General features: G+C 61.5%; 1 protein-coding gene and 2 long non-coding RNA genes across 3 annotated transcripts in view; 2 read left to right on the forward strand and 1 right to left on the reverse strand.

Annotated features, from left to right (window-relative positions):
• Window positions 1-9,873: 9,873 nt before the first annotated feature.
• On the forward strand, window positions 9,874-23,723 carry YTHDF1 (YTH N6-methyladenosine RNA binding protein F1). Its single transcript, XM_019426332.2, has 5 exons — window positions 9,874-10,163; window positions 10,335-10,359; window positions 11,351-11,430; window positions 19,037-20,557; window positions 22,392-23,723. The coding sequence occupies exons 1-5, from the start codon at window positions 10,137-10,139 to the stop codon at window positions 22,416-22,418; spliced, it is 1,680 nt and encodes a 559-aa protein (XP_019281877.1). The 5' UTR covers window positions 9,874-10,136; the 3' UTR covers window positions 22,419-23,723.
• A 40,600-nt stretch (window positions 23,724-64,323) lies between these two features.
• On the reverse strand, window positions 64,324-65,589 carry LOC128773431 (uncharacterized). The gene is made up of 2 exons (XR_008417662.1): window positions 65,416-65,589; window positions 64,324-65,011 (listed from the first exon to the last, which is right to left on the reverse strand). It is a non-coding gene; the product is annotated as an uncharacterized LOC128773431 (long non-coding RNA).
• A 2,080-nt stretch (window positions 65,590-67,669) lies between these two features.
• Window positions 67,670-68,246, forward strand: part of LOC109253419 (uncharacterized) — a 4,641-nt gene continuing 4,064 nt past the window's right edge. Inside the window, exon 1 of the long non-coding RNA XR_008417663.1 lies at window positions 67,670-68,246. This exon is cut by the window's right edge and continues 721 nt beyond it. This is a non-coding gene — a long non-coding RNA (uncharacterized LOC109253419).

Genomic DNA, 68,246 nt, shown 5'->3' on the forward strand with positions numbered 1-68,246 from the left:
GGCCCCGCGCCCACTGCCCTGCTCATCTACAGCCACGCCTGGAACTGTCGACACAAAGGATTATCCGTGTTGTTTGTATAAGTAAATACAGGGAACTGGGGAGGTAAAAATGGCTAGCACATGCTCCTTCTGGAAATACCGAGAACACTGGAAATATAAAGAAAATAAGTCACTGTCTGAACCAGCTCTGTGGCCAGACCAGGGCCAGCTTCTGGATCTGACCTCGCCCTGCAGCCACGCAAGATGTGACCACGGTGGGGGGCTGCACTGCACCCCTGCACGTGTCGCTGAAACTCTCTGTGAATCTAGAACTATTTCAAAAGAAGGAAAAAAACACCCATGGGTGTCTTGCACTGAGACAAAAGCGGTGCTCTTACCACCCGGCTGCTGACTCTCAGCCAAGCTCCACTTACCTGCTCTCTGCCCTCTCTCCCCTCCTCTGCCCCCTCTCCCCTCTGATCCCTCTCCCCTCCTCTGCCCTCTCTCCCCTCCTCTGCCCCCTCTCCCCTCTGATCCCTCTCCCCTCCTCTGCCCTCTCTCCCCTCTGCCCTCTTTCCCCTCCTCTGCCTGCTCTCCCCTCTGCCCTCTTTCCCCTCCTCTGCCCCCTCTCCCCTCTGATCCCTCTCCCCTCCTCTGCCCTCTCTCCCCTCCTCTGCCCCCTCTCCCCTCTGCCCTCTCTCCCCTCCTTCGCCCCCTCTCCCCTCCTCTCCTGCTCTCCCCTCTGCCCACTCTCCTCTCTGCCCTCTCTCCCCTCCTCTGCCTGCTCTCCTCTCTGCCCGCTCTCCCCTCTGCATGCTTTCTTCTCTGCCAGTTTTTAATCAGGAACAAATGTCTGTCAATGCCTTGGAGGGCTCACCTTGACCACGGGGACGCTGTGTCTTTACAGGGAAGTCTCCCCAGGTAAGATGATGCCAGATGGGGGGGGGGGAGTGCCCCTCATCAGCCCAATCATTTACAGATGGGGGTCTGACGATGATCTATGCAATTTTCTCCTGGAGCCAGACAGGACCCTGCTCTGCCTGGATGATTCGAAGCCAGCTGGATTTGAGGGGAAGGTCCCTGAACCAAGGCCTCCTCCCCACCTGTGAAGGGCTCTCCGGTCAAGGTAGGAAAAGAGAACATGAGAGAGAGGGGCCAGCTCAGCATCACCCCGCCCCCCAGTGCCCACCTCCTCCAAGCCAAAAAGCCACCTGAGAAGGTTCTCGCGTGGAAGGCCTGCGACGTGCTGTTCACGCCAGTGCTGGCTTCCCTTTGAGAAGATGGGGGCCAGGCCCCCTGGGCGGACGTGTGGACGGACTGGACACATCCCCCTGGAGTGAGGCTTCCGAGGCCGGCCCAAGTCGGTGCAAAGGAGGTAGGGGAGGAAGCTGAGCCCCCGGCTCTCAGCCCAACGAGGCCTGGAGGCGACCCACCACCCCCCTGTGAGACGGGGCAGAGGGCCCTCTCTCGCCTCCCCTCTCCTCGCTGAGGAAAGGGCTCCGTGAGCCCCCCACGCAGGGGCCAGAGGCCTGGCTGGCCCGGGAGCTCCCCCACCTGCGACCACAGAGCGAGGGCTCCAGACGAGAGCACAGTGCCCCTGACAAGCACACTGGAGGCCCAGGGAGGCTGTGGCCTCTGAGGGGGCAAGAACGGGCGTGCAAGGTGGCAGCAGAGCCCCGTGCCCGGAGCCCCGCACACACTCGCCCCTGCGGCGTCCACACCGCCGTCCGCCTGAGACCCCGTCCTGACCCGGTGCTACAGCCGGGCCCTTGCCGACGGTGATGGGGGACCCCGTCCCGGCAGCTGACGCCAGCGGAAGGGACCCACGGCCTCGTGGCCGTCAGCACAGCCTGAGCACGACCGACGCTCACGGAGCCGAGGCGGCCAGCGTGGGAGGGCGTGAGCCACACCCGCTGTGGTTCTCTGTGGGGTCCGCAGAGCCCAGAACCGTCCCACAGAGGCCTGGGGAGGCAGAAGAGGGGGGGAGGGGGAGGGGCTCCTTTTGGGTCATTCTCACAGAGGATGCTCCTGTGTCACCCCACCCTCTTCACCCCTGCATCTTACCTTGAGGTCTCTGGAGCGGACCCTGGGGTGTCAGTGCTTTGGGGGGGGGCCTGCGGGGAGCACAGGGAGGGAGTGGGCAAGCCACCGATCCTGGGTGTGCTCTGCTCCTGAGGAGTCATCGCCTGGGCAGCCCGCTGGGGGCCTTGGAGCCCGCGGGCAGGGGTGGCAGGGCACGTGGGTGCAGGGCTGAGGGCACATGGGCGTGGGGCTGGAGGCGGCAGGGCACGTGGGGGCAGAGGCAGCAGGGCAGTGGGCGCGGGGCTGAGGGGAGCTGCGGGCAGAGCCGCCAGAGGCCAGCAGGGGGCGCGTGGGAAAGGCGAGCACCAGACAGTGGGCCTCACCCTCCTCTCCCCACCTGCTGAGGCTGAACCCGCAGGACCTCAACCTCAGCCCACGGGACTCACAGCCTCAGGGCTGCCCGTGGTGGCCCGGCCCGAATCACCTCGGGCTCATTTAATCAGATTATTTCCTGGCACGTGTGGGCCCAGGCCTGGGCGGGACAACCGGCTTCTCTGTGAAGACAGTTCAGTACAGCTGAGCCCGGCTCCCTCCTGCCCCTTCCCCAAGCCTGGGTGGCGCTGGAAGCTGAGCCAGGAGTATGGGGGATGGCCTGAAGGGCCAAAGGCAGGGGCAAGGCCTGAAGAGGAAGGAGAGAGGTGAGCACCAGCCTGTCACCCTACTGCCCCGCAAGCCCGGGGATGTCCACTGGCCAGATGTCCATGGGCCTGCTCTGCTGTGCGCCACTGTCTGGGCATCGTCTGGAACCTTGAGAGGGTCCCACATCTGGGGCCAGATCCCAGCCGAGGGACCCAGGGAATTGTCGGCTCAGCTTCAGGAAGGGCTGGATCAGGGAGCTCACCCACCTTTGGTAGACAGCTCTAGAGAAAGCAGAGCTGACAGGCCGCACCGGTAAACGGGTCTCAAATTTCCCAACAGCGTGCAGGCAGAGGGCCGAATGGATTATAGGGGCTCAAAACCGCACGCTCTCTCTCTCTCCCTCACTTTGGATTTTCAAACTCCATTGTTTGGAGCAGAGGTCTCACATATGGGGTCTCAAGCAGGGGCCCTGCAGACAAGTGATGGCTTGGCTGGGCCCCACGGTCCCCCAGAGTGAGCATGAGGTTCAGGGGAGCCGCAGAAGGGAGGGACAGACCACTCGGGAGCCCAGGGGAGGCTTGGCAGGGGCGGGAAGGAGGGGCTGAGCGTGCCTGTCGGAGACGGGGAAAGGAATCACAGGCAGAGGCAACAGCGTGGCGGGGGGGGGGGGGGGGTCGTGCCTGTGGTTGGTTGTGGTGGGGACTGGAGGAAGCACAGGAAGGTGCCGGGCTTGTGTGGGGCGGGTCATGGGGACCCTAGAGCCAGCCAACAGGTGCCAGCTGAGCAGCGTTAGGGGTATGATGGGCGCCCAGGCTCCACAGACACCCTCCTCTGTGCGTCTGAGGTCTGGGCCTGGGTTTGCACGCCAAGCGTCATCGCCGTGGCCGGGACTCGCAGCCACAGGTGACAGAAACACAGAGCTTTAGCGAAAATGAAATGTACTGGTTCCTGTGACCAAAGCACAGAGATGGACCGTTTCCGGCTTATCCTCTGCTGCCCTCTGGGTCGTGTTACTTCCAGGCCAACGTGGCCGACAGCTCCTGTGTGTTTGGCTTCTCACTGGTGGGAGAAGGGGGGGCGTCTCATCTCCAGGCACAGGCCCCGTCCTGGGCTGGGGCTCGCAGGCTCCAGAGGGGTCATGTGAGGTGCCCACTTGTAAACCACAGGGACTGGAGGGAATCTTCCGGAAGGGCGTGATGCCGTGCACCCTGCTCCAGGCCCCCACGCTCACCTTGCTTGCAAGGGCTGAGCGTCCAGCATGATTCTCCTCCATGGTCCCAGGACCCACCCAGGGGCCAGACGCCTGCCTCCCTGTGCTCTGCGGGAGCCTGGCCAGACCCCAGGCCCCTGCCCAGGGTGGGCCCCGCCGTTTCATTTCTGCCCCACCTGCCCACCCTCCCCGGGCACCTGGCTCAGCCCCTGCCCCCCATTCTCTGGCCACTGGCTTTTGTGGTCCTCCCTCTTTGTGAACCCCTGGTGCACAGTCTTCGTGGCACCCTGACGCCCTGTGACCCAGGGCCGCCCTCGGGGCATTGCATCCAGCTCAGACAGGCCGGAGCTTGGGGTTTTTCAAGCTCTGTGGCCAACATCTTGATATTCTCAGTACTTTTGTCTTTTGCCTTGTGTTTTGTGAAGTGACATCCCACGGGACGATGTGGGGGGGGGGTCTCCCTGTTCCTCTCTCTCCCCAGGACCGGTTCTCAGCTGTCCACTCCACTGTCCTCTGTCCAGTCCCTGCTGCCACTTGTCACCCCAGCAGGGGTCTGGGTGTGAACAGAGGGGCGCCGAGTCATGAAGATGGGCTTGGGGAGCCTGCAAGGGTCTGTGTTCTCCCTCTGAGCAGCCCCTGCCCCAGGGAGTGTGACACAAACAGCAAGTGACAAATGCTACAAGAGTGCAGAGAAAAGGGAGGGCCCCTCCTGCTTTCTGAGCCTGCCGAGAGCCACCCCCCGGCTGCAGCCCAGGTGCGCCCTGTGGGACCCAGCAGTGCAGTGTTTTGCCACAGCCTGCATCATCCCATCGCCAAGGTCAGTGCCACCTGAGTCGGGACAGCACTGCAGAGCAGCCACCAGCAGGGGGCATCCCCACCCTGCCCCCCACGCCCGCGAGACATCCGGGCCACCACCTGGCACCGTCTTTGGGGACAGAGGAGGCAGAAGACGCCTTCTGCAAAGTGGAGTCAAGATTCTAAAAACGCAGCTCCCGGGAAAGCAGGGAGGGAGCTGACGGGCACAGACTGGCACGGGGAGGGGTGCTGCCGGGCTCTGCGGGGAGGTCACGCAGAAGGGCGGAGCCAAGGGTGCCCGCTGACGACAGGACAGGCTGCAGGGTGCCGGCAGCTGGTTCAAGTCGTCCGGCTGGCCGTGGTGGAGCTCTCTAACTGCTGGGGGTCCAGCTGCTCCAGGAACCCAGAACCGGCTGGCTCTCCGCCTGTTACCACGCGCCTCCCCCTGCCAGGCTGTCCACCAGTACCGCACAGGGCAGTGGACACAGGCCTGGCCACCGAGGGCTGCCCTCGCAGGGGGCGTATGCAGTCGCCTTTGCACCTTGGCTCCAAGCCCTGGCTGGTGAGTTGCTGTCCCCTGAGCCTCAGTTCTGGACGGGCCCCAGAGGCCTTCCTGAGGCCAGGCCAGCACCCCTTCTGCCTGTCTCAGCTCCAATCCAAGGTGACCTGTCTGTCCCCACCTGTCCCCGCTCTGGGTCACCGGGCAGCATCTGGCTCATTCTCTGTCCCTGTGCCTGGCTGCCGGTACACAGCAGGTGCTCGGGGAACAAGCTGGGCTACTTTCCAGGCTGTGTGGGTGCTCCCCGGTCCCTTCGCCAGCTCCTCAGGGCAGAGACTGCCTGGTGCCCTCAGAACCCCACGTGAGCAGGCCATTTAGTAGGTGCTCAATTAATGTTTATGGAATGAACGACCCAGTGAAATATGTAAAAAGGGGAGGTTTCAAAACTAAACTGCTGTGAATCACAGGAGGCACGTCGAGGTTACTACTGGGGGGGGGGGGACCTGCACGTCTGGAGAACATGGGCGGGTTTTGTCGGGGGTGAAGCAACTCCACAGAAAGCGGAAGAGGGGTTTCTGGACGGAGGCCACTGACTGGGGACAAACTCAGAGCTGAGCTGAGAAGGTGACCAGAGAGTGACTGGACACCGGCATGGGTGTCCTCGTTACCTGTCGGGTGGACAGGCGTGTTGGTTTTGCAGGCCCCAAAGGCTGGTTGTTGGGTGAGGAGAGTTTGCTCCCGCCGGGTGGTCACCTGAACTCAGGGCCACCGGCCATCGGGCCCCGCCCCGATGAAGGGATGGGGCTGGGATGAAGGCCTGCCTCCCTGCTGATGAATCAGCACGGCCCCTTTTGGGGGCCATCTGCCGATCTCACATCACGTTGCGGCCAACGCGAGTGCCCTTTGATACAGTGGGTCCGCCTACGGGTACCTCCCTCCGGGTGTTGTGTCCCCGCACCAGGAAGCCCCGTGCAGCGACACCAGAGCCTGAACAGCCCAGGAACGACCTGGGGAGGGATGAGGGGAGAGCTCGGTGGGCACTGACGCGTTCCGTGAGAGGCAGAGCTGTGTGCAGGCTGAATGGTGGGGCAAGGGACAGACAGATGGACCCGTGCTTATATGTGCAGTCAGGGTGGAGACCTAGGGAATACCCCAGCCCCACTCCCGGAGGGTTCCACCTTGTCCGTTCGAGTACAAAGGCGAGGTGTTTAACCACATGCCTACATGCCTTTGAAATAAACGGGAAATCAAAACAGCCCTCTTCAACACCGGCAATGTTTAGAAAACCCCGTACCAGCAGGGTACGGCCGGGGGCAGGCACCTGTCTAAGGGTGGAGGGCCCAGGACGGGCTGGGCTTTCTCTGCCACTGGGCACACGTGGCAGTGAGACGCGGCAGGAGGACTCAGCTCCTCCCTAAGGCAGAAGGATGAGCAGGGACCACGTGGGGGACAGGAGCAGATTGTTCCAGGCAGCGGAGAGAGCCTGTGCTGGTCTCAGCACAGACCCTGCGGCTGGGCCGCCCCTGCTCCACGGGTCCCTGCACCGTTCCAAAGCCTAAATCAGCCGGCCCCAGACCTCTTCCCTGCCAGGAGCTGCTCCGTCCCTAGCCTGCAGCCCCCGAGCCTCTCTGTCCTGAGGAGCTGTGCTGGGAGGGTCTCCACACCCCTCCCCGTGGCTGGCCCGTGGCGGCGGCCCTCTGCACCGGCAGAAAGCCCAGCTCCAAACTACGTAATGCCATCCCTCCTGGGTCCTCAGGCCTGGCAGAGGGAAAGGCTGGGGCTGGTCTAGAGGGGCCTCAGCCTTCTGAGCTGGGCCTGCAAGGTCCCCAAATTCAAGCTACCCCGGGGCCCCTATTCTCTCCGCTGGCTGCCACACACCACGCCGGGCTCTGGGCGGCGCCCGCTCCCCGTCTCACTGAGACTTGGCACTGAGCACTGCTGGACCTCTGAGCCGCTGGGGTGGCAGCCGGTGGGCCTGCGCGATGGCTATCAGATCCCGTGTGCCCCTTTCCCGGCCAGCAAGCTGGCATGATCATACCTCCTTCATCTCAGAGGCCTCTCTTTCCACATCTGTGGGTGGAACTCAGCCCAGCCCCTGGAAGCTCTTCTCCAAATTTTCCAGCTGATATCACCTGTGGATCCCTGCACTGAGCTGAGTTGTGCTCCCCCAAATTCACACCCACCCGGTACCTGTGACTGTGACCCTATTTGAAAGTAGAGTCTTTGAAGATAGAATGAACTTAGGATGAGGTCACTCGCATTGAATTAGGGTGGGCCCTAAATCCAATGATAAGTGTCCTTTTAAGAAGAAGGAGATTCAGAGGCACCTGGGTGGCTCAGTCGGTTTACCAGTTAAGCGTCTGACTCTTGATCTCAGCTCAGGTCTTGATCTCGGGGTCGTGAGTTTAAGCCCCTCGTCGGGCTCCACACTGGGAGTGAAGCCTACTTCAAAAATAAATAAAATACAAAATAAAAAAGAAGGAGGAGATTCAGAGACATTCACGCAGAGGATAAGGCCGTGTGACGGTGCAGGCAGGGGGCTGAGGAAGGCCTGGGGCTGCCAGAAGCTGAAAGAAGCAGGCAGGATCCTTCCCTGGTGGGACTGCATCTCTGATGACGCCTTGGTTTCAGCCCAGTGACACTGATTTTGGACTTCGAGTCTCCGGAGGGAATACGCCCCTGGTGCCGCCAGCGGCCCGGTTTGTGGTGCATCATCACAGCAGGCCACGGACGCTCACACAGTCCTGAGGGCTCCATCCAAAAAATCGCCGACGCTCTGAGCCGCTACTGCCCCCAGTGCGGTGCGGCTCCTCGGGCAGGTGCAGGTGAGGCCGGCGGGGAACAGCCAGCACTTACGGGCCTGCCCTGATGCGACGGCTGTACGTACACCATTTACTCCTCGTTGTAATCCTGGAACGGGAGACTTATTCTGCCCAAAACAAGGACAGAACGGAGCACAGGAGGGTGAAGGAGCCGTAACCAGCCGTGTGGCCCTAAGCCACCATTACAACCACCACCCTCTCCTGCCTGAGGGAGGTCAACTGGAGAAAGGAGGCGCCGGGGCTCCGAGAGGGCCGAGTGTCCGGGCTCTGACCACTGTGTTCTCCTGGCTCTGGGTCACAGGCATCATGCTGTTCCAGGCCCCGGGGACAACGATGCCCATGCGGTATGTCCAGCCTCACCTATGCAGACAGCAGGAATAAGACAGCACCAGGTGCCCCCCTCCCCCAGCAAACGATCTTACAGGCAACCACAATCTCCATGTGTCTTCTCCATGCCTGCCACCTGTTGGACGTGGCCCGCCCCAAATGCCTGGCTTCACCTTAGTGTGAGCTGCCCACGGCCCAAGTGTATCAAAGTCCTGCTGGACCCGGATTCATCTGCAGGGCATCAGATCTTCCTCTGGGCCTTGTGCCCAACCTGCCTTTCCCATCCGTGGGTCAGGCAGGGCCCCCGGGAGATCCAGGGACGAGCAGCTTGGAGCAGTGCACTCCCCTGTGGCCCACCCACCCACCAGTGCCACCTCTACCTCCTCCTGCAGCCGCTGGAGATGTTGTCTGGTGCCCGGCTGATCCTGTCTCTCCAGGGCCAGTGCAGGCTCTGAGGCTGTCTCGGGTCCCACTATGATCTATGATCCCAGCAGTCCCCATCCACCCTGCTTAGTGCCTAACCTGCCTGCTGGCATCTGCCTTGGCCCTGCTTTGGGGAGCGATCTTGTGATTCCCCAGCCTGAGCCGGCATTCCAGGCCTCTCTCCTTCATCACAACCAGCGCCCAGATCTGGGGCTTGTGAAGATCTTACCCACCAGTGCACTGGAAAGAGAGCTGGAAAGGGAGCTCAGAGACCCACCTGGAAGCCACAGTGGGAATTGGCCACAGGGGCTCTCCAGCAAGGGATCGGGGTCCAGGCTGGGGACCCTATATTGGGAGGGGTGGGAGTGAGTGTGGAATGAGAACTGGACCCCTTTCAGGAAGGTGGAGCCAAGAAGGGGCTGTGCGGCGGTAAACAGACACCAGAAAGCCCCCTTGCACGTTCTGGACCAGGGAACGGTGTGGGGCTGAACTCGCTTTTCCTCCCTGTGGTGAAATCTGGGGTCAAGACTAACATGCAAACTGGCGATAAACTGGGGAGCCCCCTGGAGGCCCAAGGGAGCGCTGGAAAGGCAGCTCCCTCAAGGAGGCCCGAGCACAGGGCTGGGGGTGGGGGTGGGGGTGGGGACAGCTGTTGCCACCGGCAAAACTTAGGAAGCCCAGGGGTGCAGCCCCACGGCCCGCAGAGCTCACACCCAGGCTGCCCCTCTGAGGGACAATGGTGGGGCGCCAGGGGCGAGCGAGCTGCAGGGTAGACGGGGGTCCAGCCCGCTGTAAGCGGCTTTCGGTAGGCGGTCGCACTCGCCGGCTCAGCTTCTTCAGGCCTCGGGGAGAAGCACGAGCGGGGGGCGTTGGGGCCCACGACCTGCGCCAGCAGCTCAGGGTGCAGGCGCCGGGCCCGACAGGTGCAGCCCCCGGGAGGCGACCCGCCGCCGCTTCCCGCCCGGCCCCCGCGCGGCGCCGCCGGGTGCGCCCACGTGACTTCCCGGGCGCGCCCCGCCCCCCCCGCCGCGCGATACCGGGACCCGGGCGCGACATCCGTCCCGCCGGGCGAGGGCGCGCAGGCGCGGCGCGTGGCGGCCCGTCGGCGCTCCCGGCCTGCCCCGCGCGCGCTGACGTCGCGCAGCCTCGTCCCCGCCGACGCCGCCGCCGCCGCCGCCGCCGCCGCCGCCATTGGAGTCGGCGCCTCGTCAGTGCGTCCCGTCCGGGCTCCGTCTCACCGCGCCGCGCCCCGCGAGCGGCCCGCGCGCCCAGCAGTCGCCGCCGCCGCCGCCCGGCCGGCGCCCGGGGAGGAGGCGGCGGGCCCGGGGCCGCGAGAGCGCGGGTGACAGGCCCGGCCTCGCGGGGAGGCCCGAGCCGGCGGGCGCCCCGGCCCCGCGCCGCGCCGCGCCGTTCATGAAGCATGTCGGCCACCAGCGTGGACCCCCAGGTAGCGGGGCCCGGGGGCGCGGGGGAGGGCGGCCGGGGGCGCCGCGGGGCGGCGGGGCCCGTTCGGGGCCGGAGCGCGCCCCACGCCCGGGAGGGGTCCTCGTGAATAACTTTGTGTTTCCCTCTCCCCGGGGTCCCGTCTGCGCGCACGACCCGGCCTGCGGCGACACAGAGAACAAAAGGACAGGATACTAAAGGTGAGCGGAGTTGGCGCGGTCGCTGCGGGTCCTGGATGGAGGAGGCGGCGGGCCATGTGGGGGAGAAAAGGTCTCGGAAGGGCGTCTGGAGCCGGACGCTTCTCCTCCGTGTGCTTCCGGGAGGTAGATGTTAGGTGGCGATACCGGGAGGTTTAGCGGCTGGAGATCGGGGACTTTTCAAGGAGAAGTAAGTGAAAGGGTGGTGGGAGGCATCGCATCCTTCCTCCCCGCTGCATGGGGGTGGATTTGAATGGGGGAAGGGAGGGAGGCAGGTGTGCGGGGCCGGCCCCGGGGGCCCTGGGGGGCTAGCTGCGCCCCCCACTAGTTAGAGCCCTAGCGAACCGGGCCTCCGCAGTCTCTCGTGCTGTTCGGGCTTAGGGTAACCCCCCAAGACTCCCTGTCGTGAGAGCCCGTAAGTGACACTTCGTGTTTACTTGGAAGACTTTTCAACCAGTGTGTGTTACTCGGGTGTAACCAAATATGGTTCATCGTGTTTTAAGACTGGAAAGGGCCCAGCACTTTATTTACCTTTCCTTTCCTTTTTCGGCTGAGCGTTGAAACAGCGGAAAGTAAGCGGAGAGCCGGATAAAAACGAGCTCGGAAGCGTCATTCGGTTACAGCCTGGCCCCGCTGCCCGGGCCGGAAGCTCCCGGTTCTTCTCCGTCCCCCCACTCGCAGTGAGGCCTTTGCAAGCGCCGTGGTGGCCTCCGTGGTCTGCTCAGGCCACACCATCGTCCCCGAAGCCCAGTTACAAGCTCTTGGTTATTTTGTCAAGTTCTTCCAAATTATGATCAGAGTTTTACCAAAAACATGAAATTGTTGAAAGTTCTGCCTTGCCGTCCTAATTGTGTAAACGTCAGCTGGGTACTGTGTTCATTCTTAAAAGCAATTTCTAGAAATCGAGGGACGTAGGCTTTACTGTCTTTGATTTCCATGCTTAAAAGTGATTTTTTAAAATTCAGAGATAACATTTTGCAACTTCTTGTTCTAGTACAAAATGGTTCTTTGCATCAGAAGGATACAGTCCATGACAATGACTTTGAGCCCTACCTTTCTGGACAGTCAAATCAGGTGAGCTTTCTTGTTCTTTATTTTTTTTAAACCTGTATTTTTATGTTAGTTTTGAGTCTCGTAATGCAACTTTCCTGCTACGTTTCTGATTTTATCATCCTAAACAACAAAGAAGCACCATGTAAAGTACTAGAAACAGAGAGCATGCTGAGGATCTGCTCGGAAGACCAGCCTTGAGTTAAACATGGGGCGTGAGCGTGGGGAAGGCGGTGCGCCCCGGGAAGGAAGGTCCCGCTGGGGCCGTCTGCAGGTGGACTCCTGTCGTCCTCAGCGCCTACGGCTCAGTGACGCACCGCCGTGGATGGAGTGCAGGCGTGTGTCGTCGTCTGAGGTTTCCCGGGGAGTTATTTTAGCTCTGGGCAAGGAGAATTGTGGTCCAGGGGAGCATCTAAGAATCCAGCTCCGGAGCCAGACTTTGGCCTTGGGTTCGGATCTTCACTCCGCTGCCGTGTGACACTTCCTCAGGTGACTCGCCTCTTCTGTGCCTCACTGTCCTTTTGTAGAGGACTGGCTGTGGAGACGGCTGGGGAGTCGTTGGGAGGACGGCAGGCAGTGCTCATCAAGCCCCGACATGGCCCCTGTACAGGGCCCAGCAGGTCTTAGCTGCCCGTTTTTCTTCGGTTTTTCAGAGTTTCTTCACCGTGGCCCTGTGGGCATTTTGGACGGAAACGGTCTTTGTTTGGGGGGCTGTGAGTCGTGGGGTGCTGAGCAGCCTTCCTGGCCTCCTCCCCCTACACGCATACCGGTATGACGAGCAGAAGTGTCTTGATGGCGTCTCCTGGGGGCTGACTTACACTGGGTGAAACCACCAGGCTAGTTGGAGTTCAGGCTAGTTGGAGTTTTAAAACATACTACGCGTGTTCGCTTTGGAATAAAACCAGGCTTTGCCTCTTCCCTGGGGTGGAATGGAATTAGTTTGTCTCTTTTCTTGCCAGTCTGCCCCTTTCTGAAGTGTCTTAGAACTTAAAACTTTTCCCTGTCTTCGTCCTTCTTTTTTTCAAATGTGTATTTTTGAGAGAGAGACGGAGAGAATCCCAAGCAGGCTGCACACTGTCAGCCCGACCGGGGCTCGATCCCGCAAATTCGGAGAACATGACCTGAGCCGAAATCAAGAGTCGGAGGCTCAACCTACCGAGCTCCCAGGTGTCCCTGTCCTTACTGCACTGAGCCAGTCTGCAGTCAAGGTGCCCAGGACACCCTTTCTAGAGCCCCTCCCCTTGCACCGCCCCCCCCCCCCAGGACCCACCCCTCCTCTGGGCAGGGCCAGGTGGGGCAGAGAACTGCCCTGGCCTCGGTGACGCATTGTCGGGGTAATGGCAAGAAGTTGAATGAGTACTTTATTTCTCCCTTATGTGGTCTGAATGCTATGGCGGTATCGTGTTTTAGGCTTTGACCAAAGAAAGGTGAGGGGAATTGTTTCACTCGAAATATGTTTTTATGAGGCAGGCGCTTTCATGTTATTTGGGCGGATTTCCTTAGAAGCAGAGCAGATGATTTTCTGTCAGGAGGGTAATTACGGCTGTTTCACCCTGGGGAAGCCAGCTGGGAGGACAGGGGTCGGGTGACGCTGCAAGGGACAGCCTTAAAACAGCCCTTTGTCCTGGGTATTGGTGTGCTTTTCAGCAAGATGGTCAATCACAGTACTTAAGAGTAGGTTCGTGATCTTTTTCGTTTTTTTGTTTGTTTATTCTGAGAGAGCACACATGCGTGAGAGCTGGGGAGGGGCAGAGAGGGAGGGAGAGAGAGAGTCCCAAACAGGCTCTGCACCGTTAGCCCAGAGCCTGACACGGGGCTTCAGCTCACGAAACGGACGTCATGACCCGAGCTGGAGTCAAGAGTTGGACGCTCAACCGACGGCCACCCAGGGGCCCCAAGAGTAAATCCAGGTTCTTGATTGAGAACAGATTTTCCAGAAACGCCCAACTGTTAGAGCGTAGAATGCAGGTAACACGGGAGAGCTCTTGGAGCCTAGTTTTCCTGGTCCTCTTGTTTTGTGGATGAAGAAAAGGGCCCGAGAGGCCTGGTTTGCCCAGGTGGTGGAGCCAGTTTGTGGCAGAGCTAGGTTCTGGACTAACGGGGGGCGGGAAGAGATGGTCTCTGCCATGCACACAGCAGGGGCTCGTTTGGTCCTTGTGTTTGTTGCTACTTTCTTCGCGCTGGCCACCACGCACGTGGCCTCCTTGCAGACAGAAGCCACTGGGGATGGATGACACCTCTGGGTTTGGGCTCTGCCGGCAAAGGCTTCTCCTGAGGACGGCTCTGTGTTTCGGTCCTCCAGCTCCCAGACGGGAGGCGCGCCACGTGGCCCGCCCGACCGCACGTGAGTGAGGGACCGCGGTGGCTCGTGTGGCCGGGAGCAGCGCACTTCAGTTGCCAGCACTGTGCTTCTCTTTATTGAGGTGTTTTGGACACGTGACAGGTGGCACGTATTTGAAGGGTGCCATTTCACAAGGGACTTTGCCTGTGTACCTCTGGGGCCGTCACCGCAGGGAGGATGGTGATGAGGCCGTCAGCCCCGTGACGCTTTTTTTTAATACGGGTGTCTGTAGTGGCAAGTTCGAGGCTATCTCTGTTTTTGTGTTTTATGAAGTTTTAACACCGGGACAATTTGGAAAGTGTTTACAAGCATGCCGTTCAGGCTAGTTCACCTTGTAACGCCCCACAGCGGAGCCGGGGTCCTGGGTGCGGGAGGGCCTCTGGGCCCTCGGGCGTGCATTTGTCCCTTCCTGGTCGCCCCGGGAGCATCCTGATGGAGCAGCCCCGCATCCCCTCTGTGACACGAAATACACGTTCGCTTTAGGAGACGGGTGGGGGGGAGTGCGGGGAGCAGACGGGCTCTGGGTGGGGGCCACGCGGTGTGGATACTACGGACTGAACCGGATCACTCGGTCGTCAACAGACGCGCTCGTTTGCCCAGGCACGTCTGACAGAGACACAAAGGAGCGGAAGCAAGCTTTTCTAGTTTATTTCTCAGTTGCGTTCAGTTCAGTTGTGTTCTAAGTGCGATAGGATGTTTTCACTTTATGAGAAAGTTCTGCAAGTTTTCCTGTTCCCGTTTTCAGTGCCGAGCACCGTCATCGGTTCATGCTTATTCTTCTAGAAAGCTGTGATGCCTCTGACGCGAGGATCGACTTCCACTTTGAGCAGAGCCACTCGACGTGCCGGGGTGTGTGTTTTCGCAGTTGAGGGTGTGGTGGGCTCTCACCTCCGTTTCCAGGACCTGGTGTGCCCCATCTCAGAGGTTCCTTAGGCGGTCAGGTGGAAATCTGTACCTTCTCGCTCTTTGCAGAAAGCGTCTGGCCTCGGGAGGTGCTTCTGTTTATAAAAAGGCCAGCTCATCTTGAAAATCGTGCTCGGCTGTCATCCAGGGTTTCTGTCAGGTTTGGGGGTGGTTTTCACCCCGCAGCACGAGGCCAGGCTAAACTGATGCCCTGTTGGGTGGGCCACTTCATGTGGAGAGCCTGGGGGCCAGCTGGCTCATGGCTCGCTCTGTGCTGGGCGGTTCTGGCGGGCTCGAGCGACTGGGGGAGTTAGCAAGGAGCGCGTGGTCTTGTAGGCCGTGGCCTGGCGCGGGTTTCTTGTGGTCGTGTCCAAAGGCTGTGGGCTTCAGTGTTGGCACCCACTCAGTGGAGACCAGCCGTCGTGGAGTGCGGCTGGTGGGGCCCAGTGGGGTGTTCACATACTTCTTAAGGTCAAGTTGCTCAAACGGCGTGCCTCATGGGGCGCCCGGGTGGCTCAGTCGGTTGGGCGTCCAACTCTCGATCTCGGGGTTGTGGGTTCCGGCCCTGTGTTGGGCTCCATGCTGGGTGTGCAGCCTACTTAAAAGAAGACACTACGTGCCTCGAGCTGGACACAAAGGCAGAAATTCTCCGGCGTCAGAAACCGTGGTCCTTGCACGCGACCCGGCCAGCTGAGGGACTGCAGTCCTCTTGCACAGAGACACATGCAGCCCTTCCCCCGGGTGCACCCGCCGGGCCCCTTGCAGCTCTGGTCCCTTTGTCGGTCTTCCTAATTGCCGTTGATACTTTCCACTTCCACATAATTTACTTAAGGGTAATTTCTAGCCGTTCAGGATGAGTTTCTTTTTTAACGTGACTGTATTTTACCAAGTGTGAAAAAGTTTGAATTTTAGAATAGGTTCGTTATTGTGTTTTACTGTGGTTTTTCAACGAGAGTGACGCAGGGATCACAGACAGAGACTTGGTGGAAGTCTGTTTTGTCTGGAGAGCCCATTCTGTCTGTGATCTTGGACTTGGCCACAAGGAGGCGCCCGGGAGTCCGGTGTTTGTCAGTCTTTCCTCGTGGAGCCTCAGCTTGCCTTGAAAAAGAGTCCGCCTCGCCTCCCTGTTTTGGGGCCCTGCGTTCTAGCAGAGGCTGCAATTAGACGGAGTCTCGTATGTGGGAGCGTCAGTCAGGGGGAGGGTTTTCCCCGCACTGGCCTCAAAAAGGTTTTTGTAGGTCCTGCCTTTTCCTGGACGTGCAGCGCCCCTGCCTCGAGCGGCTGCCTGCGGGGAGGGAGAGTCAGGCGCTCGTTCCCGCTGCTGCAGCGCCCGCACCCGCACCCCCCAGACACCGGCCTCCAGTTGGCAGCCTCGGGGCGCGGTGGGTCGAGCCGAGGAGCGTCCAGGCGGCCGCACGTCTGTCTGGAGCCCGCGCTGCGGGGCACGGTCTGGCCAGTCGGGGCCGCGGTCCAGTTCGCCTATGAGAGGAGGAGAATTTCAGTTTTGCTGGAAGTTAAGGCCAGAGCATTTGGGTCCTATGTGCTGCGGACGGACAGACGGACGGACAGACGTACGGACAGATTGACGGACTGACGGGGACCGCTTCCCGTGCAGCACAGCCCGGGAGGGAGGGAGTGTGGTCCGAATAGCAAGCGAGAGTAAACACATCCGGGTCTTCTCACGGGACGAATGACTGCACGTAGGTTCGTACACTGACTTGCTTGGCTTTAGCGCTTTGAAGGCAAGACGGCCGGTGGTGCAGCGAAGAGCTGCCGGGAGGACGGGTGGAGAGCGAGTCGGGCTCACGGCGCTGAGGTTGCTGCACGCGGCCCGCCAGGTGGCCTGGAGCCAGTCGTGCCCCGGGGAGGACAGAGGTGAGGACAGACGGACGGAGGCCGTGGGCAGGGCTGGCGTCCGGCCCGGGGAGTGCCGGGCCCGGTGCGCGTGGGGACGGCTGCTGGTGGGCCTGCGGCCGCTTGTCAGGACGCACCTTCGTCTGGGGCCTTGAAGCGAGGAGTCTCCATTCCTCTTGCTGTGAGAGCCGTAGCGTTGGAGGAAGATCTGTAGTGCTTTTGTGACTCTCCCGTCCGTGCTCACCGTGACCCGCCTGCACTGATGGGTCCCAGGAGGAGAGGGTTAGGTCCACTCAGGGCCACCACTTCTCTCCCAGATGCCCTCCTGCCGGGAGGCACTCCCGTGAGCCAGGAGGGTTCAGGGGTGCCGGCTGGCTGGCTTCCTGTTCCTGGGACGGTCCCGGCTGGAAGCCGCCGAGAAGCGCCTGTGCACGGCGTGGTCAGGACCCGGAACGCCAGTTCTGTCCAGTCCACAGCAGGACTTTAGATGAACTCGGAGGGCCGTTGAATGGAGAACACAACGCATGATGGTTTGTGTCCTCAGTTATGTCCTGCTACGGGCGAGGCTTAACTGTGAGTCACGAGTGAGGTGCTAGCCCCGTGTGAGCCCCGTCTGTGGGTGCTGAGGTCAGGCGGCAGGCTTAGCTCTTGGGGCTGCCCGTCGCCTCACAGAGCATGCCCTCTGCCCGAACCTGGTGATTTGCTCTCCCTCCTGACCGGCCCCCTGGAGAGCGTCTTTGAGGGCCCAGGTTGGATGCAGGCAGACAGAGGAGGTTACAAGAAAGGGGCCGGAGTCACTGACGTCCTTTCTAGGGAAGGTAGCTCCAGCTGTGCCGCGGCTTATGGGACATCGATGATGGGGCCGGTTCGTTGTCTGTTTTTCACCCCCTGAGCATCTCCATGATTTTTATTACTGGGAAAGCCCTTGCCTTTTAAAAAGTGATTCTGCAGTTGTCTGCTATCAAATGGAGCGGCCAACAGGCAGGAGCGGCGATGCCTGAGGTCCTGCGAATCCTCGACGGGACGGGGCAGCAGGAGGTGGCAGTGGAGACCGACAGCCAGGAGGCTGGGTGACCGACGTCACGTGTTGGGCTGGGACTGCTGAGGGACCGGCCTGTTCTCCAGAGGGTCCTCTGGGGGAGCAGGGTCTGGAGAGTCCCACGCCTGCTCACGGTGGCAGTCTCCCTCCCTGGCGGCCTCAGCCCGGCTCCCCCCCTCTGTGGGTCCCTGGGACTGTGCTGGCCAGGACAGCGGTGTTCTCACGTGATAGTCGGTGCAGGGCTGGAGGAGGAGGTCTCTGGCCAATGCTCTCCTTGTAGAACTTTCTGGTTGTTTGTAGAGGAGGGTAGGAGAGAGGACGGGGGCCACTAAGCAGTCAGAAAATGGTAGCATGGGCTGGAAAGCTTGCTGCTGCCTCCACTCTTGTTTTCCTTTATGGCCTTGCCACTCCTTAAACCAGCTGCCCTGGGCGGGAAGCCTGCACCCCTACCCTGCACCCCTCCGCTCCTCCTACCGCCCACACCTGCCAGGAAACCATCTATGTCACCTGCCAGTGGCATGGCCAGGGGGCCCCAGCTGTGGCCAGAAGCCCGCTGAGTCTCTCCCCAAGGAGACGCCTTGCCAGAATGGCTGACCTCAGGTCTAAATCCACACCCTGGGCAGATTTCCTGAGATTCCGGAGGTGAGTCTCTGCTGCCTTGAGGGCAGTCCAGCCGCTCGAAAAGCCCTCTCTGGGGCTCCAGCCGACGCATGGGTGTCCTCTCAGTAAGGAATCCCAGGTGAAGTTGGAGCCCGATGTGAAGGCTTCTCCAGCTCAGAGAGCAGGCAGGACACGGAGTCTCGGCCAAGGAGCCGGCCGAGGCCTCCGTGCTGCCTGACGCGCGGTGAGAGCCAAGGCCACGCCTGGGCCGTGGTGGGGATGTGAGATGACGAGGCCCCTTTGGACTCGGAAGTGGGGGTGGGCTGGCAGGAAAGGCGTGTGGGAGGGGCCTCTGAAGGGGCCCTTGGTAGAGGGGGTGGGAGGAGCCCGTGGGTCCAGCGGAAAAGGGTGTTGCCCGTGAGCCGGGACCCGCGGGGACCCACGGGAGCGTTGAGCAATCAGGGGGCTTGAAACCAGGCTGCCGGGCAAGCCGCCCTGTCGCCCCGAGCTCCCCGGAAGCCGTCTTGGCCTTCCCGCAGCTGTTCTCCCCTCCCGCCGTGCCGGCGGTGCTGTCCCGTGTGCGGGGTCAGCGGCGTCGCCGCTCCTCACTCTGGTTCCCTCCCGCGTGAACAGTGTGCTGCTTGAGGGTGCAGGAGCGGCTGCAGGTGGGCCGCTGGCGGCCGGTGCCGGGGCGGCTGGGCCCGGTCGCGTCACGCGGACCCAGCACGCTGCAGGTGACCACCTGGCTGCTCTCAGCCCTTGCTGTGTTCTCACTGGGTGGCCTCGGTTCCTGCGGGGGGGTGACGCTGCCGTGCAGCCCGCCTGGACCGAGGCAGGAAGTCTCCGAGTCGCGTGCTGAGAGCAGTCTAACCCGTCCCCGCTTGTCTTCCCAGAGTAACAGTTACCCCTCCATGGCGGATCCTTACCTGTCCAGCTACTACCCACCGTCCATCGGATTTCCTTACTCCCTCAATGAGGCGCCCTGGTCCACTGGAGGGGACCCTCCGATCCCGTACCTCACCACCTACGGACAGCTCAGTAACGGAGACCACCACTTCATGCACGATGCTGTCTTCGGCCAGCCCGGGGGCCTGGGGAACAGCATCTACCAGCACAGGTTCAATTTCTTCCCCGAAAACCCTGCCTTCTCCGCCTGGGGGACGAGCGGGTCTCAGGGGCAGCAGGCTCAGAGCTCCGCCTACGGAAGCAGCTACACGTACCCGCCGAGCTCCCTGGGTGGCACGATCGTGGACGGGCAGACGGGCTTCCACAGCGATACCCTCAACAAGGCCCCCGGCATGAACAGCCTGGAGCAGGGCATGGTGGGCCTGAAGATTGGGGACGTCACCACCTCTGCCGTCAAGACCGTGGGGTCGGTGGTTAGCAGCGTGGCGATGGCCGGTGTCCTTTCCGGGAACGGTGGGACGAGCGTGAATATGCCGGTTTCAAAGCCGACCTCGTGGGCTGCCATCGCCAGCAAGCCGGCAAAGCCACAGCCGAAAATGAAAGCAAAGGGCGGACCCGTCGTCGGGGCAGCCCTGCCCCCGCCACCTATAAAGCATAACATGGACATCGGCACGTGGGACAACAAAGGGCCTGTGCCCAAGCCTCCGGCCCCCCAGCAGGCACCGGCCCCCCAGCCTGCCCCGCAGCCCCAGCCGGTCGTGCAGCCTCTTCCCGCTCAGCCCCCCCCTTTGGCCCAACCGCAGTATCCGAGCCCTCAGCAGCCACCCCAGACCCGCTGGGTCGCCCCTCGCAACAGAAATGCGGCGTTCGGGCAGAGCGGAGGGGCCGGCGGCGACGGTAACTCTCCTGGGAACGCTCAGCCCAATTCTGCCCCCGGTGTGGAGTCCCACCCCGTTCTGGAAAAACTGAAAGCGGCCCACAGCTATAACCCTAAAGAGTTCGATTGGAATCTTAAGAGCGGCCGCGTGTTCATCATAAAGAGCTACTCGGAGGACGACATCCACCGCTCCATCAAGTACTCGATCTGGTGCAGCACGGAGCACGGCAACAAGCGCCTGGACGGTGCCTTCCGCGCCGCCGGCAGCAAGGGGCCCGTGTACCTGCTCTTCAGCGTCAACGGGAGCGGCCACTTCTGCGGGGTGGCCGAGATGAAGTCGCCCGTGGACTACGGCACCAGCGCGGGGGTCTGGTCTCAGGACAAGTGGAAAGGCAAGTTCGACGTGAAATGGATTTTCGTCAAGGACGTGCCCAACAACCAGCTGCGGCACATCAGGCTGGAGAATAACGACAACAAGCCGGTCACCAACTCCCGCGACACCCAGGAGGTGCCCTTAGAGAAAGCAAAGCAAGTGCTGAGAATCATCGCTTCCTACAAGCACACGACCTCCATCTTTGACGACTTTTCTCACTACGAGAAGCGTCAGGAGGAGGAGGAGGAGGTGCGCAAGGTGAGTCTGACCTTCTCGAGCTCCGGGCGGGCCGGGGCCCGAGCTGGAGCCGAGGCCTCGTGCTCGCTGGCTGGGGCCCGGCGACCGCCAGGTCCCCGTGGCCTCGGGCAGGGCCAGCAGCGTCTGGGCTTGTCCGGGCACGGCCACCCGGGGGGGGGGGGGGGGGGGGCGCGTAAGTGGACGTGACCACACAGCTTTGTGGTTCATAGGGAACACGAGCCCTGGGGCCATGGTGCAGAAATTCTCCCAGGACACTTAGAAATAACGCCCCGTGGACTGGGGTAGGCCGGCGAGGCTGCTGGGGCCGCGGGGGGCTACAGGCCCTGCCTGACCCCCCAGGGCACCGCCCTCCTCGCCCGGGAAGCTCTGGTCTGGAGGCCGTGGCTTCTTTTTCTCCCGAAGACCCAGTGCCTTACAGGTTTTGGGACCTTGAACTCTCCCTCCGGGTGGCAAAGAGGAGGTGGGGGCAGAGTGGGTGTGGAACGCAGGCCTCCCCTAACCGGAAGTGAGCATCTAGAACCCGGGGCGCGAGCCGCGAGTTGGGCCTCCGACGTAGTGCGTTCCCCTTCGGCCACCGAGAACCTCCCGGAGCCTGAGCAGTTCCGGCCCGCTGAAGCGAGTCTGCCTGTGCTGCAGCGGAACGGGGCCCGTGGCCGTGAACTGGCCCAGGGTGGGAACAAGGACGGTGAAGCACACTCTGTGAAGCTGGCTTGTCTCAGAGAGTTCATGCTGAGGTTTTTTCCTGCTGTTTGATACCGAAACATCCTTTTTTAAATTAAACGTCAGTTGACGATGGTTGGGCGTGCGGTCCTGTACCGACAGACGCATCACCCGTCTGTGAATGGCAAGCGTCCCGGAGCATTTTTAGCTGAAAGGCCTGCAGCCGATGGTGACGTTAGCAGAGTTAGGCGCTGCGATGGCGCAACCATCACGGTTTGTAAAACTTGGAAACGCATTGGTCCTTCTTTGGTTTGTAGGGCAAGGAGAGGGGCGTGTTATTTATTTCCAGTTCCTGAGACCCTGTATTCTAACTCTTTTCGGTGTAGAGTAAAATGCCGAATTGCTGAATTTGCAGGGGTGGAGCAGAGATCACTGGTCATGAAGCTTAAGCTCCTTGGTGGATTTCAGCCTGGCAGCAGCTTTGTGTGGCTGTGACGGTCTATCTTAGATACGCTTCCTGACTCGCCAGGTTCTGGGAGTTGTGACGAGGCTAGGGGTGAATTTCTGCCCGTAACCGGTTGCCGTTTTTAAGGGTCTGGGGTCCCAAACCTGAGTTGGCCAGTGGGGTTGGGAAGAGAGAGTGTCGAGTTGGTCCGTGGGATACGTGCCTGCAGGCAGACTCGGGGCACTCGCGGCATTACGCTGTTCCTCCAGGGAGCTTGAGAGACGTGTGGAACCTACCAGAACTTTCAGCAGTGTGCTTCTTCCCTAGACCGCTGTTCGTGTGTCTCCAGGGGAGTTTAGTTGCAGCACTGTGAGGAAGGACCAATGTGGTTTCTGCCCCTATTGATGAGAAGCCAGCCGGGCGGACGTGGGGAGAGACTGGGATGCGTCACGGGCTCGTCAGACGTGCTCTGGGAAAGATGGTTCTGGGTGTGGTAGGAAAGAGCCCCGGCCAGAGAGGACTTGCGTGGAGCAGGTGGACGCCGAGGGCTGGGCATAGTTATCAGAGGCCCGGGGCGCCCGCTGGCGTGGCCTGGCTGGTCCCCGCGGGGGGTGCAGGCCCAGGTGGGGGCCGCAGCCCGCGGCGCGGCCCGGGGGACCTCACTTCGGAGGGAGCGTGCATGGCGCGTTCACTCCGCGCGTTCAACTCTTCTCCTTTTTCTATTTACAGGAACGGCAGAATCGAAACAAACAATAAGGACGAACCAGTTTCTTCTGTGTTCTAACGTCGGACTGAAAAAGTTGAAGAGAACGTGTGCTCGGTGCTGTTGTCTCGCGCGGGGCCCGACTCGTCGCACCTTTCGCTCATTGTCTTTCATTTTTGCCCAGATGGATCTGCGTTCGTTTGTACTTTTTCTATGGATTATCGTATTCTAGAACTCACTAATAAAGGGGTATGTTTTCTGTCAGCCTATCAACCAGACCTAATGTGAGATGTAAGTATCCTTCAAAAGCAAACCAAACAGAAAGCCCTAATACATCTGAAAGGTGGTTTTTTGGTTTTTTTGGGGTTTTATGCAGAAATTATGTTCTTACTTTTCTAGTCAGTGTCCTTTAACATGTTTACGTGGAACTCATTTGTCACCCCTTTGTTGCTTTACAGCAGACACAAGAAACCGTGAGTGGTTTTGGCGTTTACTGTCTTCTGTTAAAATACTTCTTTTCAAAATGTCGAAATCAACAGGTTAACGATCACCTCATTTGGGCAGTTTGCTATTTCTATTACCCGTTATCTGTCTACAACGCTAATCCGTTTGATTTTTCTACTAGACAAAAAGATACGTTTCAGTTTTCCGGATGTGGTGAACGTGCCCCGTCGCACGGAGCGCCGTCCACCCTCGAACGGTCTCAGGCGCCGCTGGCCGCCGTGTCCCTCGCGCCGCTCCGCCCGGCGGGGTGGACGCGGCGGCCCGCGGAGGGCCGGGCCCGGCGGGCGGCCGTTCGAGCCGTGTGCGTCGCCCCACCTGCCCCCCTCCTCACCCGACACCCGACGCCCTTCTGAGTTGCCTGCCCACGATGCTGAGCTTTACACGTCCGGTCCGCTGGTGCAGGCGGAGCGGCGGGCGGTGCCGCGGGCGTCACTTTCACCGTGCGCGTCTGGTTTCTCTTTCCCGTTGAATGGGGAAAAAAAAAAAAAAGCAAACAACAAAAAAACCTTTTAGAAACTGAATTTGCTGTCCTGTTCTGTGGACCGAGGGACCTTGAACTGGCTGCCACCTGGAGTCCGAGTCAAGCGTGACCACGGTGCTCACACCCGTCGCTCCGGCACGCAGTCTGCACGCGCCCACTGTAGGGGATCTTCCTGTGTAGAGAGCAGATACTTTCCGAAAACTATTTACTCCAAAAGACCCTCTGAGTTAAAGTTTAAGCTGTATTATTTAGACTTGTATTTAGAACGTGTCACTTTCTCTGAACTGTTCCTGCCTGTGTGGAGTCACGGACAACATCGGATAACTTTTCCTCTGGAGAATACAAGCCTTAATAAACGATACCTATTTAGCAAGTCCGGTGTCCTCCTCCTTCACTCCCCTTTCACAGGGTGGTGGTGGTGGTGATTGCACAGCCAGCCGCGGGGGGGGGGGGGGGGGGTCGCTGCCCCAGAGCCCGAGCGCGATTCTCCGCGTCCGAGACTCGTTCTCGTCTGCCGCAGGGGAGCCGGCGACCGAGACCGTCGATGTTGTAACTTCGCTCACCCCGCGCTGCGGTTTGTGGGAAAGACGGAGGGACTGTTTAAAGCTCCGGTTACAGCTCCGGGTTCGTAGTTCCCCCCCCCCCCCCCCGCGTTGTGCTGCAGGCCTTTTCAGATCTCAGCACCGGCCTCCCCGGACTGGCCGTCCCGCCCGCCACCTCCCTCCGTTCGTTCTTCAGCCGCGGGCACCGGCACGCTTCCTCCGAGCCTGCGTGTGTAGCAGGAAGTCCCGTGCCTGCTCGGTTTGCTTTACCGTTGAGGTAAAATCCACAGGCACGAACTGGAAGAGGGTTGAAGTTTGAGGCAGAGCTGACACAAAGGCACAGGATGTTAGCATCATCCCAGAAAACTGGCCTTCCCGGGTGCTCGCCCTGCCAGGGCCCAGCCATTGGAGTAAGGTCATGGCTGGTGAACACAGGGAGTCAGGCCGGGCCCTGCGCCCTGACAGGCCGGGGGGTGGGGGGGATTTTGCACTCCCCACCCGGTGAGTGTTCTAGTACAAACGTAGCTCCGTGTTTGCTCGGAATTCCTTCTGGGATTTTATTTTGGTAAAGTGCGTATTAGACCTTGAGTGTGGGTTCCTTGAGCGCCATTTCCTTTCGTGTGGTCACCGGGCTCCTTTAAAGACTAAGATTGGTTCCTGGCTTGCAAGGTGACTGGCTGAGGGATGACCTCACCTTCGGTTGGGTTTGAAGCAACAGGGAGGGTCCGGGGCTTTCACGGGCACGAAGGAAGGGGCCCGGCGTTTGTTACCGAGAAGCTGCGACTCGGTTTGTCTAATGAGATCAGTTCCTGATTGGCCTGTGTGCCTGGTCCTTAGATGTCACCTAGTCTGAAGGCTCCCTCCAAACCCTGCCAGCCGGACTGGCTCCGGGGAGCAGAGGTCAGGGGCTGCCTTGCACTGTGTCACTTGAGGCTAAACATCCGAGGAAGGAAGGATCATTGTGTGGCGGTGGGAAAGGATCACAGGGATGCATGCAATTGCACGCGGGCCACGTTTTGCTCGTGAGGGGCTATGTGATGTCATATCTGCCCCCCAAAGCCAGGAATCCGCTTTTCTTTTCCCCTCTGTCCCAGCCCAAGGCCCAAACGCCATTCACAGGTGGCGTTTTCGTGTGGGCGCTTAACGCACAGAGCGGAGTCCCAGAGAGAGAGTGCTGGCTGGGCCTGCCTGCTGGTGGCTTCTCCCCAGCCTGGGCTCCCGTGCCGCCTCGGGCTCCCTGTGGCCCGGGGTCCTCCCGCTCAGTAGGGTGAAGGCAGGTCGCTAGCTGTGTTTCTTCGCTGAGGTCAGGGAGCGGGGTCCTTGTTGGGCCTGGCTCAGCGAGCGCCGCGGGCAGGCGGCCGGGCCCCTGGCCTTGTGCAGGTAACTCTCCGCTTATACCTGCTCTCCCTGGGGTGCCCCACGGGATCCATCACCTCGTGCTCAGCTTGCAGTTCCTTTTTTTTCTTTTTAAGTCTTTAAAAATGTTTATTTTTGAGAGAGAGACAGAGCATGAGCAGGGGAAGGGGCAGAGAGAGAGGGAGACCCAGAATCGGAAGCAGGCTCCAGACTGAGCCGTCAGCACAGAGCCTGATGCGGGGCTCGAACTCACGAACTGTGAGACCGTGACCCCAGCCGAAGTCGGACACTCAACTGACTGAGCCACCCAGCAGTTGCTTTTGACATGTGCGTGTGCAGTTTTCCCCTCCCCCAAAACCTATGTGTTAGGAAAGGGGTTTGAACGGTTGTCCTGAATGACATTTTTACTATAATGTTTTGTGGGGAGGAGGGTCATGGCGAATTTTTTTTGAGCTGAGGACACCCAGTCGACTGTCTCTTCTCAGAGAACATCTGTGTTTACTGGAGGGTCTGGGTCACCGAAGTGACCACACGCTGGGAAGTAACTGCTGAGATCCCTCCTGCCGCCTGGATGCAGGGTGGAGGGTCAGCCCTCCCGCAGATGAGGTCACCCCTGCCTGTGTCACCTGCCCTGGCGTGAGGAGAGCGAGGAGCAGGCCCGGGCTTTGCCCCTGCAGTGACCTTCCGTGGGGCAGCTCCGGGAGTGGCTTGGGTGGTACCCCGACCTCCGGCACCCGTGGAGGCACAGGGGACGAGGGTCATCTCGACAGGTTCCCGGAGCCTTGTGCAGCCGCACTCTGGACTGTCTGTGGGGTGTGTGTGCCCCCCCCCCCCCCGCCCCTGCAAGAGTTCAGTCCCCCCTGAGTCAGAGTGACCAACCTCGCCCACAGTGGATGGAGCGCAAGGCTCGTGGGTGAGGTCAGGTACCCTCTGGACACATGCTGAGTGGCACTGGGGTGCACCTGCAGCGGTGACCCCGGCTCCTTGTCCCCTTCCTGCCCGCCTCGGGACAGACCCGGGCTGAGATTGGCGCATCAGCGGTAAGCACACAGATAGACGAGGGTGCCCTGAGGCTGTGGCATCCCACACAGAGGGGGACCCACACGCCCAGGCACCACGTCCCACGGGACAGGACCTTCCTCCCAAGCGCAGGGCCCCCGCGCTGACGGACGTGGGAGGCTGGGTCCCTGAGGCCTGGCCACTTGGGTGCTTGTGCGAAAGCACCTCCTCCAGGCAGGGAAAGGCTCCATTGCTTCCCGCTGCCCGTTCTGGGCCGTGGCCGGTTGGCAGCCTGGGAGGCGATTTCTGCTGTGACCGTGGCAGCACCCAGGCCTGGTCTCCCCCTGCCCCTTGCCCCCTGGGAGCCTGGGAGGGGAAGGGAGGTGAGGGGACAGGCAGCCCCTCTCTCCTCGGCCCTGCCTAACTGGCTCAGAAATTGGGGGCTTTCTGTAGGTTGCGGGGAGAGGGAGAGGACAGCCGCTCTCCTCGGGGCGGGGGGGCTGGTCAGGGTGAGAAGTGCCCCTGCTGTTCTCCAGGTGCCCCTCCTGTCCCCTCCCATCCCTCCCATCTCCCGTCCCCCTCTGCCCCTTTCCATCCCCTCCTGTCCCCCTCTATCCCCTCCCATCCGCCTCCATCCTCTCCCATCTCCCTCTGTCCCCTCCCATCCCCTCCCTTCCTCCCTGGCCCCTCCCAGCACCCCCCCCCCCCACACACACACACAAGCATTGGGCTCTGCTGTGATCTCCATGCTGGCGTGAGACCCCGAGCCGTCCCTGGCGTCACGGACAGTTTGTGTTGGGTTAGTGTTGGCCACAACATCTCTAGTGGCTGATGCGAGGTGCGGGCAGGTGTGGCTGTTTTGCGCCTGCACTGTGGTAGGTCATCAGACGAGAGGGAGCACCCATCCAGGCGGGGTCAGGGGGGACCTTGGCAAGCCGCTAGAGCATCCGGATTCCGGGGGACACTGCTTCACAGGCAGGGGGGAGAGCCCCTTCCCCTTGGGATTTTGGGAGGCCTGCCACACCCTAGGGACTGGGCATGGGACCCCGGAGATGGGGACAGAAGTCTCTTGGCTAGGATGTGGGACATCACAGCCCTGGAAAGTTCCTGGATACCATGGGGCCTGGGAAAGGAGGCGTTAGGACAGGGTGGGGCTGATGGGGAGGGTGCATCTCGTTTTCATTTTTTTATTTGGAATAATGTCAAGTTTACAGAACAGCTCAAGAACAAGTACATAGAATACCTTTTACCTGGATTTGCTTATTCTTAACGTTTTGCCCCGTTTTCTTGATCATGTGCTTGCCGTGTTTGTGCATGCGTGCATGTGTACGTGTGTAAGTTTGTGTAGGTGTGTGTGTTGTATATGTATGCGTGTAGGTGTTGTATGTGCATGGAGGGGTGTGTGTGCGTGTGTGTGTGGTTGTGAATGGGTGTGTGCGGGTGTGTGTGCAGGGTGGTGTGTGTAGGTGGGGGGTCGTGTGTGTGTGAATATGTGTGTATACATGTGTGGTGTGCAGGTGTGCGTGTGCATGTTTTGTGCACCATTTGAGGTCTGCTGTGGCTCTTTCACCACATTTCCAGTGGGTTGTTGACCACAGTGTGTCAGGCTCTCCAGTGAGTGTGAGAGGGCTGTGATCCTCTCTCCTAAGGCACCGTCTCATTCCAGTTTGGTTTTTAACACAACGGGGTCCTTTGCAGCATTTCAGGGAGGGAGGACGCTTTCTGGTCCGCTCTTTCCCCGTGGCTGGAGGAAGACTCAAGGTCGACGCTCTACTGACCTCCCTCTGCCTGCCCTGGAAGATGACCCCGCCCCCCCGCATGCACATTCTTGCAGGCCTAACGGGTCCATGAGGGTGCATTCCGCCCCCTGCAGTGTCCTTTGGGTGGCTGGTCCCGCGGTGGCTTCCTCTGCAGACATAGGAGGTCGAGCATAGCTGGCGACTGCTGTCCCTGGGCCAGCGCACTGTGAGTGTGTGTTTGTGGCCAGGGAAGCCCTGCACAGCGGGCGTCCGCAAGTGGGTTCAGCCTGGAGGTCGGCACCGAGAGGGAGGGGTGCCAGGGCTGGGCCGGCTGGTGGTGATGCCAAGAGCGGGCCCCTTCCTCCTGTCCTAGGCACTCAAAAGGTCGCTGCTTCCCTGGGCAGCCGGCGGCACCGTAGGGCCCCCTAGCTCACTGCGACACCCACCACCAGCTGGTGGGAGCGATCGTGTGGGTGGTGTCCCGAGTGACAGGTGTCGTCTGCACCACTGTCGGGGATGCAGTGTGGACGGGACGGCTGCTCCCTGCCCTGAGCCCAGGTGTGTCGCCCGTGGGGGTTCTGATGTGGCCCCAGGTGGGATGAGGTCCCCGTGCTTCATGCCGGAGCCCTGAGACAATGCCCCGAGGCCAGAGTGACTGGTGCCTGTGGCTCGTCCCTTTCTGCCCTCCTCCCCTGTCCCCTGGGCGGGTGTCTGGGTTTCCTTCCTGCCCAGGTGTACTGCCAGTACAGGCACCTGAATCCTGTCACCGTGTGGAGTAGAAAGTTGTCCTTTCCTTGTCCGCCCGCCACCCCAAAGTCCCTGGAAACTGGAACTCAGCCCCTGGGGTTCTGGTCACTGGCTGCCATTAAGGGCACAGAGCTTGGTGATATAATCCTTTGCCGCTGAGGGCCACCAGGCCAGCTGGGGGATGCCCCCCCCCCCCCCCCCCCCCCAGGGATCGCAGATATGTCCAGAGGGTGAGCAGACCGTGGCCTGCTGCAGGAACACTAAAGAGGGAGGAGGGACAGTGTGGATATATGCTTGGCCGGGAAGTCTTCCTGGAGAAGGACCAGGATGTGGGGGGAGCCGGGGTTGTGGGCTGGTGAGGGCCCTGGGGCAGGTCGCCGGAAGTCTGTGGTCCCCCCAGCAAGCACAGGTAAGGGAGCCTGTGGGGCAGGGGCAGCCAGGAGGGGGCCCTGGGCACCCAGGGAAAGCGTACGGCCGGCGAGCCCCTATCTGGGGTTTGGTGGCGAGAGGGTGTCTGAGTGCAGGTAGGGGAGCAGCAGACACCTGGGCATCTGCATCTAGAGGTCAGGGCAAGGGCAAGGGCATGGGGTGGTGGTCTGAGAGAGACACGGTCAGGGCTGTGGGTGAGGAGGCCAAGGCCGGGGGCTGTACTCGAGCTGCTGGCGGGGGGTTGGTCTTTCCCTCAGCCGTGGCTCTGCCCTGAGCAGGCCCCATGTCTGTCCCCACCTCTGAGAGCCAGGGGTGGGGGCCCAGCCTTCTGGGGGGACTTCCTGGTGCTCAGAGTCCCAGCTGCACAGGGGTGAGGTGCTGTGGGGTGGGGGTAAGTGGGGGTGCTGCCCGGAAGACACAGCCCACCCAGCCTTTTGGGGATGGCCCACGACCCGGACTCTGGGGCCGTGGGGACAGTGAAGCTTGGGGCTCGTCAGCTCTAATCTGCGCCTGGTGGCCTGGGGTCCCACGTGGGGATGTCGCAGGGCTGGCTGTCTTGCCTGTGTCCATAGGCCACAGGGGGTACCACCTGGTGGATGCCAGGATGGGGTGGGGGGACAGGAAGGCCCTGACTGGTCTGGAGGATGAGTAGGTCTCTCCTCCTCGGAGAGAAAGGTAGACCTTGTTCAGCCTGGGATGATGGCTTGGGTCCCGGTCTGCCTCTCCTGGCCAGTCCCCGGCCCCGATGGCCAGTGAAGGACCCCGGGGTGCGGAGGAATAAAGAAATGACCAAAGGAGAGCCTGTGCCTTAGGGACCCTGGGGTTTTGATGCCCGTCCTTGGATAGTCACGGAAGCCTCTGGAAGACAAACATGAGGTTGAGGCCTGAAGGGTGACTTGGGGAGGAGGTAAGGTGGGCAGAAGAGCCTTTCCATTAGAACACAAGGAAAGGCTCCGGCAGGAGAGCCCAGGGCCACTGGGAGCCCGGAGGCCTAGAAGGGTTGCTGGCTCTTCCCTAGCCTCGAGCTGCCCCGTGTTCCAGGTATGCGTGCACATGGACACACACACACACCCCAACGTGTGTATAAATGCACAAATGCATACATGAGCACACACACAGGCACGTATAAATACCTAATTATGCACACGCGTGTAACCACACATACACCAACAGACACAAACGCGTGCACATTCCCACGCCCATGCATACATGCCCAGGCACACACACGCACAGGTGTGTGGGCCCTGGTAACACTGACGGTCAGTTGTAAAGGTGATAATGGTCCGAGACAAAACAGGGGTCCCTGGGGGAATCCTGCCTTCCCCTCCGTCTGGGTGCTGGGGCAGAGCACCTCCTTAGGTTCTCCGCACGTGAGGAAAGTGGGATCGGGCTGGAAACAGGCCTTTCCGTGGGCTCCTGGGTCACCATCTCTGGTCTTCGGGCAGGTGGGCTCTGAGAAACCGGGAGGCAAAGCCTGCTTGCCCCCAGGGGTCCCGCACTCCCTGGGTGTGAAGTGGTTGGGGAGATGCAGTTTGGGTGCCAAGACAAGGGGCTTTCCCGACGTTTTGGAGGACCGTGGGGAAAGGGCACTGGAGACGGCTCCGGGTTGGCCGGGCCTGGGGCTGCTTGAGCACTGGTGACTGGGGGTCTCTGTGGCTTGAGGAGAGCCGTCCTGCATCACACACCCAGCTGTCACTGAGAGCCCTGCACTTGACCATCCCACTCCCGTCTCCACCCGGTCACTGCCTTTCCCGTGGTCTCAGCATGCGGCCACCCTTTTAGGAGCACGTGGGCTTTCTGAATGGCCTTTCAGGGGCACAGTTGCACGGTTCTGCATCTTCTTCGCTGTGCTCGCCCACCCGCACTGCTTCAGAGAACTAAAACCAAGACCAGCCAGAGGGGGCTCCGTCGGCCTCACCCCGTGAGGTCGATGATGACGATGACGGTGATGGCGCTGATATCGATGGCGATGATGGCGATCATGAGGGTGACGATGATAATAGCTGCTTACGTTCACCGAGTGACCACGTCTGAGCTCGCTGTCCAGCACAGATGGGGAGGGAAAGACCACTCGTGTGTGGTGGCTCTGGGGGACCTACCTTCCTGCCTCCCACCATCAAGAACCTCCTGCTCTGTTCCAGACTCAGTTCCAGCTGGGTTCCTGGGAGGAGTGCGGGAACCCGTGTCATTCTTGGCCCGTAAGGGTCCCGTGTCCTGCAGCGTTGCTCAGACCTTGGAGGCGCCTGCGGCCTGGTCCCTGTGAGGGGCTCAGGAATATTTGTCGAGTGAATGAATGTAGAGCATCCGGGTGTGCAGGGGCCTCACCTCACGTGAGCCTGGGTATCCCTCCTCCCCCGGTTGGAGGTGCCGTGGCAGAGGGCGGTCTCCCAGCAGGGAGAGGGCTTCCTCTGCTGTCACGCTCATGCAGACGGCCTTTGGGGCCGACTTCTGCTGTCTGTGCAGTGCCCGGCGTCCCTCTGGGCCCGTCCAGCACAGAATCCTGCGAGATGCCCTCACGTCGTGAGCATCGGCACTTGCGGCTCTCCACGGGCGCCTGCGTGGAGGGTTCTGCGCTGTCTGGCTGTGCCTTGAGATTCTACCTGAGCCTGGTGCGTGGGCGGCCCTGCCAGCCGTGGAGATGACTGTGCACTTTTTGAGCCATGACGGGCGCGGCTTAGGGCTGAGGGCACCCCAGGCCTGTTCTTGTCGGTCGTCTGTTCCTGCGGGGTGCAGATTTTACCCGCGGGGCCGGACTTCCCCGGGGCTGGTCACGGGTGTTGGTCCCGGCTTGGTGGGGAGGGGGGCGGGGGCTCCGTGCAAGGGTCCAGAGTGGTCACGCCCCGGTGCCCTCCTGAACGTCTAGAGCTCCTGGCATACGCTCACATGGCGGTTAGGCTGGAGTGCGGAGTTCCCCGCTGGGTGGTGACTCTGAGGTCAAGCCCTGCCTGGAGGCTGCAAGGACTCGGGGGTGGGGAGTGGGGAAGGGAGCGGTCTTGCAGAGGCCCACGGGGACCTCAGGTCCGCCAGAAAGGACTTGCTGACCGTGGCTGAGCACCTGAGATGGGCTCGGCACACCCGTGAGCAGAGAGAGGCTTGTTATCTGCAGGGGCCTTTCCATCTCGTCCAGTGTCCACCCCTGGCCCGGGGAAGGGGGCTGACCGCCCTCAGCTGTCAGCAGGCCCCGCTCCCATCAGAGCATCTTCAGGAATGGCTTGGAGAGAGGCCTCTTCTTGCACCGTTTCTGGTGCCTGTTCCCACCCCTGCCTTCCTGCTGTGAGCTCCCTGGGTGGTGAGGGCTGGGGGATCAGCCCAGCGGGCAGAGGTAGGGTGCAGGCCCGGGAAGGGCCCGTGTGTGTCCGTCTCTGTGGCCATTCTCGTCTTGGCTGCTGCCGACTGCTCACAAGGCAGCCAGGGCAGTCCGTGCAAGTGCCCTGTGAGGACAAGCAGCGCCTCACCGTCTTACTTCCAGGCTCTCCGTTCTCCCCAGACATCGTTACCCTGCACTCCACCCCACCTGCCCCCGGGAGCCCAACAGGGAAGGTGGGGCTGCAGAGGGTCTGCTGTTCTATGGGCTCATCCACTACCAGTGCCCAGGCTTACGGCCTGGACCAGGAGGTGGCCCAGAGAGCCCAGCTCTCCATCTCTGCACCAGCCGGAGGCCTGCCTGGGGCCTGGCCTTGAGGGGGCCCTCCCTCAGAGGCGAGGCCAGAGCAGCACCAAGAGGACCCAAGTGTGGGGAACGAGGCCACTCTGGCCCTGTGGCACCTCCCTCTTCGGCTGCATCAGAGTGGGGTGGTGCTGGAAGTCGGGGGACACCTGGGTGAGTTTGGGAGGAGGCTTTGCGTGGGCACGACCCGTCTTGGCAGTTTATTAGGTTTTATTCAGAGCAGAGAAGTCCTCTCTGCAGAGCTAGATTCTTGGCGGGCCAAATGGGGGTCCCTTGCCTTCTGCCCATGTCCTCCTCACTGGCCCCACGCTGGGGGTGGCTCCCTGTTGCAGAGGCCTGGGCTGATCTTGAGGTGCTCTGAGAGCTCATCCAAGCTTGCTGCGCCCTAGGTGTCCCCTTGGGTGACTCCCTAGCTCCTCCTTAGGGGGTATCCTGCGGGCCAGGCCCTGACCAGGAGCTTGGGGATGTTTAGCACTAGTCAGGGGGTCCAGCTCCCCCACTGGAGTGGGGCCAGTGGTCTGTATGTGGGTATATGTGAGCACAGACGTGTGTCAGAGTGTGCAAGCCCCTGTGTGAGGAGGAGGGAGGCTGTGCACGGATGTTCAGTGCCAGCTGGCTGCAGAGTGCACGTCTGAGGCTCAGCCCTGCACGTCTGGGCTCTGGCCGCAACGCAGCAGCTACCCAGCCCCGGCAAATGCCTGTTCACTGGAGGCCCCGAGACCCCCGCAGGACTCGGACCCACCCAGGGGACTGGTGCGGGTGCTCTGTGACTTTCAGGCCTCCTGTGCGGGAAGGTTCCAGAAGGTCAGGGCTCCCAGAGACTGACCCCCAGCAGAGACTGGCCAGCCTGGGGGAAAGGGTGTCCTCCCCCAGCCCATCTTGTAACTGCTCAAAGGTCCATTCTGGTCAGGAGCCAAAGCCCCAGGAAGACAGGGGGGAAGCACAGGGTGCAGCCCCCTCTTTGGTCCGGAGAGCCAGGGAAGCAGAGGCCACTTTCCCCGGGAAGGAAGGTCCACTTGGCCTGTTCAGGAGCAGCCCCAGGAGAAAGTTCAGACTGGACAAGGGCCACACTCCTTCCACGCCCAGCAGGGACACCCGGGCCCTTCAGTGCTGTCCTGGAGTGACCCTGGGTCCCCCTCGAGACTGAAAGTGCCCTTGGGGGTGATATCTGCACCCCCTTCACAGGAAGGAAGCAGAAGGGGCCACCCCACAGCTGTGGGGTCAGCTGTGCCGCACCATGGTCAGGCCGAGGCTTACTGGGGCCACCTTGGCACTTCCCTGTCCTTCAGGGTGACAGGAGGTTAGACTCTGTCCTTGGAGTGACCTGCAGTGACCCTGACTTGGGTGGGGGTGGGAAGACGGGGTCCCCCTGGCTGCTGCTTGTGCCTGAAGGCGTGCATGTCAGGGACAGCACTGAGGAAGAGCTGGGGAGGCAGGCTTCCTGCCCTGCGGTTGCAGAGGGGGTGGGGGTTGGAGGGCCACACCCTGAAACCTAAGTGGGTTCCTTTTGTGCAGGTTTTCAGCTCCCCGCCTAGGGAAAATCCAGGGAGACCAAGGCCCCTTGCCCCGGCTTTGAGACGGAAGCCGGCGCGGCTGCAAAGCCAAGCCAGGGCTGGGGACTTGCGGAGAGGAAGGGGCGCAGGTCCTGTGTTCCCCACGGACCGTGGCTGGGGGCCTGTCTGTCCTGGGGCAGAGGCAGCTGAGTGACCCAAGGTGCCAGCGGGGCTGGGGGAGCCTGGCGGGTGAAGGGAGCAGAAGCCCACACAGATCCCTTGCCAGGGCACCAGCAGGTGGCGCTGGCTCCTGAGGACAGAAAAAAAAAAATGCCTGCAGCAAACCTGAGTGGGTGTCACTGCGGCTGCAGATGGTGGGGGAGGGATTTGCCATCCTCCCCCTGGGCTGCGGAGCCTCACGTGCCTGAGTCCCGCATAGTCCAGAGCGAGGTTTGGGGAGGGATGCGGTCGGGTGCACACACCTGCCCTGGTTCGGACCCTGGACGCAGGTGTAGACTTGTCCCCGCCCTTCCCCTACCCTTGTTGAGTGTCTCTTTCTCCAGGCTGGGAGACAGCTCCCGGAGCTCAGTGAGGGCCACCCCCACCCCGTCGCTGAGCGGACCGAGGAAGGACAGACTTTGCAGTGACCTCAGACCCTACCCCACCCCCTCCCTCGTTGTCATGGCAACTGCCCAGAGGGCCCGCGGTTGGGGCGAGTGGCTTTCGGGACACAGTTGGCCCTGCGCCCGTGGCCCTCCTGTCCCGCGGGGCCAGCCCACCGCCAGCACCGCGGACAGCGCCCCGACCCGCCCGCGTGGTGGCCGGACCTCCCCAAACCGAGCCCCCCTAGCCCCCGACAGTCGATTCCTGGCACACCGCGCGCCGGCCCCCACCCCCCACTCCGCCGCTCCCTGCGGACCCTCTCTCTTTGTCTCCCGGTCCCAGCTCTCCCTCGGACACCCTGCCGTACCCTGCCGCCCGCTGCGGACGCACGTGGCCGAGGGCCGAGGCCGGGTGGCCGCAGTTTCGTCCCGACCGCAGGCTCCCCCGCGGTCACCCCCACCCGCCCTGCGCCGCCCGAGGCAAGCGGGCCCCTTTGTGTCCCGCGGCCTGGTCCCCGGCCCGGCAGCTGGGCCGCCCTCTGGGCGGGCGCATTGTTTGCCGGATTTGTCCGCGGCGCGAGGGGCCGCCGGGGGCCGGGCTCGCCTTCCTCCCGCGGGAGGGGCGCCGCCGGCCGGGCTAGCGGGCCATTTCCATGAGAAAGGAGCGGCGGAGGCGCCTCTCTTGGCATTCACCGCGTGCCTTAATTGTATAGACATTAAATCAAGGTCCGCTGTGAACACGCAGAGGGGCCCTCAGGCTGCGGCGGGCGGCCAGGCCGGGGTCGAGGCCGCGGCTCCAGCTCGCGTGGGGTCCTCGCCCCAAGGCCGCGAACGCTCCGGCGGCTTCGCAGCGGGGCGGGCGGGCGGGGCGGGGGCGCTGCGCCACGCCGACGGTGCTTCCTCGGACTCCAGCCCGGATCCGCCCCCAACTCTGAGGAGCCCACTCTTGTCTCCCTTCCGCAGCAGGGAGGGGGTCCCAAGCAAGCCTCTTGGGGCGTCCCGGAAGCCAGGGACCCCGTGGAATCTCGGGGAGGAGCCGAGGTGGGGAGCCAGCGTGTGTGCGCGCCCGGCCGCCGCCTCCCGCGGGCCGCCGAGAGGTGCAGAGCCCGCTCCGACTGGGCAGCGCCAGGCTCTCTGCAGCGGTTCTCCCCCTGCTGCGTCCCTCCCCGGCCCGGCCCAGGAGCGCGCCACGAGTGCGGTTCAAAGAAAGAATCTCGATGCTCGGAGATGAACACCAGTGTCTTTTTCAACCCAGCGGACGCGTCCTCCCCGCGCGCCGGGGCAGGGGAGAAGGAGCTCCAGCCGTTGGTGGAGAGACGGGAGACCCGGAGAGGCCGCTCGCCAGGCTCGCCCCGGCCGGCCCCCAGCGCAGTTACCCGTCCCGGGCGGGAGCTGCCTCCGCCGCCTGCTGCTCCTCGGCCGCCGCCGCCTCCGCTCGCAGCGCCGCCCGTTCCCGCCTCCTTCTTGGCGCCCGCCGGCCCCGCACGCCGCTGCCCCGGGCGCAGGAGGGCGTGTGGACCGCCGCGAAGAGAGCCGGGCAAGTCCACGAGCGCCGCGGGCCCGCTGGGAGCCGAGCGTCCGCGGGGTCAGCGCTGGGGGCGCCCAGGCCGGCCCGGCGCGACTGTCCCCGCGCCCGCCGCCGCAGTTGCCTCCGCGCGTATCCGCGCTCGGCTCGGGCACCGGGCGATTATACTGGGGCGCGCGGTGACGTCACCCGGACACCGGCTCCGCCGCCGCCTCCCCGAGGTGTCCTTGAGAACTGCGGGGCACGCGCGCCGCGCACACGCGCACACACGCACTGCGCGCCCGGTGCCTCCCGCGCACACTCACGCGTCCCGCCCCGCGCGCTCCTCCGCTCACACGGACGCCGCCCTCGAGCGCCCTCGACCGTGCCCGGCACCCTGCGGCCACACGTCTGCCCACGGAAACGCCTCCCCCCCGCCCGCACTCCAACGCTCCTCCCACAGCCCACCAGCCGCAGCGCCTCTGGGCGCGCACCGACACCCGCAAGAGCCAGGCCTTCCCGGCCCACACCCTAGCCCACACCCTGGCCGCACCGAAGACACACCTCTGCCCTCAGGCTTTCGCTGCAGGTTGGAGCCTCCTCTACTGGCCCCCGTGACACACTCCCCCCCCCCCCTTCCCGCTCACAAACCTTCATTTGGCACGGCCCCCTCCAGCCTACACGGGAAGGGAAGGGGTTTGCAGAGAGATCACAGGGTGCAGGGGCTTCTCCGGGCGTTTATGTAGAGGAGGGAGATAGCGACCCCCCCCCCCCCATCAAAGACTGCTCCCCCTTCTCACAGTGCCCTGAGCGGGATGGGGAGATTTTGCCCCCAGGCAACACCTCCTGGCCTCACTGCTGAGCCAGTGCCCTCTGCTTGGAGCCCTTCTGAGGAATGTCCCTGACATGTTCCTCTAGGGCCAAGGATCCAGACTTTCCTAAGCGACACCACCTCAGGCCTCCCCCATGGGCCTTTGTTCCCGAGCAGACGGAGAGGGAGCCGCAGGCCCAGGCCGGGCCAGCAGGCCTCTGCCCCCCTCCCCTTCCCTCAGGCCAACCCGGCCCCTGTGCCATCTGCCCTCAGAGCGGAGCCCACCGACCCTCCCACCTTGGGTGCGCTGCCCTGCTTCCTTCCTTTCGGGCCCTCTCCAGCACTAAGGGAGCTACGGAGAGCCCACGGGGAAGGGGGTTGGGACCCCCAGCCCCCACCCCCTCCTCAGCCCACTGGAGCTCCCCTCACCCTTCGGTCCCGCTTCAGCCTCACCCTTGGAGCCGCGGTTCCTCGTCCTCTGCGGTGTCAAGATGGCCCCGCTCTCTCGCCTGAGACATGCAACGTCCCCGCCTCCCCCCCAACATACTCACCTACCCCCCGCCCGACGTTCAGGAAGGCACCCAAAGCCCGTGGGGCTGGCAGCCATCGCGGGACACAAGCTGGACACTCTCGCTGGCCGGGTGGAGGGCAGGGGACACTGGGCAGCTGGCACTCAGCTCTGTCAGAGACTGTTGCTCTCGGCCTCTGTCAGCCTCTGTCCACCAGGTGGAGGATACCCCTCCTCACCCCAACGTGGGGAGCCTTGCAGCTGCAGGGGGTCCGCTGTCCATGGTGTTGAAACCCGACTCTGAACCCCAGTTCGCTCTCCCGCCTTGCCTCTGGACTTTCCACCCCGTCCACTCCCACGAAGGGTCCGGGTCCAGTCGGGGTGCGATGGCAGACGCCCACCCGCCACCCTTGGCTTCCTGGAAAGGCCCAGGCCGGCTCTGGTTTCCAGCTCCCTGAAGCTTGTTTGCATTCTAAGGGGCGGGGGGGGGGGGGGCTCAGGTTTACAGACCCCAGATCTTTCTTCAGATCCCTCTCCTACCGGGCTGGCTCCACCTGGGCCGGGAAGGGTCAGCACCCCTCGCAGACTCACTCCCTTCCCTGGTGGAGCCCTGCCTCCCTCACCACCAGCAGATCCCTCCGCAGGCAGGGCAGATGTGGGGGTGTCGCGCTCCTTCCCTCGGATCAGACAAGCTTTGCGCAGCCTGAAGGCATTTTATTTCCTCTTGCCATTTTGACATTTCGAGTCCTGAGCACCGAGGCTGTGCGTTTCCATTCCCAGTAACCAGCGGCCCATCACCCTGGCCTTCCGGGAGGAAGGATGGCCCTGGGTGTGGGGGTGGAGCTGACCCGTGGGTGTAGGCTGGGAAAGGGAGCCGGTCCCCAGCCTCCGCCCATCCGGTAGGGACCTTCCTGATGGGCCTGGAGCCTCCCGAGGTTTCATAAGAGTCAACTTACTGCTGCCAGGCCCCGGCGCGGGCCCAGCCTCCGCATGCGGCGGCCTCGCTGCTCCCCGCACCTGCTCTCTGCCGATGCCCACGCCGCAGTCTCTCTCCGGCACACGAGATTTTGTGTTTGTGGATTTATTTGCGAGCTCCCCACCTCGGAGTGAAGGGTGCGGGGCGGTGCAGCCGGGTGGCTCAGGGCTCCGGGTTCCAGGCAGCCTCCTCCATGCGCACAAAGGCCCCTCTCACCGTGGGCCGGCCGGCAACTTGGAGACAGGTCAGGTGTCTTCTTGGGGGCGGGACGTGGGCCGAGACCCCCTCCCCCTTCTCTCCCTGCAGCCTTCCGCGAAAGCCTGCGAATGGCGAATGGCGTGGGATTAAACAAACCCACAGAAACCGGTGACGAACCCCCGCCCTCGCGGCTCCTGCTGTCTCGTCACCCGCCCCCGCCCCTCCTGGGCGCAAGGCTTGTCACTCCTCCAGAAAGGGGTGGGGCTGTGGCCACATCTGGGAACAGCTGGCTCCGGGCTGCTTGACCTTTGCCCCCATTCCCAGGTTGGGGAGGAGGGGGACAGGGGTCTGGCCACCCACAGCGGTAGGGAGAGGCAGGAGGCCAGTGGCGCAGGCAGTGTAGACGAAGCCTGGGGAGGGGAGGCTGAGGCTTTCAGCCTCAGGGAGGAGGGGACGGTTTGCAAGGGACTACAAGCCCCATCCCTGCTCTGGGTCCCCTGTAGCCACAAAATGGTCCCCAGCTTCCAGTGCTGGCTTGGGAGGCCCCCACCCACAGACCTGCCCTTGCAGCGAGGCCCGGATCCCCTCCGCCAGGCACCAGGAACCCCACACGTTTCCTCTGAGGGGAGCACCCCGGTCCTGTCCCTCCCCAGCCCTCCCACACCAGGACCAAGGCTCCCAGAGGCAGAGCAGGTGTCCTGAGAGAGGGGAGGCCCACCCACCCAACCCAGCCTGGACCCTCTGCAGGCTGCTCCTTCGGGGCCTTTTCCACCCCCACGTGCTCAAAGCATGTTTGCCTGGCTCCTCACCCTGCAAGACTAGGAGGGGGGACGACACAGCAAAACCCGCCCCCACGACCAGGCTCAGGTCCCTGCCTGGAGCCAGCCACTGGGCCCTCTGCTTGGGTCTGGATGGGGCCTGATGTGGGAAGGAGGAACCTGCCCTTTGAAGCTGGTGGGGGGCCGGGACCCCCACCATCTTCGAGTTCCCCTCGTGGGGGAGAGGCGGCCACAAAGGCTGTGACAGTGAGCCAGGCCAGGCACACAATGGGGCGGGCCGCTCAGGGGCCAGGGGCCGCTGCATGGAAATGAGGCCACAGCCCCTTCCCTGCCGCCCCCGCCCCCGCCCCCTTGCTCCCTCCTCCCTCCTCCCTGGCCAGCCCAACCCCTCAAGGAGAGACAGACCGACGGAGGGCCCAGCAGCCCCAGAGCATCTCCAGCCTGATCCTGGGATGATGGGTCCTCGGGCCAGAGAGCTGTGGAGCCGCTGGACTGCAGGCGCTTGCGAGGTTGCTGCGGGAGCCCAGGTACGTGCCGCACCTGGGCTGGGCCAAGCGGGGAGCTTTGGAGGCTGGTGCAGCCATCCTAGGCAGCAGCCAGGGGAGGCTGGATGCCTGGCCAGTGGCGGGAACAGGCCTTTTGTTCCCCAGGCGCCTCTGCCGGACCTCCCTGAGGTTCCGGGCGGCTCTGTGGCCACCCAGCTAGGAAGTAAGAGCCCCGGCCAGCTGCCTTCCCACCAGCCCCTGCCCCGGGACTAGCCTCCGCCCTCCATAGGGCTGGTCCTGGCTTTGGAGCAGCTCCCCACTGCCTCCCAGCAGCTCCCCACTGGCCTCATCTAGGATCTTGGTGTCAGTACATCACCACTGGGAGGCAGGGGTGAGGGTTTGTCCCCACTACTGTCCTCCAGAAAGCATTTAGGAGGCCTGGAGCAGGTCTCTGTGGTCTGGTCTCCCTGGAATTCTTCCAGGGCCCACAGAGCCCCACTCACCAGGCCTAAGCAGTTAGAGACCCTTAGCTGTGGGGCCCAGCACCCAGGATGCCATGCCCCGGCCCCTAGGCATGCAGGACATCCTTCCCTGTAAAGGCAAAATGCCTTGTAAGGGAAGGCACATTCCTTCTGGAACCTGGGAGCCAGAGGCAGGGACACCCTTGGCCTTGGGCCTCCCACCTTAGGACCCTTGCCCCCAGCTGGTTGTCTCCTCAGCCAGGCAGGGTGAAGGATGGATGAGGCCAAACGGGCCACAGGTTGGGGGACCCTTTGTCCCTTGGTCTGTTCCGAGGCCGAGGCCGCCAGACTCTGCATTGTTCCTGCCTCCTCCGCTGATGGCCTGGGGTGACGCATGCCTGTGGCCGCCCTCCACCCCTTTGGGCGGCAGGTGAGGAGGGACAGCTTCCCCCCCGGGTGGTCAATCCCACCTCTGGCCTCTGAGTGGGGAGCAGGGGCGCCTGGCCCTCGGGCAGCCCCCCACTGCCTCAGGCCCCCATCAAGGCCCCCTCTCCCATCGAGGCAGCCACAGCTCCGGCCTGTACTGCATTTGCCCTGCTCTGTGGCCCCCCCCCCCCCACCCCAGTGCTGCCCCCTACTCCCCGGGTGCCCCCCCCCGCCCCCACAGCGGCCCTGGAGCCTGAGCCGGCCCACACCTGCATCCTGGAAGGTTGGGGATCCCGAGAAATGGCTTGGTTTGGGAGCAGCAGGACCCTCCCTGGTTGGGCTGTCAGGTCTGCTCATGGGAAGGGACAGGGTGGCTTCCTTTGTCCAGATCCGGGTCCCTGTCCCCCGTCCCTTGTCCCAGTGTCTTCCCTGTCCTGTAGCTCTTTCCCCTTCTGGCCTCTCCTGCCTGTGTTTGCTTCTCTCGCACCTAAGCTCTGCCCCCCCCCCCCCACCTTTCTGTCCTTCCTCTTCTCCCTGCCACCCATTCCCTCCTTCCCTCTCCTGACCCTGGAACTCCCTCCATCGCTCAGTGTGCAGCTCCCTCTCCCTCCCTCGTCCGCACCTTCATCCAGGGCCCGGCCATCTGTTTCTCACGAGTGATTCTAGTGGGAAAGCAGTGGCTTAGGGGAAGGAGCGGTTTCCTGCCACTCTTCACGGGCGCCCCCCACCCTACAAATCAAGTGTCACAGGAAGCGTCCATGCCGGGAGACGTGTCTGGAATGTCCTTGCCCCAAAGAGATACCCTCTGTGTGTTCCTGAGACCCAGGCCTGGGGAGGAGAGTGGACATGAGGACAAGACCCGGTGCCAGGGGCTGAGCAGGGCTGTGGGCCCCAGAAAGGTCAACCCTCCTGTCTGAGCAGTGCGGACTCTGGGGAGGGGGCAGTCACGCCGGGGTTGGAGGGCTTTGTGCTGCAGGCAGGGGACAGACACCGAGCTGATGCCTCGTGCCTGGTAACTCTGGGAGGGACATGGGGCCGGTGGACAGGGGCCTGCCCAGTGGTGGGAGGCCTGGGCTGGTCCAGGTAACTATGTCCCAAGATCCGGGCTGGGGGATTGCCCACCTCGGGCTGGGTGCATGGAGGACACTCGGTGCCTCTCACCTGCATCATTCGGGGGCCTTCGACCCCACGTCTGTGGCATCTGGTAAGGCCGTTGGCTTTCCTTGTGTCTGTCACGGTTCCTGCTTGCTTAGGGCCCGCGATAGTGGTTTTCCACGGGTGGAAGCGTGCAGCCCTTCATGAGAAGAGAGGACGTGAGAGAGGGCGGCTAGGGGGAGGGCAGTGGGCATCTGTGGCCCCGGGTGGGAGGCCCTCGCAGTTCCTGCACAAAAGGCTTGAATCAAGCCTTGGGTTTCATGTCCTAATTTGTGACTGTTGAAGCGGGAGGTCTGTCTGGCGTGGGCACCTTGCGGGGGCTGTGAGTGGCGTGGGCGGCCCCGAACCTGTTGCTGGAGGCGTCTTAGGCGGACGGGGGAGGGCACACCACGTGCTGCGCTAACTAGGCCCCCCTGGAGGTGTGCAGGGGCTGCGTGCCCTCTGTGTGCACAGAGGCAAGGAAAGCACAGGTCCCTGGACACACACTGTGGCCACTGCGGACGCGGTCTTCACTGGGCCTCTCCTTGCTCCCGGTACCTTCCTTGGAAAAGCATCTCAGATACCAACTCTAACAGACGTGTGAACGAGCCGTGAGCACCAGCTTTGCTGTGGTCCCTCCTGAGGGCTCTGCACCTCTGGCTTCGAGCCGGCCTTGGCTGTGGGAGGCGGCAGGGCCCTCCCTGAGGGCGGAGGCCCGGTGAGCGAGTATCTACCCCGCGTGCTCCTGTCCGGGCCTCTCCTTGACAGACAGCAACGCTTCCTTCCAGGCGGCCTGCTCCCCGTGGTCCTCTGCCCTGGAGGGCAGCAGCCTCGATGCCAGTCCCAGGACACTGTCTGTCCCTGGCCTCCCTGCCCCTGCCCACACCTTTGTAAGGTGCCCCTTTGGAGCCTTGTCCACGTCACTCAACTCTGGGTGCTTCTGTCTCTGGCCAGTCTCCTTACCAACAGGGGCTGAGTTAATGCAGCTTTTCCTGCCCCCCAAGGGCAGGGCCAGAGACCCCGGTGCTCCAAGGGCCTCCCAGACTTCCCTTCAGTGACTGAGGTGGGAGAGACTGATACTCAGCCGGCAGGGAAAGAAAGGGGGGGCACTCCCAGCAGGAGGCCGCCAGGTAGGAGTGGGGGCAGAGTGGGACAGCTGTGGGACCCAGGGCACTCGGGTGCTGTTCTTGCAGGAAGGAAGCTGAGCGGGGCTGGCCCCGGGACACGGCAGGGAGGGAACGCCGAGACGTCCCCCCCCCGCCCCCCGCTTTGCTCCCCACCCTGCCCACGGCAATGACAGCGAAGCAGCACAGAGTCCCGAGAGCCGGGCCCCCACACCGCACCCGTCTGTGAGGCAGGGAGGTAGGGGAGGGGGACGGGGAGCCCGGGCCTGAGCGGTGGGGGCCCAGCTGCGCCACCCGGGGCTGCGCCTGGAAGGGAACCGAGCCGCCTCCCCGTTCCGTGCCTTCAGTCAGCCAGGTCCTCACGTGGGGGCTGAGAGCTGCGGCGGTCCCCTGGGGGCCGGGGGTGCAGCCCGACAGAAGCCGGTCTCTCTCGGGACCCTCCCCGGGAGGAAGAGCCCTCACCCTCTGTACCAGAGGCGAGGCAGCCAGAGCCCAGCGTGCCTGACGTGAGAAGGCAGGTGTGGGAAGGGGCCTCCTTCCTCAGCTGAAGAGCGGGACACTGGACGGTGCCCCTGGGTACTGGACCCTGGCGGGGGCGCGGTGACCCTGTGTCCCTGCCACTGTGGCCCTTCCTGTGCGCCGAGTGTCTGCGGTTTGGTTGAATTCCTAGCTGGAGCATCAGAACCTGCCTTGGCGTCTCTTGCCTCCTGTCCTGGCAAATAGGCTCCATTTGGGACCCGCCACCCTTACAGCCGCAGCGGCGCTGGCCGTCCCACTGCGGGAGCCACCTCAGCACGGAGCCTCCCTGTTCCTTGGCGGTTCCAGGGTCCCCCGGGCGGCAGTGCCATGAAGGAGGGGTTGGACGTTCGCCGCAGGGCTGTGCCCGAGGCGCAGGGCCTCAGGGCCAGGGAAGCAGTGGTGGGGAGTGTCCCCCCCTACCCACCCCCCCCCCCCCGCAGGTCTGACCCCGACAGGGACACGTGCATCACGCAGGACAGGACGGTGGGAAAGGGCCGGCATTCTCCCTCCCTGCCGGGGAGCAGGGGCGGGTCCTCCCGCAGTGACTCAGACACCTGTGGCTTCGCCTTAAGGAGGGTGGAGGCCCCCCTGGCCGGAGACCTGCCTTCCAGACCCCTCCTCGTTCAAGAGCTGACCTGGGACAGTCATTGTCTCTTGTCCTAAAGGTGAAGAGCTAAATGGCCACCCGGTGTGCCTCCTCTGACTCGGCCCCACCCCGGGGACGAGCTTCTGCACCACTGCTTATGGGGCAGAGGAATTTGCAGGACCCCTTGTCCCTGAAAATGGGTCAAGGTGGGGAGCGGGCTCGGGGGCAGGGCCTGCTGGACCGCCTGTCCTGGACCAGGCTCCGAGGGACCTCACCCCAGCTCTCAACCACACACCCTCTGCCTTCCTCCAGGGGGTGACTTGGGGCAGACACATGGGCAGAGACCCCGCCCCAGCCCATGACGCCGGCAGAGTGGGCCATGCCACGCAGACAGGGCGCCCGGAGCTCCACCAGGGACCCAGAACCCAGAAACTCTGCTTTCTGCCTCAGAGACCGACCTGGCTGGTCCTGCTGCGGGCCAAGGCCAATATTAGTGAAAATAATGGGCTCAGGCTACCACCAGTGCCCAGAGAGTGAGGGCATCCTAAACCTGCTTTTTTGTCACTGCAAAACGTTTTCTTGTAAATCGTTCTTCAAAGTCGACGGATCTCACGACGTGATGGGTAAAGCTGTCGTGGGGGCTCCCATTGGAGGTGACCTTGCTGCCAGGGGCTCCCCGCCCTCCCCTTCCCTGCATTTGAGTCTCCTCACCCTCCTGGGACCTTCCTGCAGGGCCCTGGCCCCTGGAATTTGGCTGCCACTCTTGGTGTCCAGACACAGGCTGGGACTGGCCTCATGGCCCAAGGGCAGGTTCTGGAAGCAGACAGGCCTGGGCAAGGTCTACTTGGCCCCTGCTCACCAAGGGCTCCCACTCACGGGAGCCTCAGTGTTCTCATGTGAGATATGGGGACAGTAAGAGCCCTGCCTCCCGGGGCCTGTGAGAGAGTTTAGGGAGAATAAGTGTTTCATTTGTAAAAGTAACATTTTATTTATTTATTTATTTATTTATTTATTTATTTATCTATTTATTTATTTATTTGAGAGAAAGCAAGAGAGTGAGCGCACGTGAGCCAGGGAGGGGCAAAGAGAAGAGAATCCCACCCAGGCTCTGAGCTGTCAGCAAGGAGCCTGACACGGGACTCGAACTCATGAGCTGTGACATCATGACCCAAGCCAAATTCGAGAGTTGGCCGCTCAGGAGACTGAGGCACCCAGGGGCCCCTCATTTGCAAAAGTAACATTTTAATGAAAATGTACACTTTTGAAGTAAGACAGTCCTGTGAAGCTTTGTTCAGAGCCCCACTTTCTCCCGGTTCGAAGGGTCCTGCTTTCCACCAGGACCAGGCAAGGAGAAGGGGCGTGTCCAAAAATGGGCCGGTGGGGGGTGAGGGGGGGTCCTAGGGTCCAGACCACCAGAGGCCTGGCCACTGCGGGACAGTAGGACTCAGGGAGGGGCTGCCACACTCGGGCCCCACCCCCCACAGGGCCTCCACGGTCAGGCCGCCCCTGGGAACCCTGGCTGGACCTGACTCTCCCCGGATGGCAGGGGAGCCGGGGCCCCCAGAAGGTGCACCCAGCACGCCGGCCCTGCTCTGCCATGTGCGGGTCACGGGACATTCTGGCCAGGGGCTGACCGGGCCCGGGGGCTCTCACCCACCTGACCACGCCCAGTCCTCTGTGGAAAAGACCCTCACAGTCGTGGGCACACCCTTCATTGGACAGGGGCAGAAGCCCACCCGCGTGTAGCCAGCAAGTATGGGGACACACACTAGGGTCTCCAGACCCCAGCCCAGGGCTCGTGGGAGGCTCCTTTCTGGCTTGTCCAAAGCCTCAGCCTCACAGCCCGTAGTCTGGGTGGTGGGAGCTCAGGGGACCCCGGCCAGGGGCAGGCACCTGGGAAGAAGCCCCAGGGCTGTAAGCCCCACCCCCATCTCTAGTGCAACAGTGTTCCTGCTTCTGGACCTCAGGGAGACCCTGCTCTGTCTGGGCTGCCGGCCTCGTCTCCAGGACAGGGAGGGGGCTTGGGACCCTCCAGGGCCCTCTACTCATTTCTGGCACCCCCACCTCAAGGCCCGGCTGGGCTCCAGGCCTCCTGCCCTGTCCTCCCTTCTGGCCTCATCGCTGCCCCCCATCCCTCACCTGGATTCCAGAGCCCCCGCCTGCCAGCAGTCCCCTCCACGGGGAAACACAGTCCTCTCCGTGAGCATCCACCGGCTGCCCCCAGGCCCTGCAGAACGGGCCCTGCCTCCCCATCTGCTCTCTCCCCACTGTCATCTGACCCTCTGCCTGGCCCCCACCCAGAGCAGCACCGCTCCCCCCGGTCTCCCTCTGGCTTTCATCTTGACCCCAAGGTTTGGTGGGACACCGGGGGTCCGCTTACCTGCCGGCACCTTCCTCATCCTCTATGTCGGACCACTTTGAAGGTAAGTGCTGGGCGTCTGGCCCTGCCCTGTGGTCCCAGATGTGAGGGGCCGATGCCCAGGGTTGAGGTGGGGGCAGCACCTGGGGAGATGTGGAGGTGGAGGAAGCTGGTGGGGGGGGAGGGTGTGGGGCCATCACAGGCACTCCTGCCCGGACCCAGCTGGAGGCCCCAAGGGCTGGGGAGCTGGAGATGTGGTTTCCAGGGTCAGGGCAGGACGGCGGGTAGGGGAGAGGCAAGCGGGTCCCCAGCTGAGGTGTAGCCCAGGTGGGGCTCAGGTGGGCATTTGTGCAGGTCCCCTCCAGGCATAGTCAGATGGCCTTGTCTCCCGTCTGTCCTGGGCATAGTCAGATGGCGTTGTCTCCCGTCTGTCCCGAGCATAGTCAGACGGCCTGACGGCACAGAGTAAGGTCCTAGTGAGTCTTGCTGGCAGAGAAAGCAGGCTCAGACTGCAGTGACCCTTCAAGGCCTGTGGCTGGTCAGGGGAGGTCAGGACTGATGGTCCTGAGACCCCCACAGAGATCATTCCCTCTGTCCTGGCAGCAGGCAGGGTGGGCCTGTGGCCCCACTGCCCTTGAGCTATTGCTCCTGAGCTGGTGCGGCCGGATTCCTGCCCACCTCTGGGCACCCTGCTCTGGTCTGGCGCACGTAGGGGAGTGGGTGAGATGAGAAGGAGCAGAAGCCCGGCTGGCTGTGGGTCACCCCTGTGCCTGGAGCCTGCCAGATCCCTGCCCACCAGGCAGTGTGCAGGACTCTGGGCTCTGTAAACCTGGTGGGCTTAGGGGTGCATGGCATTCAGACTCAGGGCTCTGTGCACCCCACGAGCTCTGGGGCACAGCTTGTCCAGACCTGGGGAGAGCGCAGTTGAGCCAGGGTCTGGGGAAGGAGCAGCTGTGCTCCCCAGTGCCCGTGTGGGTGGGGCCGGGTGGCTGTGTTTCCAGCAGATTCAGACTCTGGAGGGCACTGGGGCAGGACCAGTCGAGGAGAGGCCGAATGTGCCCCGGGGACAGGCGGAGCGAGCCGCTCGCCCCGGCCGGTGCGCTCCTGTTTGTGGCGGGCCATGGCGGCAGCGACCTGTCACTGGACCGCAGCCGGCCAGGCCAGGGTGTCCGACTCGTCGCAGGGAGCCCGGCGTTTTCCCACTTGGGTTAAGGAGCCTGAGGCCCGGGTGGAGGGAGTCACATCTGGACCTGGAGAGCCTTCCCACACCCCGTGTCTCCGCAGTCCTGAGCTCGGGGTGTCCTGAGACCCTCAGCCTGGCCCTCACCGCAAGGGTTGGTCAGGCAGCCAGGCCGTTCAGACAGACAGTCCCGTTTTGCAGCTGCTGTCCAAGAACGACTAGCTACGGATGTTGTCATCCCCACTCGCCAAAAAAATACCGACTGAGCACCCACTGTGCCCTGGGCCCACAGCATCATGGTGACAAAAACATCTGGACCCCTCCCCTTAAGGCTTGAGCCGGAGTGGGGGGGCAGGCCTGGCATCCGCTGTTGAGCACGTGCAAAGGGCTGGGCGTAGATGGAGGGGTGGCGCAGCATTCCACAGAGGGCATGGGGAGGGGGCACGGATGCCCCCCGGGAGGGGCCCGGAGACTGCGAGAGAGGTCAGTGCGGCTGCTGCCGAGACAGACAGCCCGGCCCCTGGCCCGTCCTCCAGCCTCCTGCACACCACGCCCCCGCCGGCCCCCTGGCCTGTCCGTCCTTCCTCTCGTGGTCGAAAGCTCCCTTAGCCACCTACAGATCTGGATTAAATGCCACACCATGGGGAGGGACCTAGATTCCCAAGTGGCCCCAGAGAGCTCCCGAGGGGTGAACCTGGAGACCAGAGGGAAACGGAGGTTAGAGGGAACCAGACAGAGAAACTCCCCCTTCTCTGCCGTCTGCTCTGAGGTGCAGCTTTGACTTTACAGGGAGGGGATGTGGTCCTTGTCCTCTGGATGTCCAGCTGGGATGGACTCTTTGCAGTGTGCCCTCAGGTGGTGGCCCAGTAGTCACACACACATCCCACCTTATCCCCCACAGAGTTCCTTTGCATAGTTTATGTTCCCTGCCCTCGAGGTGCATGACCCTTGCCTCAGGCTCTGCTTTCTGGAGACCCAGCCTGAAACAGGAACTGGGGCTCCAGAAAGTGGCTGGCCTGACATTGGAGAGGCTGGCTAAGACTGTGGTCACTGCTCTGTCACTGCCCCAATCAGGGAGCAAGGAGCGAGGGATGGAGTGGACATGTCCTTTGGGAACCCCACCTCTGTGTTCTTGGCTCCTGGGTGGGAATTCAAACCGGGCTGTGGCCCCAGGGGGCTGCTTGCAGGGTGGCTGGGACGTCCTGGGTCGGGGCTGGGACTGGCTAGATCAACGCCCTAGCATGGAGACTCCCAGGGCCAGGCGGGAAGTCAGTGGAGCCTGCCCTTAGGCTGCCCAGTGGTTAAAAGAGAAGGACGGATCCAGGAATACTTGAGCCACCAAGTGGTTAATTGGCCTTGCCTCAATCAGCCTGATGAATATTCATGAGGTGCACTGTCCTCATCAGGCCGAGGTCTGCATCCGACGCCCTGCGTGCTGGCAATGCCTGCCTCGCCCCCTCTCTGTCCGTCCGGCTGACAGACGCCAGCCCGCACTCGGCTCCGATTGGCCCGGCTGCTCTCAAAGATGCCATAGCAACCCTGGCTGGTTGCCTAGTGACTTTTCCGTCTCTTCCTTCTTACCTAAGGCCCGAGCTAGTAATCCACAGGCCGAGGGTGGAAATGTCTTTGTGCCATGGTGTGTGCGCGTGTCGCGTGTCTGCACACAGGTGTCCGTGTGTCTGCGTGTGCGTGCACGGGGGTGGGGGTGGGGGGACTGAAAGGGGCGGAGCTCAGGGACCTAGGCTGTGCCACCGCTCCCCAGCTGCCTGGCTTCCCCAGCCTGCACCCACCCCTCGCTTGAGGACTGCGATGAGGGCACAGCTCGAGGCCCACGTGGGATGTCCTTTGATCCCAGCTGCAGCACCCACCAGCCGGGTCCCCAAACCCGAGTCCTCGGGAGCCACGAGGACTTGTCTCCGTCCCTCGGGACGTCCCTCGGGAGGACTTGTCTTCAGTCCCTCCTAGCACCTCGCTGGTAAAGTGGTGGTCATGTCAGCGCCCAGGCCCTGTCCAGCGATGGCAGCGGGCTTCTGGTGCTTGATGGGCCAGTCTGTCCGGTTCACACGCTGGGATGGATGGGATCTGACCTGTGCTGTGCGGGGTCCCACGTCTGGGGCCTGGCCAAGGGTCAACCCAGCTGTCTTGGACTTATCCCCCCTGGGAAGGGTTTCTAGTGGACACTGAGGGACCAGCCCCCTGGGAAGAATGCCGTGGGAAGACCCTCTCTGGTGTTGCCATTTATGTTTTTCTTTAGAAAAGATTTAAGGAGAGTTTCAAACCAAGGAGGTTGGCAGGACCGCTAGGTAAATCTGGAGTGCAGACCAGAGATTGGAGGGGCCCAGGCCTGCCCTGTGGCCCCCGGACAACGTGCCTGGGAGAGCACTCCTGGGAGCCGACGACAGCCTGTAGGGCACAGGGTCCTGTGCCCTGGCTGGACGGGCTAGGGGAGCGCAGAAGAGTCACCAGGGCCACCGGAGTGGGAGGCCTGCTTGCACCCTGGAGAGTGTTAAACTTCCTTTATTTGCAGACATCAAAGAACTTAACTCTTTCAGTGGTATCAGGGTCAAGAAGTCCAGAGAATTGGGCCCAAAGTCGACCGCTCACATTTAGTCAGGGTCGTGACAACAGAGTAGAGAAAACTACCTCCGTGCACACAGAAGCACTTCTGTCCGCTTTGCCCAGAGGGGGCGTCTCCGCCTGGACGTGCGTGTGGGGGAACCTCTGGCTCCCCTGGTCAACACAGCAAATGACCGTCTCTAGTGAGAGCTGCACAGCAGCGTAGCCTCTGACTGATGGTCAGGGAAGGGGGTGAGACCTGGCTCCGTGGGGCCTGGGCGGCCTGATGGCCTGATGGCCGCCATTCTGGAGGTGGACGCCTGGCACACAGGTGGTGGCACAGAGCGACAGGGCCCCTTCCTGCCTGCTGATTGGACACAAGTCCAGGTTTGAGGGACGTGGAGATCTCTTGGGGCAACTCCTGCTGGGTGCCGGGCCCTGGGAGTCCTCCTGAGCCTCCCTGTGGGCAGGGGCCACGCTCTGTCCCATGGCGGGGGGGGGGCGGGGCGGTCAGGCAGGTCCCGGAAGAGGAGGAGAGGCCCAGCTCTGTGCTCTGAGGGCACTTGCTCCAGGAGCGGGGAGCTGGGTTCCCTGCAAAGCCCAAAATGAGGCGCCTCGGCCGGCAGTGCCCAGAGCCTTGTCCGGAGCCTCAGGGGTTAGGGTTCTCCCGGGCTCCTGATTTGTGTCCAGACCTGGGAGGGGGTGGCTGAGTGGTGGGACAAGTGTGGGTGGAGCTGGTTTCTGCAGTGGTAGTGGGGGGGGGGGCGGATAGATTTGGAGAGGGGGGGACGTGAGCCAAGGCAAGGAGGAGAGACCTGGGCCAGCCGGGGTCGGCGAGCGGATCCGAAGGGACCTCAGGGGACTGGGATGAAAGGAACGGGGTGTGCGGAGACTGATGTGCTGGGGGGCTCGGGGCCCGCCCCCCACTGGTCACGGCGGCCCTTCCTCGCCCCCCAGGGCGAGAGGATGTGCCGTGGAGCCGCACGGCATCACGGGCCAGCCGTGGCCCTGAGCCCGCCTTGCAGGGGGATGTGCCCCAGGCTGGTTCTCCAGGCCTGAGCCCGGCATCGGGGGGCGTGGGGGAGGGAGTCCCACTTGGCAGACGGTGGGGCGGGGGCTCCCTGTGTGTGTGGAGCTGGGCAGACTCCTGGTGGAAGGCCCAGCAAGCAGGTGGACGCCCAGCTGGAGTGGCCCGCGGTGAGCACCTCGCCCCGCTCTCTTTTGGGAAGGCCACAGACAGGCTCGCTGTGCCAGAGGACCTGGGGCTCCTGACAAGGCCTTGAGGGCACCCCGTCTGGTCCATGTGCCCCCATGCTCACACCTGCGGGGCTGCGGGCTCTGAGTGTGCAGGCGAGGCCCGGGTGTCTTCAGATCCGAACGTTGGCTGGGGTGTGTGTGTGCTATGACGTCACCTACCAGCAAGCCCAGCGTCGGGGGGCGGGTGGGTATGGGAGTGTCGGGGCAGGGTGGGGTTCACCTGCAGGGCTGGATGTGTGACTGTAGCCAATCCTCTGGGGTGTTTGGAGGTTAAAGAGCAAACAGCGGGACGGGAGTGTCTGGCCCCCACCTTCCCCGGGACCTGACGCTCAGACCGGACCCTCAGGTTCAGGATTGTGGGGGGTGGGGACGGCCAGACACGTGGCCTGTCTGGTTCCCCACAGACCTCCGGGGACGGAGGGTGGCCCCAGGGCCAGGGTGGGCTTTCTGTGGTAACGGGGAGGGGCCCTGCCTCGGGTTGAGGCCCCCGCACATTTGGTTGCTGCGTCCAGGGTGCATGGACCCTGAGGGGGGCGGCCTTCTGGTGTCCTCCTGGGACCTCAGGGCCTCCGGATGGGCCTGGGGGAGGACCTCTCACAGCTGTGCCCACAGCCGGTCCCACGGGCCCTGCAGGCGCCTGCCCGCTGCCGGGCTCCCCCAGGCGGGAGGGCAGAGTGGGACTCCGCCTAGCACTGCTCTCACCCCCCCTCCCCCCCGGGAGGGGCATCTCCCTAAGGAGAAGCCTCGGCCGACCCCACCCTGGGCATTGGAATATTCAGGTGAAGGCCAAGGCCCACGTCCGGAGCTGGTGCAGGGAACAGACCGGAGACTCGCTCACTCCCACCCTCCTGCCCCACAGCCAGAGGGCCCCGGGTTCCGCCTGCAGACGCCCGTCCCGGCTTCTGACCAGGGGGCGGAGCCCAGCTCTCGTGAGCACGTGGCCACCGTGTTGTGTGTCCCAGGCAAGGTGGCTGCACCCCAGGACTGAGTGAGCACACCTGGGGCACTTGGGAGGGAGGGCAGGGCCTGCTCAGCCTGGAGGCAGACACACACACACACACACACACACACACACACACACACAGGTCCTGACTGGAGCCCCACCTACTGAGGTGGAAAGGGGGCGACGGCTCACTGTTTGTAGTTTAGCACTTCCCTTGTGTGTGTGTGTGCGCACGCGCGTGTGTGTGTGTGGACAGTTTTGCTGAGGTACAACACACACCCTACAGCTCACCCGTCAGCGTGTGCAATTAAACCATTTTCAGGCTATTTGCAGAGTTGTGCGGCCATCACGACACCCACCACCTCGGCCGGAAACCTGGTGCCGCAGCCCTCGCTCTGTGCCCCCTCAGCCCGAGGCTCTCACGGCGTGGTGTTTTCCAGATTCATCCATGCTGTGGCCGTGTCAGCGCTTCATCCCTATTCCAGCGTGCAAATACACCGCGTGTTAGACGTTGGCGTTGTTCCCACTGTTTGGCCATCATGAACAAAGCTGCTGTGGACGTTCGTGTACAAGTGTTCCTGTGGGCGTGTTTTCGTTTCTCTTGGACATACAGCTCCGAGTGGAGTTGCTGGGTCACAGGGTGAGTCTGTACTTAGTTTTTTGAGGAACTGAATCATTTTACATTCCCTTGAGCAGTTTAGGAGGGCTCATCTGGCTTTTTAACGTCACCTTTTTCTTATTCCCTGGAGACTAAAGCTATTCATTCACCCACCCACCCATCGATTCACCCATCCATCCATCCACCCATCAACCCCCCATCCACACATCCATCCACAGTCATCCATCCATCCATCCATCCATCCCCCATGAGTTCCCTGAGTACCTGCTTAATCCCAAGCCTGGGTATATGATCTGTGGGGTCCAGTGGGATCATGGCTGTCTGCCCTTCAAGTGCCAGGAGGGTCTTTAGGCTAGGAGGCACAGTGATGGGCACAAGCAGCCGCGTCCAGGGGTGGGTGCCTTCCTGGGGTTTTTCCTGCTTTTAGAAGAGGAATGTGTAGGACATCGGGGACGGACTTGCAGGTCCCAGATGCTACTCTCGTTCGGTGGCCACTGCTCTCTCCCACCGGGCTCTCCCCATCCCACAACCCCCACCAGGCCAGCCTATCCCAGATCACCCATAGGATTGAGGGCACTGAGATTCTGCATTTCTGACAAGTCCCAAGAGGGTTGATGCCGCAAGGTATTAGGGAACAGGACCCGGCACGCTCCCGTGCTGTCATGGCATCTGCAGCACGGAGATGCCCCTCCCTTGATGAAGTCCTATTGTTGGCACAGGTGGATGTTTCTTTAGTCAGATGAACCTCCCTGAGGGCAGGACCCCCCCCCCCCCCGCCGCCCCGCCATACATCCTCCAGCTGCAAGCCTGGTGTCATTCCCAGGTGCTCTGTCACAGGCGTCACTGCTTGACCAGAGGTGACAGCAGCACAAGAGTCTGGTGGGAGGAACTCTGTGGGGCTGTGGGAGGGCCCTGGAGCATTCCCAGCATGGGAATTCCCCCATGGTCCTGTGAGCCCCTGAGGGGCCAGAAGCTCCCAGTTTCCCAGGGCAGGACCCAGGAGAGATCTGCCCTCCCGCCCAGAGGTCTTTCCCACGGGAAGGATGGCCCCAGCTTCTGGAGCACATCCCAGCCTGGGCTCTGATGAAGTGTGTGCCACCGTGGGCAGCTAGTGGCCAGCAGGGCGGGGAAGGGTGGACCCATTAAAGTAATCCCTGTTGTCCCCCTGTCATGGGAGAATTGGCCCTCACTTAATACCTCCTGCTCCCCTAGGGCCATACCCGCCGACCTCACCACAAATAGCACTGTATGCGAATCAAATCAGAGGCTTTATCTTTGGAAATTAATCCAGCTCAGAGCGGGATTAACCAGGACATCCCTGTAGACAACGGTGCTCAAGGTCAGGGGAGCCAAGGGCTCTTCAGTGGAGCCTGATTTTCCCGTATTTCCTCGGCTGAAGCCAGGGGGACCCCCATAGCCTGCCCCAGCCCCTCTCCTCCTTGTGCAGGTGGGGTGGGTGGGAGGTAGGTGGGGGTCCTGGCTCTCGAGTCGATGAGCCCCTAGGCAGAGCTCTTTCCTGCCTCCTGTGGACAGGGGTCCCCAGTCCAGGAGACCTTGGGGTTGAGTCCAGTCGAGGGCCTTCCTTCCCTGCCCTAACAGAGACCCTGGGCAGGGAAGGGTTGAGGCAGGGCTTGGCTAACAGGTGGCCCTCCACCCTCCCTTCCTCTCTGGGTAGAACTGCCCCCCCCAGGGGCCCAGACGTTCCTCCCCCATTAGCAAACGCACTGGGACCCTGGGAGACCCCTGTGTGAGGAGGCCGGCCAGCCAGTCCTGGGTCTGAGGTCTGGAGCCCCCTCCCCACATTCCCATATTCCGCTGACCGGTGTCCCTGCCGACTGCTGCCTGGGTCCCCTTCCACCGGACCCCGTGCTTTGGGGAGTGTCCATCCTGCCTTGGCTGTCCCTGGGGGTGGGGACAGGACTGAAGAGGCCGGTTAGTGAGGGTCCTGCAGACGGAGACACTGGAAAATTGGGGCTGTTTTTCGTCTCTTACGTGAGCATGGAGCGGCGTGTTTTGTCTTCTGCCGTTTTCAGAAGTGCTTTCTTATTCTGTATGTGTGTTTTGGAAACGTCTTTCTGTCCTCGTTTAAAAGTAGAGGGCGGATCTTAGTGGGGAAGCTGCTGGCTGGAATGGAGCAGCCAGAAAATAGATGGGAGAGAGGAGGGGGAGGGGCAGAAGGGGGAAGGGGAGGGGCAGAAGGGGGAGGGGCAGAAGAGGAGGGGGAGGGGCAGAAGAGGAGGGGGAGGGGCAGAAGAGGAAGGGGAGGGGCAGAAGAGGAAGGGGAGGGGCAGAAGGGGGAGGGGGCGGAAGAGGAGGGGGTGGGGCAGAAGAGGAGGGGGAGGGGCAGAAGGGGAGGGGCAGAAGGGGGAAGGGGAGGGGCAGAAGAGGAGGGGGAGGGGCAGAAGAGGAGGGGGAGGGGCAGAAGGGGGGAGGGGGTAGAAGAGGAGGGGGAGGGGCAGAAGGGGGAAGGGGAGGGGCAGAAGAGGAGGGGGAGGGGCAGAAGGGGGAGGGGCAGAAGGAAGGGTGGACAGAAGGGGGAGGGGGCAGAAGGGGGAGGGAGCAGAAGGGGAGGAGGAGGGGGCAGAAGGGGGAGAGGGAGGGGCAGGAGGGGAAAGGGGAGGGGCAGAAGGAAGGGTGGACAGAAGGGGGAGGGGGCAGAAGGGGAGCGGGGGAGAGGGAGGGGCAGAAGAAGGAGGACAGAAGGAGGAGGGAGCAGAAGGAAAGGGAGGACAGCAAGGGGGGGACAGCTAGGGGACAGAGGGGACGGTGGGCATGTCCCTGGATGTGCAGGGACACCGTTTCCTGTTTGTGAGTTTATGCCCCCAGGGAATGGGGGTCTAGGAGGGTGGTCTGGCTCCCGGCCTTCGGCACCTGATGGCAATTCCAGTCACGGGAAGGATTTCAGACAGATTTCTCCAGAGTTGCAGCTTTTAATAGTGATTTTATAGATCTTTGCGGTATCTGTGTTCATTTTCTTTGATTGTGCTTTGATGGTAAATGCGGGCTGGGCAGGTGGCTGGGATCTGGGCCCCCCGCCCGCGTGCCTTAGCAAGCGCCTCACCTTTAGACCGAGCCGCGGGCCTGGGTGGCTTTGGAGGGTCCAGCCCCACTCACGGCACACGGCCCTTATCACTCTGTTAATTTGGAAAACAGGTCATGGAAAATTAAATTGCTTAAAATAGGTCACCAATTATAACTCTGTATTCTATTAAGATGAGAGGGCCTCTGGAACCTTCGTTAGTTTATTGTCGATAAAGTCAGAACGTGCAGTCAGGTCTCTGCCGGCTCTGTGTGTTGCCTCGTGATGGCCCTGCCTCTGCAGGACGACCCCAGCTTGCGTGCAGCCTCGTCCATAGTCTGAGAATCGCTTTGTGATCAACGTCCCAGGAGGACAGGGGACAGCTGAATTTGAAAAGACACATTTCTAAACATTATTAATAAAACCAGGCAAAGTTTTATTAAAATGGGTTATTGTCCTGACGCCCGTGTCCGCAGCAAGGACCGCCTCCCCACGGCCTGGCGGGGCCCACGCCCTCGTGCTGGATGCATGCGGTGAGCTCATGTGCCAGCAGCTCTCTGAGAGGACACAAAGGCACAGAGAGGCTGAGGAGCTTGCCCATGGTCACACAGCCCGTGTGGCTCCACGCCATTCCCCACAAGAGAAGGGTCCTTCCCCCAAGACAGGCCCCGCTCAACTCCCAGATGAGGCAGCTCGGGGGACTGGGGCCCCTTGCAGGGGAGGAGCCCGCTCAGAAACCCACTTCTCTGGGATACAAGTCAAGGCCCTTGCAGCGGCCGCCTGGAAAAGCCCCGCACACACCAGTGGAACCAAGGCCTCCTCTGAGCAGGGCCCGGGCCCCGGGACAAGCCCAGCTGAGGGAGCCCAGCTGGAGGAGGATTTGGGGGCGGGGACAAGGCCCCAGGCTGTGGGTCACTTCTGCCACATCAGGGCGCGGGCAGCCTTACCTGGCCTTGCTCTGTGCCAGCCCCGCCCACAGGCGTCCCCTCCAGGTGGTGGAGGGGATTGGCAGGCACAGAGATGCCCACCGGGGCCGCAGGCCCCCACAAAGGCGGCCCAGACAGCGTGGGAAGAGCCGCCCGCACCTCCAGGCGGCCAGGGTGGCCTGAGGTGTCTCTTGCAGGCCGTCTGGGGAGACCCGCCTGCCTTCTCTTGTCAGGGGCGAGGCACCCAGCCTGGAGCCAGATGGCGGCTCCTCTGGCACCTGCTGTGTGACTGCAGGGGACTTCCTCAACCTCTCTGTGCCTCCCAGCTACGTACTTCCTGCCGTGGCCACAGTTGTGGTTTTCCGGTTTTGCCACAGTTCAAAGCCCAAACACCCGGGTCACATGGAGTGCTGTGCTTGCTAACCTCTGTTAACTGCGGCCACTGCGCCCCCGTGCAAACTGAGGCTCCGTCTGTGTCTCCGGGGGTGCTCAGAGCACGGGCCCTGCAGCTCCAAACGCCCCCGGGACGCGTGTGGGCCCTTGTCTTCCAGTCCCAGTAACGAACACCTGCCCTGGAAAAGGAATTTTACAAGACCCCGGCGAGCGGTGACCTGGCCACGGAGCTGGGTGTGTCCCCCGTCCTTCATCGGGGTGCCCTCGGCTGACCTAATTGACCTCTGAAGGCCCGTCACTGGTGTTATTGCAAAAAGTCATCTTGTGCTTTATTCTGAACAAAAGGACGCTTTGCCGAGTGGGCTATTTGCTGGCGGATTGGACTGTTTTTATTGCAATTTACCTGCGTTGCTGCAGATTGAGTTAAAAGCACATTCTAAATATAAACGCTCCTTTGAGAACTGGTCCCTAGGTTGAGTCTCTGCGGTGACGTGCCGTGTGTTCTCACTGAGGGGTACACGATCTGGGACCCCCATGTGGGGATCATTCCAGTGGGCGGGGACCAAGCGCACCCAGGCCCTTCTGGGGCTACGATCCCCGGGGGGCTGTGCCGGCCAAGCACGCTCGTTGCTCCTCTCCTTTCCTGCCAGGAGCACGGTCCCCAGGACGCCCAGGGGAGGGGTCCGAGGCCTTGGAAGCCCCCATAAAGAGCGGGCTTGGCTTTGAAAGCCTGTTTCAGGCTACGGTGCGCCTGAGCGGCCCGGCGCAAGGCTCTGTCCCTGCTCTGTGCACCTGCTCTGTGTCCCCTAGCAGCTGGGCCCGAGGACGGCCGTGAGACCTGGGGGATGCTGGGGGGCAAAGTCGGGGCCACAGCTACAGCCAGGGTGAGCCATTTGCCAAGACCACAGCGACAGCAGCCCCCTGAGCCAGACCGTGGGGCAGGCACCGGGGTGTCCTGTCCTGGGCGCATCCCAGCCCAGCAAGACGGTGTTCTGTCCACCCCGTAGACGGTCCCATAGCACTTACCTGTGGGACACCCTGAGTGTCAGGCCTCACAGTGGCAGCAACAGGGCCCTGGGAGCAGAGTTCGAGCCCTGACATCCGGGCTCGTCTGCGGCCTGGGCCAACGTAGGGGCCTCTGGGACCCCACTGAGAGGGAGATGCCTCAGCGCAGGGACATGGGCACCAGAGGCTCCAACAAGTGGGAAAGGACTTGGAAAGCCGGGTCCCTGGGTGGGGGTTGTGCGGGGTCCCCCAGAGCACACGCGTGTCAGCACAGAGACCTGGGTTTAAGCAGCCAAGCGAGCCAGCTCTGAATATGACAGATAAAGCCCATTTCCAGGAAGGACACCCCTGTCACCACCCGCCCCCCCCCGGCTCCCCGCCCCGACACAGACACAGATAGCTAAAGACACAACAGGACAAGCACTCAGGAGAACCCTGCGTACCTGAGGCCCGGGGCCGTCTGAGGAGTGAGGCAGGGCAGCTGGCTGGCTGCAGGCCTGGGGACGGCCGGGCAGGGGTCTGCGGACACCCCAGAGGAGACATCAGAGGGGCTGCAAGCCTCTCTGAAAGGATGTACCCACCAGGGTCATGGTGGGATCCCTTTAAGCCGCCAGGCCTCGTAGCGGAACAGAATCGGACCCCGGGGCAGTGACATGCTTGCTCGCAGGGGTACGGCGGGGGTCCAGGTGCCCGGCCGCCTCCCCCAGCAGGCGTGGGTGGTCGAGCTGGCTCAGGGTTTGCAAATCCAGACTCCTGGAAGGTTCCAACCACTGCCCCGAGGAATGGAATCCTCCCCTCTACCCCGCCACCCGGCCCTCCCAGCCCCCCTGTCCTTCCCACTCCCACTTGCTCTCCTGCCCGGCTGCACTGTAGCCGAGCCCCACTCGGTGTTGGGTGTGGATTCCAGGACAACTGGCTTGGGGACGGAGAGCTGCCCGGCCTAGGCCTTGGAGAGGATGCCTCAGGGCACGAAGCTGGCAGAGGTCACCATTGGCCCAGGCTGACCAGGTAGGGGCTCGATGGGACCAGCGTGTGAGGGGCAGAGCCTGTGGGAATGGTGAGTGGGTGCAGGCCCCCCTCCACCTGTGCTGGGCTGGGAGGCACCCACAAAGTACAGCAGGGAGGGGTGGCCTTGACCACCCTGACTTCTGCTGTGAGAATAGCCTGGCCCCGGGGAACAGAGAGGGCTCCGTGGGCTCCGTGGGGAGAGAAGGCGTGTCCCACAGCACCCCCCCCCCCGCCGCCCTCTGGGTGCAGCCGGCCAGCCCTCTGTCTCCCGCCCCCCACCCCGGGCCCCTGGCACCCCTCCCCCGGGCCCGGGGAGCACGGGTGCAGAGGGTGTAGACCTCCAGCTGGCCCTGCACGAACCTGGCTGATGCCCAGGGTCCAGTCTCAGTGCCGGGACAGTTTCCACGTTTTGCTGGGACAGTTTCCACCTTCTAATCTCGCCAGAGCATCCGTGACCTGGGTGGGGGTGGGGGGCGGCGCAGGCAGAGGGACCCGTGGGGGCTGGCTTTACACATAGCATTTGTTTCCCTGGGCGGCCGTGACAAACTGGGTGGCTTAGAACAGCAGAAATGTATTCTTTCACAGTCTGGAGGCCAGCAGTGCAAGTGAGGGTGTGGGCGGCGCCTCCAAAGGGAGGAGGCTTTATGCCGCAGGGAGTAGGGGGTGGTGGTGATGGTGGTGGCGGGAGGGCTGCCCGTGGGCACAAACGTCCCTGGCAGTGGCCACATCGCTCCCATCTGTGCCTGGCTTTCCCATGGCGTCCACGCCTCTGCATGTGTTTTGGGAGCACCCCTCCTTACAAGGACACCAGTCACTGGTTAGGGGTGCCCTGCAAGGTGACCTCATCTGTACTGATTACACCTGCAAGGTCCCTCTTTCCAAATAAGGTCGTGTCACAGGCACCAGGGTTGGGACGTGAAGTACTTTCTGGGGGCTCGATTGAGCCCTTGCGTCCGAGCCCCTCCCCAGCTCTGTCCCAACTGGGAGGGGCCCCGGTGCTCACTCCACCCTCCTGTCACAAACACAGGGTGCACAAGACTGGCCAGGGTGTCCTCAGAGGCCCAGGCTTACGGCTAGTTCAGTCTGGCCCGTCCGCTCCATGCCCGTCTGGATGGAATCTTCTCCGGGCTCAGCCAGTTCCTTGAGAACGCCGACTTACCTGGACAGACAGAGCTCAGATGACAGACGCGGGAATGACCACACTGGAGCCCAGCAGTGGACCTGACCGTAGGTCCTCATGGGGCTGGAAATCTGAGGGGCCTCAAATCAGTTCTGTGCTGGCTCTAGATGACGCCCAGGGCTGAGATGGGAAGTGAGCTATTCTGGCAACTTCCAAGTCTCCAGAGGGGCTGCCAGGGAAACGCACAGATGAAGGATTCCCAGCAGGTGCTTGGGATCAGACAGACCAGGTTTCTCTTACGCCAAGCAGAATATTAGTGCGGGGGCCGCAAACCCCACGCTGGGCCGTGAGATCCCGGAAACACCCAGACACGGGCCATCCTGTCCTGAGACGTGGCCGGAGGCAGCTCTGGCCGTGGCTCTGGGAGCGTGGCCTCTGGAGGCTGGCTGCTTCAGGGTGCCTTGCCTCTTGTCTGGCCACCTGTGTGACCTCAATGCCATGATTTAATCTTGCCCCATCTCCCCGGCTGACACGTGGGCCCAGTGGCCCATCTGTGTGAGCTGGACGATGGTCAGCTGAGCCCGTGTCTGTGTGGCATTTTGCTCAGGGTCTGGCACATAGGAGGCGCCCTGTTAACATTGGCCCCTCTTCCATCAGATAGACCAGAATTTCTTATAGTGGTCTCAGGACCACCTGTGTCAGAACCACAGTGGCAGGCGGGGGCTTAGGGAAGTGCAGCAGCCTCTGGGCTGGCCCTCTGTGTCCAGCCATTAAGCGATAGCTGATCTGGGCTTGCCTCGTGTCGCTCCCACTGAAACCAAGGATGGATCGTGGGAGAGGGGGCACACGAGGTGAGGGCCAGGTTTGCCCCGGCTCCTGCTGGGTCGAGACATGGAGGGGGACGGCCCAAACAGATGGCAGAGCTCATGCCGAGCTGGGACGCATTTATCACTTCCAGGGTGGGTACCAGAAGGAGAACACCTGTGCGAGAGGGGGCAGAGGGATCCTTGGGGGGCCCTCGTGGTCCTTGCTGAGGGCTGGGCCACCTGTGCCCAGAGTGAGACCACAGGGTCTGGCAGAGTAGGGCTCTGGGCTACAGGCTGAGCCGAGGGGCCGGAGATATCTGTTCCTGCCAGTCACAGCGGGGGTGACATTGCCGAACACCTCCAGCCTCCGGCCGAGGCCCCAAAACAGGCGGTGCCCCACACTGAGGGCACAGTGCTCTAGGATGAAGGACAGACCTGAGGAGGACCAGCCCTAAGGAAGGAGGAGGAAACTAAGGTCAGCAGGCCTGGCAGCCCGCACTACTGATGGACAGACACACGTGCTCCAGCCTTCCAGCGGAATATGATCCGGCCGTAAAACAGATGAGGCACTGACAGGTTCTAGCACACATGAACCTTGAGCGTTTCCGTGCCTCCAGAACAGCCCCGTCCATGGAGCTGGAAAGTAGGTCAGGGGTTGCCAGGGGCTGGGGCTGGGGGAGGGGGTTCAGGGGACCAGCAGAAGCGGGAAGGGGAGATAAACATGTTCTTTTTTTTTTTTTTAATGTTTATTATTTTTTGAGACAGTGAGAGATAGAGTGCGAGCGGGGGAGGGGCAGAGAGAGAGGGAGACACAGAATTCGAAGCGGGCTCCAGGCTCCGAGCTGTCCGCACAGAGCCTGACGCGGGGCTCCAACCCACGAGCCGTGAGATCGTGACCTGACTCAAAGTCAGACGCTCAACCGACTGAGCCACCCAGGCGCCTCGAGATGAACACGTTCTTAAATTGATTGTGGTGGTGCTTACACAGCTCTATGACGGTCCTACCAGCCATAATTTTACACTTCAGATGAGCAAACTGTGTGGCGTGTGACATATCTCAATGAAGCTGTTAAAAATTGAATATATGTTAAAGAGCAAAGAAAGGGGAAGGTGTAGTCAACAGAAGCAGGACTTGAGATGATCTAGATGTTGGAATTAGCAGAAGGGCTTTGAAATGGCTGTTACGAATATTTTCCAGGACGTAACCGACAGCATGGACGTAATGAATGAACAGATGGGGACCCGGAGCAGAAGCATGCAAGCTTGAGCTCGTTTGCGGAGGGGCCAGCAGCAGACTGGGACTGCAGAAGCAAAGGCCAGCCAGCCCGAGGACAGCCCGACTGAAATTGTCTGGTTGGGAGAACACAGAGCAAGCAGGGCCGGCCCGAGTGACCAGGGAGACTGGTGCATGTTCAGTGCTGATACACGGACTGATGTGTCAGGCGATCCAGTAAGTATGTCATTGTAACCCCAAAACGAGAAGAGATTAATAATGCATAAAAATATTTGAAGAAGTAATGCTGAAATATTTCCCTGTGTGGTTAAAAATATCAACCCGTGCATATGAGAAATGGGGCAAATACAAAGAAAAGCAGATTTAGGCTCACATAGTTGCTACGAGGTGGGGACAGACGGAAAAGTCTTAAAAGCAGTCAGAGAAAAAGGACACACATAGACACGGGGAGACAATAGCCGGTTCTCATTTTAAAGGTTTCTATTTTTAAGTAATCTCTGCACCAACGTGGGGCTGGAACTCATGACCCTGAGATCTAGAGTTACACCCTTCACCGGCTGAGCCGGCTGGGTGCCCCGCTGACTCTCATTTTAAACAGAGGATTCCTGAAGATAATGGAACAACATCTTCAAAGTGCTTCGTTAAAAACAAAAAAAAACCCAAACAAACAAACAAACAAACAAACAAACAAAAAACCCTTTCAATTAGAAATTCTATATCCAGTGAAAATTATCCTTCAAAAATGAGGGTGGAGCTGGGCTGCCTGGGGGGCTCAGTCAGTTAAGCGTCCTGCTTTGGCTCAGGTCATGATCTTGCAGTTCGTGAGCTTGAGCCCCGCGTCGGGCTCTGTGTCGACAGCTCAGAGCCTGGAGCCGGCTTCGGATTCTGTGTCTCCCTCTCTCTTTGCCCCTCCCATGTTTATGCTGTCTCTCAATAATAAATAAACGTTAAAAAAATTAAAAATAAAATAAATTACAAAAATAAGTCAATAGAGATATAATGAAATACTAAAAACCATTTGATTTACCCTAAAGAAGATGGGAATGGAAGAATATAGGGTCAAAAAACACATAGAACAAAGGAAAACAAGTAACAAGATGGTGGACTTAAACCATATCATAATCACATTAAATGTAAATGGACCAAACACTCCAGTTTAGACACAGACGTTGTCAAACTGAGTCAGAAAAGCAGGACCCAACCACATGCTGTCTAGAGAGAGGCCCTTGAAGTACAGACACCCAGGGAGGGAGAGGCTCGCAGACAGCACGCGTATGAAAGCCATTGTGCCCACACTGACGTCAAGCAAGGAGTGTTACCAGAGATAGGAGGTCTATTTCATGATGAAAAAGGCTGGTTTCACCAGAAAGACATAAATCACAAGCACGCAGCACCCAATAACAGAACTTCAAACACGTGAAGCAAAGTCAACATCACTGAAGGGAAGATCAACAAACCCGCAGTCTTAGCCAGAGTTTTTAATGTTCTTCTCTGAGTCTGGGAAAGAACAAATACGCAAAGAGGGGGTAACGGTACTCAGGGTGTGAACAACACCACTGGCCAACTCGACACGACATTAACTAGAAGATGCACATTTTATAGTAATTCTCAATACAGTTCAAAAGACTGCAATCTTTAAGAGGATGTTCTAGGGGTGCCTGGGTGGCTCAGTCGGTTAAGCGTCCAACTTCAGCTCAGGTCATGATCTTGTGGTTTGTGAGTTCAAGCCCTGCATTGGGCTCTGTGCTGACAGCTCGGAGCCTGGAGCCTGCTTCGGATTCGGTGTCTCCCTCTCTGTCTGCCCCTCCCCTGCTCATGCTCTGTCTCTCTCTGTCTCTCAAAAATAAATAAATGTTAAAAAAATTTTTTTTAAAGGAGTATGTTCTATTATTACAATAGAATTACATTAGAGAGCTATATGATATTCAGAAAAGCCCAAATATTTGGAAATTAAGCAGTAAATTTATGAATCTCCCATGGGACCAAGAAATCATAAGGAAACCAGGAAATGTTTGTAGCGAAATGAAATAAAGATACAGCACATCAGAAGTTGTGGGGTACAGCTGGAATGGTGCATAGAGGAAAGCTTTAAGTGCTTGGAACAGAAAAGCAGAAAGACGTGGTCTAAAGTCAATTATTTTCAGTTTCCACCTAAGAATATAGAAAAATAAGGACAAGTTAAATTCCAAATGAGTAGAAGGAAGAGAATAATAGTGATGAGAATAGACATCAATAAAACAGAAGACAGGCAAAATGATAGACAAAATCAGCAAAGCCAGAGGCTGGGTCTTTGAAAAGGTCAGTAAAATTGATAATCACTCAGCAAGAGTGATTAAGAAACCCCCCCACAGATTTCCAGCTTCAGGAATAATACTGTAGACATTAAAGGAATAGGTGTTATGAGCACTTCATAGCGGTCCCTTAGGTGACACAGATAAAATCAGAAAATCCCTTGAAAAACACAGCTGCACAAAACTGACACAAGAAGAAATGGAAAAATGTGTACAGCCCTGCATCTAGAACAGGAAATGAATTCAGAATTTTAAAAATCTTACCACAGGGGCGCCTGGGTGGCTCAGTCGGTTAAGCGTCCGACTTCGGCTCAGGTCATGATCTCGCGGTCCGTGAGTTCGAGCCCCGCGTCGGGCTCTGTGCTGACAGCTCAGAGCCTGGAGCCTGCTTCAGATTCTGTGTCTCCCTCTCTCTGACCCTCCCCCATTCATGCTCTGTCTCTCTCTGTCTCAAAAATAAATAAACGTTAACAAAAAAAATTTAAAAAAAAATCTTACCACAAAGAGGATGCAAATTGTTTTGTGAGTCCTGCTAGGGGTTTTCCGGTGGATGAGCGACAGCTAGCTCTGGGGGCGTGCCGGGGCCTGATGGGTAGTGTCTGTGACCTACATACCGTGCCGAGGCTGGCTTTAAGTCACCGACGCTCACGTCGGGAAGAGACGCGCTGCACGGCGGCCCTTGTGGGCCAGTCGGGTGAGGCCTGCGTGACCCTGACACCTGAACCTGGCAAAGGCATTCTATGTAAGAAAAATGACAGGCCAAATATTTGTCATGAGTGGGGAGACACAAAATTCCTTAACAAAATGCTAACAAGCCACATCCTGCCATATAATGAGGGGATAGCGGATCATGTCCAAGCATTATTTATCCCCGAAATGCAAAGTTAGGTCGATATTCTAAAACAAATCAATGTATTTTACCAGCTTACCAGAATGGCAGGGAAATATCTATGATCATCTAAAGACAGACAAAAAACTCACAAAAGTTGACAGCCACTCGTGGTGAAATCTCTCGCAGACTAGGGGTAGAGGGATCTCCCTCGGGCAGCTAAGGGGCATCCACAGAAGCCTGCCGCCCCAGCAGGCGTCCCTTCCTGAAGCCCTTGACAAAAGCTTGGGTTGTGGCAGGCACGGCTGCCTGGAGGTCGCAACTGAAAGTCTTCCTCTTCCAGGGAGCCCGCCGAGTTCCCGTGAGATCCCCAGCACCGCCCGTCCCGGCCTGGGCTCCGCCCTCACCTGCCTCCAGGTCAGGCACCCGTCTCCCCAAGCGGGCAGTTCTCTGCTTCCCGGGGTTAGTCGAGTTATGCTGTGCGCAGACAGGCTTCCCGGTGCAGGGCGGAGGGTGGGGGGTCCCTGGGGACCGGCGGGGGTGGCGATGGCCCCCCATCCGACTCCCAGCCTGGCACACCGTGGGCTCTCAGAAGATACCAGTGTGAGTGATCTGGCGAATGGAGTCGCTGCTGGAGGGTCAGAGTGACCGGGACCGGGTGGACCTTCTGAAAAGTTCTGCCGGGGGCGGCGGCGCAGCCGGCGCGACCACCGAGGGGGCGAGCGGGCGGGGGAGGAGTCGGTGGGCGGGGCCCCGGAGGGACCTGCCTGGGGCCGGCCGTGACCTGGGCTGCTTCCGGCGGGCCCTCCGAGGCGGCGGGCGGGTGAGGCAGGAGAGCGAGCTGCGCCGATTACAGCCGCGCAGAGACGCACTGAGGATTGTCCCCCGTGGAAACTGCGCACTCACTGCGGCGAGGAGCGCTAATTACACTGCGCGTGTTACCACCGCGTCTTGTTAATATTCCGGCAGCTGCTCCAGCAAGATAATGATGGCTCCAGCCCGAGCGGCTGCACAGATAGATGTGAAAAATCAGTGAGGACACAGTTCCCGGAATATTTGTCCTCCGCACACAGAGCGAAGCCTGGCGGAGTGGAGCGTTCGCCCCCGGCCGGCGGAGACAGAAGCGTGGCGCGGCTGTGTGTTAGCACACTCGAGCGTGGCTCGGGGACCCTCGCCTGCGTGTCCTCAGGCGGGTGTGGGGCTCCGCGCGTCAGGCGGGGTCTTTGCAGACCCAGCGCCCCGCCCCCCGTGTCTGAGGTCTATTTTGGGTTAATCGTGTTGGGTTGTGCAGGAGGGCATCTAGAAGCCTCCGCCGCCGACACCAAGCCTCCCCACCTGCCTCTCTCCGCAAGGCTACTGCCCTTGGCCGTCTTGCTGTGCACACGGATTTAAAAATTGCTGTTATGACAATGAGGCTTTTTCATAACTTTGAACGTGAGATAAAACGATACTGGAATAGTGGTTTCCAGAACAACCGTGCGCTCCGATTACAGCCGCATAAACCCTTCTCATGACAAACACGTCCACGGGCTCGGGTCTAACTTGCCCGGAGCAAAGCAATGCCTGGTGTCATTTAAAAGAAATACTTTTTACTTGGAAATAAGTACAGATTCACAGGAAGTCGCCAAGCCAGAGAGCGCGGAGGTCCCGTGCAGATTTCCCACGAACGCCCTCCGTGGCCTCTTATGCAACACGGACGTGGTGTGCACCGGGCAAGCCCCGCGTCTAGCTCTCCGGTGCTGGTCACACGGGCGGGTCCCCGCGGCCACCACGAGCTAGACTCAGGTCTGTTTCAGGAGGAAGACTCCCACTGGTCTTCCCGGTCTCCCCTCCCACCTGCCTCCTGCTGCAGCGCCCTCACCCCTGCCACCGGGAATCTGTTCTCCGACTCCGGGGTGCTGTCATTTCAAGAATGTTCTATAAATGGAAACATACTGTGTGTGACCTTTTGCGATCTGCTTCATTCGCTTGGTGTGATGCCCCAGAGACCCAGCCAGGGCGTTGTGTGTGTGGACGGTTATTTTTACTGCTGAGTGTGTCCCACGGTGGTCTGGCCGGACCGCAGCGTATTCGTAGGACATTTTTGTGGTTTCCGGCTTGCCCGTTCCGAGTGAAGTTGTCAGGATGATTGTGCACAGGTTTTCCTGTGGACCCAAGTCTCCATTTCTCTGCGATGGATGCCCAGGAGTCAGTGGCGGGGCCGTGTGGTCAGGGCAGGCTCTTCCTGCGGGCTGCTCTGCGGGGCGGCTGCTCTAGCTGGCGTTCC

Source organism: Panthera pardus, unplaced genomic scaffold (assembly GCF_024362965.1).
Source record: "Panthera pardus isolate Hobbes unplaced genomic scaffold, ASM2436296v1 HiC_scaffold_25, whole genome shotgun sequence".
Lineage (NCBI taxonomy): Eukaryota > Metazoa > Chordata > Mammalia > Carnivora > Felidae > Panthera > Panthera pardus.

What these genes read in the sequence shown, in the direction of transcription:
- YTHDF1 (XM_019426332.2), top strand. Translation starts at nt 10,137, where the DNA reads ATGTCGGCCACCAGCGTGGACCCCCAG. An exon ending in TTTCTGGACAGTCAAATCAG is followed by an intron (nt 11,431 to 19,036) that starts GTGAGCTTTCTT and finishes TTGTCTTCCCAG; the next exon opens with AGTAACAGTTACCCCTCCAT. An exon ending in AGGAGGAGGAGGTGCGCAAG is followed by an intron (nt 20,558 to 22,391) that starts GTGAGTCTGACC and finishes TTCTATTTACAG; the next exon opens with GAACGGCAGAATCGAAACAA.